This window comes from Physeter macrocephalus, chromosome 8 (assembly GCF_002837175.3).
Source record: "Physeter macrocephalus isolate SW-GA chromosome 8, ASM283717v5, whole genome shotgun sequence".
NCBI lineage: Eukaryota > Metazoa > Chordata > Mammalia > Artiodactyla > Physeteridae > Physeter > Physeter macrocephalus.
The window spans coordinates 92,111,561-92,183,649 of NC_041221.1; positions in this window are offsets into that span (position 1 = coordinate 92,111,561).

The following is a 72,089-nucleotide window of genomic DNA, read 5'->3' on the forward strand; positions in this document are numbered from 1 at the left end:
TTTTTTTTCTGTTTTTTTGCTTGTTTGTTTTAGTTTAAAATTATGTACCATAGTTAAAAATAAAACAGCCTTCTAGATTTTAGTTTGGTAACCAACTGGAGCTTTAGCCTCTCAGGACTCTTTCAGATTTTTATTTTACTTTTTTCCTTCTTTTGCTTGATCTTTCTTTCTTTGTTTTTCCTTTCTCTTACTTTCAACTGCATGATAAATTCTGGTTTATGTCTCACTGAAGCTTCAACACTAGTTTTAACGAAGTGGCTGAACTTTCAACCTTTGAGCCCAACATACTTTAAAACTATCACCAATATCCATTGTATTTTTTTCCTGTAGTTCTGTGTCAGCTATTGTGAGGGTAAGCCTTTTAGTGTATAGTACCTTATTTACCCAGGTTCTTTGTAACAGCAAATAGAGAGGATTTAATTTATTTTACTGGTCTTCCTGAAAATTCTTGGAAAAATAAAGTGCTGGAGACTCTAACCCTCCACACTCGCCAATCCTACTCCTTGATTGGTAATTAGTCTGCAAATAAGGAGTTCCTGGCTGTCAGTTTTCAATGGAAAGTCACTTATTCATAACCAGGCTTCAAACTTCCCAACAAAAAAGGATGATTTTTTTAACCAGGTCATCTCAGAGCATCCAAGCTCATTCTCCTCAGCCATGCATTCCCCTGCCTAGTAGCACAAGCAGCATTTCCTAGAATTCCACAGCCAAACAGCTGGGATGCCTTCAAGATGCTCAAAAGGAAAGAACACTTTTTTAAAATGTAGAATTTATACTTATGTTTTCCTCTTTGTGCTATTACAAACATTTATAATTGTCACTCCAAGCTATGTCCTTCTATGAGGACCCAAAAACTCAGCAGTTCTCTGTTTTATTTGTTGGAGGAATAATTTGATGAGTAGCGAACACTAGAGGGGGAGCTTACCCGTTCAGGAGACAGAAAGCTTCAGACCCTTTGGGAGAGGATGAGAGTGATACTAGAGCTACTGACTTAGACAAGTCAAGCTAAGACTTGGTCAGCCATGGTTCAGAAGCCAAAAGGTCAAGAATGGTAGGTGGCCAATTTACTGTCATTTTCCAGAAAGGCAGGGAATCATAAGTAGAATTGAGAACTTTAGCTGCTGCTCACGCCATGATATGGAATATTTTAAAAACCCCTCTAGAGGCAGTTTTCACAGGAGGAGTAGGATTACAGAGGCTTTTTCCACTTTACTATGACTGTCTGTCATTTAAATGTCTAAGGAATGATGGAATGAATTATCATAAAATTTTGACAAATTTGATGGCTCAAGCAAAAAGGGGAAATAGGCGCTCTGATTATTAGGTTCTAATAAGACATGACATTTAAAATGAGTTTACATGGCAGTTAGACCTTTGCTTTTTTTCCTCTTAATTTAAAAACACTGAGATTATTTTCTTTGAAAAGAAAGACTTATTTCAGTTTCTCTTCTCTCTAGTTTAATGACTGTAAGTTCTATTTTACCTCTTACACATTTCTATCTTCTATAACCATAATCTATTTGCTTTCCACAATTTGCCTGAGCTTGACAAATCTTAAAATGTATCTTGAAAGCCAGTAGAATATTTTAGTAGAAAGATTTAGTAGAATTTTAGTAAAAAAAAGTGTAAGCAGCCCTTTCATTTATTAGTTTATTTTTTCTGTATTATGTTACAACGCAGTAGATAAGCCTATTGCCTTAAAAGAACAAACTGTATTTTCCAAAGTGAAAACAAAAGACAATAAAAGGGGATTAACCAAAGGATTGAAAAACAAAATTAATTTTCTCTGATCTCAACGTCTACTTCTTTACCAACAAAAGAGCAAGTTCTATTTGTAATAAACTATTTCATTAACCCACATGAGCAATCTCTGATATGATGTTTATATTACTTACTGAAGAGTCGTGCTTTTTTTTAAAAAAGAAGGGATAATTCAACCACAATTAGCCTGACCTTTGGAAACATCTTGAACTTTTAGTTTAAAACTAAAATAGTTCGGGACATTTTCCAACTACGTACCTATTAATGCTATAAGAAAATTATTTCTTTACTAAAAATAAAAAGAAATATAAAGCAATTTAAAAAACACCTCTAAAATGACTTTCATTGTGTCAGAACTTGACAACTAAAAGAAGAAAGAAGCACTTGATTTTAGTGAATAAACTGTATGTGGATGATGTAACTGACCAAAACCTGACTTTTCCTAAAATTATTTTATTTACACAAATAAAAGAATGTGGTTTAATACGATTGTTTTTCCTGGTACATTAAAAGGTGGATTTATTTTTGCTTTCCAGGGGATTTCTTAGAACTGTGGTGACTAGATCTTTAAAGTTCTCTTCTGATTCCGGTGGTGTTATTCCCCAGAGGTTTGTTTAAGGCTAGTAGGTATCTCCCACAGTCGTGGATAGCAATATTTACTTAAACATTTTTTATTTATATAATTAAATAATAAAGCAGAGGGAGCTTGGATTAAAAATATTAATTGTAAGCTTCTACAGTTTCATATCATGAAAGCCAACTATTGGGCTACCCAGTAAAATATATTTTGAGGTTGCTGGTCTGGCCCTCTAGGGCATCTTTTATGTTCTGCCCATTGATAACAGTGCAAATTGTGAGGGTGACAACACAGTGGACACACTTTCCTGGAACTCAGAGTATGCAGCTTTGGAGTTATGCAATTTGGAGGGGAACATGAGTTGCCCAAGTAAATGTAACTTTCCCCTTGTACTGTCAGGACTAGAGCTATTTTGCTCACACAGGAGAAATGTTTAGTTAACCATTTATGGTCCCATCACAGAAAAAAAAATTGTCATATGTTAGGAAATGCTTCTAGGTTCCCTGTGAGTATTAATTAATTTACTGAAACATTTTAATTCCTCAAATCTGGTCGAAAAGTAGGTAGCCAAGAAAAAGGGCATTGGGACTGTGAATAAACATAATACACTTGGAAATTACATCCAATATGAACCAGACTTCTCTCAAGTCCCTTGATCTGTTTGGTGCTTGATCTTTCTGATCAAATGTATTTTCCAATATTTCTTTTATTTATATTTCAAGTGACTTATTTCCTTTAAATCTTGGATTTTAAAAAATTTTCTTAGTTAAATTGACCTAAATTTAGATATTTTCTCTAATTCTAACTTCATGCTTGATAAGTAAATTCAATCTTGTTTTATTTCTTCCATTTCCATTTCATATTTTAGGAATTTGAAAACAATTATAAGAAAAAGCAAATCTGTGATATTTATATTCATTTTATGAGTTTCATTTATTTATTATATATTAAATATGTTCCTCTTTTAACTGTATTGTGTCACGATTGCAGGGAGGAAAATATTTACAACTAAATCATCAGTAAATGTCTAAACGTCATTCAGACACATAAAATAAGATTCAGACCTAGAAGTATGAGTGGGAGAAGATAAAGTATGATGCCTGATCTTAAAAATAGTTTAATAGAAAATTAATAGCTAAGTGAGTATTATATTCACTTGACAGTGAAGACTCAATAACCTTTGATAAAGTTTGTTTTTTTCCTTACTTAGAAGAATGCATCAGTGTAAATGTGTCTTCTAATGTCTACCAATACAGCATGGAAATCCATGTCAACATTCTTCCTTCAAGGGTTTTAGAATTCATTTTCAACATTTCATGGAAATGACCTGCTGTTGGTTCTGTGTCCCACTGATGATATATTTTACTTTGAAACCCAGACAGGACCAGAATGAGAGAGAGAGAGAGGTAAGAATATATTTATAAAGGGGAAAAATAACAAAGACAAATTGAGGAAGATTTGAAGTCAAATGATGGATTTTTAAAAAATGTACTTCATATCATTGAAGCCAGATAGCTACATAGAATTGTGTTAGGAAATGTGGTTAACAAGATAGGAATGTATATGTCTTTAATATCAACTTGTTCTCACAGAGATTCTTGTTTCAATCAACCAATCAATCAATTGACCCATCAATCAAAAACTATACTGAACACCTACATGTACCATATTTAACTGTATTTAACTCTGACTTATTGTGAACCAGACAAGAAAGGCGAGTACTATTATGAAGTTTGCAATGTAGCAGGGGTTCTGATAAGTAAATGGACAAGTATGATAAAGTAAAAGCAGGCTATTATTGGTGTACATAGGAAGAACACCTTACCCAGATTTCAGAAATCAAAAAAGATTTTGAGGGGAAGTGGCAAAACAGGCCTGAATGGCTGAAAAGAATTAAATTACTATAGAAAGAAAGAGGGAGGGGTTGAAAGGAAAGAATGTTTGAGGGAAAATGACCAAGAGAACGCAAGGGAGGGAATGGTGGGAGAGAGTGGTATGTGAGCAAGGGCTGGGCTGGATATAAAGGAATTTGTTAGCCACGTTAGAGTCCAGCTTTATCTGGGAGTAGTGCAGAGCTGTCAAACAGTTGTAAGCAGGGGAATGATCAAAGATTTGCATTTTAGAAAGCTTGTCCTTCACAATGTGGAAAACGGATTGAAGAGCAACAAAACTGAAGGCAAACAGTTCGTGTGGGAGAGATGAGTGTGGTTTAATCTAAATCAGTGACAGGGTTACAGAGAAAAGCAGCCCTATTGGGCAGCTGTTTAGAAGGTAAAATGTACGGAGGTTACTCTTAGACTGGATGTGATAGAAAAGGGAAAAAAGTAGTCAAGGTTATAAACAATATATTAATTATACCAAATGATTTCACTGCTTATTATTCACTGGGTTCATTTGAGCTGACTACAACCCCAAATATAAGGAAATGATACCATAAGGAAGCACATGACATAAACAAGTTTATCCATCTATATATTCTCCGTAATCTTAAACACCAGGATGATATTTTGACATGCAGTCAGGTTTTCTCATTTTACTGAGAATATGATTCTTTTGTAACCATTTCAGTTTTACTAGTAATTTCCAAGTTAAAAGAAAATTATGTATATTTTACATAAAATTAAATAAGGCAAAAATATCCAAAAATAAGAACAATCGTAGCATACTTAGATTCATACATACTTGCCAAGTGATGAACTACAGAGAAAATACTTAATAACTTACAATCTTTTTTCCAATTTTAAAATAAATGGCAATATTGAACCAAAAAAACACTTTAGAAACAAATATTAAAATATTTACAAACTTGTGTTTGTATAATTATTCATATAGGTATATATGGAAATGTTTGCATTAACCTTTTAATTTAGTCCTATTTATTTACTTATTCAATAAACTTATTTTATGAGATATATGCAAACATTTATGCAAGTTGTTTAATATAAAAGTCAAAGGAATTAGATAGCCTATTAGATTCTCTTATTCCAGGTTTATTATTTTTAAGCTCTGTTGCAGAGGGAGAGACAGAAGGGGAGGAATTTAATTTGTACCAAATAATTCACCTGCATTCTGAAAAACAGACTGAGGGAAAAGGTGAGAATATCTAGGCAATAGTGAAAGTAGAGATTTACCTAGAATATTGATCCCAAAATTTATAGTTTTGACAGGAGTACATCCCTAGTTCCTTTACAAGTTTGGGTGCAGAATCCTGTGATCTGGCAGACTCTTTTTTTTTTTTCATAATAAACCTCCCTAGTGGTTGAGGAAGAAAGTACATGAGATGGGGTTAGAGCATGAGTAAGGATGTGGAGTGTGGAATTCTGTTCATTTCCTGCTCTTGATTTGGATGTCTCTAATGCCCACTTTTCTGATGAAGGAAATATTTTCAGTGCCCTGAACTCAGAACAAAATTACTATCTCTTTAACCACTTATATCCCTGTAGTCCTTCCAGGAGTCAAGCCAAATATTAAGAGAAAAAAGGTGTAGCATATATTTGCCAGTTCTTAACATTTCCTTAGGATTATCAAACCCAAGTACATCTAAAATTTTAATTGCTAAAAAAAATCTATAAAACATAGAGCCAAATATGTTTAGACTGCTGTTGTAAACAAAGTTGACTGGAGACTCTTAGCCGTGCAAAAAATGCTAGGTAAAATTTGTTATGGAAAAATTGTCATTACAAGATTTATTAAGACTTCCATGTTACTCAAAGAAAGTTTCCTATAGGTAGGATACCATATGTCTTAGTTTTCCTGGAACAATCCACAATTTGTCTGTTCTCTGGCCTTGTTAATAATAGTGCTCTTTCATTCTAAAAGTATATAAATTTGGATGATAAAATATGTGGTTATCTTACTAATAGAACTTTAGCACCATAGATGCTTGAATAACATTGGTATATAGTGCTCTAAGAAGGATCTCATTATTTGGACATGATGATAAAGGGACATGGGGTTCAATATTAATCTCAGGTTTTGATATTGTACTGCTTCTAGGAAATGACATTAATAAAGACAAGAAAGTTACAAAATAATGAGAACTTATGTCAAAATTGTGTAAACAAAGCAGTGAGTGTGCATGCTTTGTGCAGCGGGTGAAAATAACACTCTAAGCTATTTAACCTTTACTGGTTATTTTCATGATTGCATTGTTTATAAGAAAGTTCCATAAGTGAATTTCAAAAGGATCTCTGACTCAGGTGTCTGTGTATGGTTGTTGTTGGGGATTTCTAGTAGTTCTCATGAAGAGTGAGGAGAATGTCATTTCCTATCAGTGAATGACACTATCTTTTGCCATTCAGCACAAAATTTTAGAATTCAGAATCTCATTGTGTATTAGTAACCCATTGGGAGGTGCTACTTACATTATTCTTTGCTCATCTGAATGAGTCAGTTAGTTAAAAGGTGCAAACTAGGAAATATGTTTTTATGAAATTTGAAAATCTAAAGAGAAATTGATAAAGAATTGATTTTTAAAAAAAGAATTGAAAGTGCCCGGCAAAAGACCCAGTGAAATCGATGGCTTGCAATGTGTTAAACGTGTTTATTTGCACTTTCAAAGTTCAGATTTCCTCATACATTTTCATACTGATGGAGATAAAATGCTAAAGTCTTAAATCCCTCTATGCCATGCTGAGTTGCTAAGGGCTGTTGAGTTTTTGTTATTTCTCCTCTCGAGTTAGCTCTGATTACGCCTGCTGAGTGAAAAATTTGTATTTGCCGACAGAAATAGGAACCACCCCACGTGCACTTGCACTCAGCAAATGCTCCAATACATCACAAAGATTTGCTCAACCCACCTTCAGAGGCCAAATCGAGCATGTTATTTTCTGTTTAGGTCTGATTCTGGAGCCTATCAGTCAGGAGTGTTTTCCAATCTCTGATTAAAGCAAGGCCTACAAAGCTGGAAGTGTTCACACACAGTCTCATTAGAGTGCTGGATAGAGTGACCCAGGCCTTCTAGCACAAAGCTCTGAGTGAACTTCAAATATGAGAGTGCATCAATCAAATCCAAGCAAGGCTTTTATGTCATTTTTCTACTTTGCCTTTAAAGTCCTATAGGAATGCCCTTTCCAGCTGTACAGCCGAAAAGCATTCAATAGAAACAAAAAAGCAAAGACCCTCAGCCCCCTGCCCCCTCCAAATGGGTATGGTTTTACCTCCCCCACCAAGCATGAGAGAGTCTTCTGTGCTTTTTAAATTATTTAGCATGTTCAACAATGCAACAAAGAATATAGTCGCATCACTCAATGGCTCTGTGTTAATTATTAGTACCCATTTGAAAAGGAAACCAATAAGGTCAAAGGCAATGAGATTGCATATTGTATGTCTTAAACAGAGGTAGCGAAGAGATTCGGGAAAAAAATAAAGCAATGCTCATGGAGGCTTTTCATTCCTAGCCCCCAAGCCTAACCCCCAACTTCACTTCTTGCTTTTCTTGTGTTGGTGTATACCATTAAGAAAACAAACAAACAAAAAATCAAAAGAGTAAAATCATAAAGGAACATTAAGAATCTTGGCAGGAAAGATGATAAGGCGTTAAGTCAGAGAAAGAGGAGTCAGACATTTAGTTAATGTTTGTTTTATACACTGCTCAGGGCACTCGAGTCATTTTCAAAAATACACCTTTAAAAGATCAGCAAAAAGCAAAACAATATAAATTTGCCCACTAATATCATTAGAGGAAAATGCATGAGTGCAGTTAGCAGTGATTATTAAATTTAGGTACTTTTGCTTCCAACATCAGGCCAAAAAACATTATAACACAAGTAACATCAGTATGAATTAAATAAAATGAATTCAATAAAATGAGGCTTTTGAAGCCTGAAAAACAAAATAATTTAAAAGGAGAAAATAAATCTCTCCTACAGTGTAGATAAAGTTTTCTGAATTTTACACCTCTCTTTAAACAAGTGAATTGTTCAACTACACAAGATATCCTATGTTCATCCAATTAGGAAGAGCAATATACTGGAAATACATTATACATCAAAATATTGGGCAGATATATTGCTTATTCAAGGGAATTCCCTATATGTGTACATTTGTTTCCATTTCTAAACTTTACTAAATGTGAGGCAAATACTACCCACAAATAGCACTTCACCCACTCAAATATATTGCAGCATGTAAAAGAGTGTTTGAATTTAGAGCAATATATATATTTTTTAAATTTAGCATGTGTTTCTTTACAGGGCTTCAGATGTTTGGAAGAATTATGCAGATTTTATAAATGAGTACTAGAGCATTATGCTACTTGATAGTGTCCCATCTGTGCTTCCCCTGTAGTGTTTGACAGGGCATCTGTGTAAATTGCTTTTTTTTTTTTTTTTTTAGTTAATTAGTTTACTGCATAAAACTTAATGCACTACCTGATAAAAACTTTTGCTCATTTCAGCACTTTTCCTCCCTAGAGCTGATGTTCACCTTTAGCTTTAGTCAGGCCTAACTTCTTCCTTTGCAGATTTTTAAACTGAAATAATAAAACAATGCTTTTCCCCTCTTTTTCTTATAGGGCATAATACACTATGCTTGTGTGACAATAAATATTAAGAGTGTAAGTAATAATTTAAGTTGATCACCCCGACATTTCATATATTTTGTCATAGCTTCCCAACTAAAACATCTTCTAACATGTTTTTCAGTGATATCTTAAGAAAAGCTTTAAAAAAACTTCCTGGGGAACAAATACACATAGTTATGAAGTATGTACAACCAACCTTTCTTTTCTCTCTAGGGTATGTTAGTCTCTATTTAAGTTGTTTAAATTATGTCAACATAGGACCAAAAATCTTGATGAAATAAAATAAACAACAGAGACAAAACAAACTATAAAATCAGTTTTTCATTTGCCTGTATCTTGTTTAGGAAAGATAATAGAAATCCCAGACGATAAACTAAAATTTTCAAGTTCATCTCGATATTTGTTCTCTGGAGAAGCAACACAAACTAAAGGAGATAAACATCCAGGACAGAGAGGAGACATTCCGCAAACACTTGATATGTAATACCTATCATTAGTTAAGGGCCTAAGTTCTAAATCCAACCTATATGAGCTGCATAATTGGGAAAATTTTTTACAAATCTATACCCCAGTTTCCTTATGTTCAAAATGATCTCATAGTGGTATTTACCACACAGATTATATTAAATAAATTTATACTTATCAGTGCATAAACAAGTAACAATTGCTCAAAAAATGTTAGCTCTTCCCATGTTGATTTTGATGAGAATACCTGTTTTGCTAGAAGCATAAGCTCACATTAGTTCACCCAACATATCTGAAAAATGTAACTATTACTTCTTCAAAAATTAAAATATGTATTTTATGAAACATATTTAATTCAAGAAGACTTACCTTTGATAATACGTAAGATATATTCATTTTTAGAATAACCAAGAGGACAATCCTATAAGAATACATTTTATTTTATGAATCTTTCAGATTGAAGACTTAGCACAGTCTGCCAGTTTTGAATTATATAACTTTAGAGCTATTTATTCCTTTTTCTGACATTATGGTCATCATATAGGTAAGTTTTATCCATAAGTTTTAAATAGCATACTATGTGAATATTTTTTCCATTTATAAGCCATATAAATTATTTGTCCAATGATGTTAACTATTTATTTAGTGGGCACTGATACTGTAATTGAACTATAACATGATGTACTAATATTTGTGCTCCATTATGCTCTCTGTCAAATAAATTTTCTTTAAAAAAAGAAGACTATAGATTGAGTTTGAGGTCGAATTTACCTTATTTAAAAGTTTGGAAAGCCAGTCAATGAGGTGCACTCTTGTTCATCTAAAAAATTCAATGCAAATGAATCAGCTAGAAAATGGAATTTAGAACATTTCAATATGTGAAAATCAAAATCAAAATGTCAACTTCTCTGACTTGGAGCAAACTGAATCATGAACTAAACCCTCACACTATGTAAATATATAAAAACTTAGTAAACTCCACGAATGTTCTTAGACTCACATATAATATCTATTCTATCCAATAGCATAAAAAGTTTAAAAGTTAATTACTCTGTAAGATAAAAATACTTATATGCATTTGCCTCAAGGTTTAAAGTATAAACGGTTCTAGCAGTTTTTCACACTCAAGGGGAAAAAAAGAAATATCAATTTACACCAGTCATGAAAACTACAGAAGAAGGACTATTTTGTAGTTATGGTTTGCCTTTCCCATGTGGAAGATGATACTTAGAATAATCTTTGTTGAGAGGCAGCAATACTTTAGCAGTGTTTTCTCACATTAAATGTACTAGTTACTCCAAAATCTAATCTCCACATTCCCTCTAGTCTTAGTATGCTCACCTTCACAAAGGCCAGAAAATGAAAATTACACACACGTTCACACACATACACACAATGCATCCCCAAAAGTTAAAAATCAAATAAAATGTTCTTCAATTTCTCATGCCTTGTTTGGAAAATTTGTCATAAGAAATATTTTATAAAAATCAAATCTACATGTGACTTTCCAGTCATTGAAGATTCTTAATGGTATATGAGACTGAGAAGTATTCAGTTTTCCATTGGTAGAATAGAAAGGTTACTAATCACACACCTTTCCTGGGTATTCCATGCTATTCTATAAGAGCTAGTTAAAGACATATGGATTCGATTCTTACAATGTAAGTGTTACAAAGAAATACTATTTGGGGAAGTTTGGACCAGATTAATTTTTCTGAGCTTTATTCTATCTACTTGACAAGATATCCAACCTTCTTGGTAAATATGTTAAAGTTAATACTCTTTTCTCTGCAAGCAAAGTAAGTCATAATCACAGCTATGAGATCATTCCCATGTACTATCAAACATGATCTACTTTCCTTTAATAAAATCTCCCCAGCATTTAAGTTTTAGTTTTCTTAACTGTTTTTTAAGATGGCATACCTTTTCTAAAACAGTACTCAATTTTATATTTATGAAAACACAGAATTCTGTGCCTACCTTCAGTATTATCATTATGACTACTTTTATCCAAGGGGTAAAAAAGGAAGCCAATTTTTCAAAAACAGAACTTTATATAGAGAAATTTGAATTGGTCAAATGAGAGGCGAAATACGCACACTGACAGTAGTACTGACAAAGCAAAAAGTATCCAGCCAAACTTAAAGAATTTCCTAAATTTGCTAATCATTATTTTTTAGACCAAGTTTCCACCCACCTACCCCCACCATTATATCAGGTTGAAGTGTCTAAAAGAAGATAGACCCCCAAAGAGCAGTTTAAAATGCTTTAATTTTTTTTAATGTGATACTGTTCTTTTTAAGGGTTCTTTCATATGTGATCAGTCAGAGATACTGACTTTTGTGAGTTAACACAAAAGTGAAATAGCACTTTTAAGTGCTGTCTCTCTTTGGAGATTTAATGCACTTTGTAATATCTCTGAGATCAGTCAGGGAGAGACGAGAAAAAAGAAATTTGATTTTGAGTCTGGACCAAAGCTCGGTGACTTGAGAGGCACCTAAACATAATGAAAGGAAGAAGTTTCAAAGAGAAAGTTGGCAGCTATGACCAGAATCCACAGGGCTAGCAGGACTGACATCAACCAGAGGCAGATTTAGAGGGGTACCCTATGATCTCTCTTGATACCATTGACACTTCAAGACCCAGTTTCATTGGGGAACAGTCCAGTAAAAGAGCATCTCCAAAGGACACAGCATGGTTGCGGTATTGAGAAAGACATGAAAATGCCAGCACCAAGGGCCTAAAGCTGTCTTTTTCTCCTCCAAAGATCACATATATCTGGGGAAAGCAAAAGTCAACATCTGAAACCTGCTTTTTCAAGCTTGACTTGAATGATATAAAGTTGGCCGAATAATAGCTAGATGCTTACCTTTCTTACCTTTCTGACCTAGGTTCAGTCTAATGTAAGAATAAGTCATTAGCTGATTCCTGGTAGTCTTCACTTACCTCCTGGTGAATAACTTTCTACTCTAGTATTTTATTTTTTTAATTAAAGTAACTGTCAGCTAAATTTGTGTCAAATACTGAAAATCAGCATAGAATGCTCCCATCAATTGGTTGTTCCCAATGTTTTCAAAGATCTTTGTATTTCTGCTGACAGCTCTGAAGGTTGAAATTGATGCCCAAGTAGCTATGTATGAAATGTAAATTCTAAATTGGGTATAAACAGTATCTGAACAAATAATAACAATAATGATCTGTGAATTAAAGAAATCATGCAGCTATTCTAAGCTAGAATGTGTGTGTTGACAAAGGGGGGTGGGTGCTTGAGTTCCATAGACCTTTAGGACACTTATGCAGTATAAGAAAACAAAAATCTAGAACAATTATATTAACTATGCATGGGATTTTAAAATTATGGATCAAATGGATGTATCATGATGATATCAATTCTAAAATGGCATCTTTCCCCAGTTATGGAGGCTAAATTACAGTTGAATGATGGTTATAGAAAGTTTCACAAATTTGCTTATATGAGAATTATGTTCAGAATGAAAAAAAGAATTGAGTGATTTGTCAAAATAACTAAGGGAAAAGTATCACTTTCAGTCTAGATGCTCAGACAATTGAAGGAAAGAACTAATAATTACCGTTTCAAATTTGCTTATGCTCAATGTCAGTATGAGACAGGATTCTGCGCCTGCCTACTGTGTTATCACCTCCAATTTATCATTTTGGATATCTCTTCATGACAGCAAAATATCTGATTAATCTAACGCAAAGAATTAGTTACATTTAGTGGAAAAATTAGCCTAATGTCTTTCTTTCATAGAACATCACTTGAAATTTCACATTTTTAGGAGACTCTTAGCATTTGACGGGCACTTTCAAAGTTCTTTAACTGGAGCCCAATTTCAAGAAATCAAAAACTTCCATACAGTAAAATCAGCACTGCACCTTTACTATTAGCCAAGATATCTATTTTGTGAAACCAATTCTAGAGGAATTTCTAAGCAACCCACATTTTTTGAAGTAAAGTAAGTTTGAGTTCTCTTAATTATTAAGTGAAGTGAGATGAGAATATGTAAGTTTAGTCACAGCTATAAGCTGAATTTATGAGTCTCATTCCTTATTTTCAAAGTTCTAACAAGATTATCTGATGGCATTCTAAATACTGACAAAGAAAACATAGTCATCCCCAAAAGTACCAGAAATTCATCCATTAGAAAGGTATTTATTAATATGTAGTCTGTGGGCATTTACAAATGAGTATTAAATATCAATGATATAAATAGTAAGCTAAAATATGAAAGTGGACTTTTGTATATTATAAGCACTTAAAACAAAGTAAGTTTTACCATCTAGCATCCCAAACCCTTCTGTCTCTTTAGGCATTTCTTTTTCCTCTTCAAATCTAAACAAGTATCTTATTCTCACATGGAATACCTACACTAAACGTAATCCTTGGCTCTATTTTAAAAAGAAAATTATCCTGCTGGTCTTTACAGAACTACCACACCCAGGAGCCACATATTCTAGAAATAAGTCTACAATTTTGGTCATACATCCATATTAGCCAACGAAAATTCTATAAAAAATAAAACACTTTCTTGTTAGTTTGGGGTGTCTTTTCTATCTCCTACTCTAGTCTTTACATAGCTAGTCTATGATTTTCCTATGAATAGTATCTATGTTTTCTTTGATAAAAAAAATCTATTAAGTTATTCATTTTTCAATCTATTAAGTCAATCCTATGGCAAACATTGGGAGTAATATATATCACTATCTTCTCTGCTCATATAAGAGCATAAATGTTGTCATAAATGTGTCTATATGAATGTTGATGTCAATTATTTCATTCCACAAATATTTATTTAAATCCCACCACATCCCAGGTTCTGAGGATCCAGAAATGAACAAAATGGATGAAGTTCTTATTCCCATGGAATACATGATCTAGTGGGAGGAGACAGAATATATTAAGTAGTAATCAATTTTATCCATAAAATGAAGGCAGAACACACAATCAACAAGAGACTGTAATGTACCCGTATGTACCCATTTATTGTATGATTCAACTGATGTTAACAGTATGATCTTTCTCCTTATCATGACACCCCTCCAGCTGAATAAGTTTTGTTTGCCTAAAGTATAAAGTAGAAGGAAATAATATGGGAACTTTATCCAGGAAATCGAATTGTCATTCTATCAGGTCATTGACCTAAAATATTCCCTAATGATAAAACATTAAAAGTTCATTTCAACTAACATTTAGTGGGCAGAATTATGCTACATGATTTAATTTGCATATGCATACCCTCTTATTTAAGATTTTCCTCATCATTCTGATGCTTATTATTATATATCATTGTACTTTATACTCTACAAAACATGTGATCTGACAAGTTAACATTCTAGCCCTTGAATCTCTTCTATTGCTATATTGTGGAATGCTTCATTATAAGGCAATACAATTATTTGAATAGTATTTATTCATGTCCTCTCTTTAGTTTGGTGGTACCTCAAATTTTGAAAAAAAGTGGTTCTACTGGTTTTAAAAAGATCCAGCCAGGAATTTGTTTCTGAGTTCCAATTACTTAAATATTGTTAGCTTTACCTCATATTTCTGTCTTTCAAATAATCCCTGGTTTCAAATTAAACATGATTCTCAAAATATTGTCCTTCTTTATTTCACAAAATAGTGTTTCTTTTACTAATACAGGAAGGGTGATTAAAAAAAATTCTAGAAATTTAATTATTTTCAATACTATCCACCAATAATAATAAATAAGAATTTGCTGTCGTTAATTTCTTTTAAATTTATACTCCTTAAGTAGTCTACATAGTTAAATAAGAAGTATGATTCTCATGATTTGTGATTACTGTCTTTAAAATACACCAATATATTTTCGTGAGTTAAGTTAGTAAGCCCCTAACTTTTCATGAGGACTACTGGAAAAAGAAGCAAAAATGGCAAGAACAGTTGCTCCGTAAATAAATATGTGGGCCAGCTTTTCTAGGTAAATATTTAAGCTAAAGTGGAAACGTTTCTTCAAATCTTTATTATTATAAAGTTATTCTATCCAATAGCTGATTCCAGGAACTCCACATCCTATAAGGGGTGGTTGCTACGAAACTTGTTTGTAATTTTAAGAGCAACTATATTTAGTAAGGAATTTCATGATTGTGTGGCAAGCATTCCATACATACCATCTCATTAATCCTCTCTATAATCTTTAAAACTATTAGAACACATTTTTTGAAGAGCTTAATTTGGCTCTGAATCTTCAGCTTCTTCAGAGGACACTTGAGAAGGTATGGAAGGAGCTTTATCTCAATCTGTTACTTTGCAATATCCTTTTTGTGGCATATAGGAGAGAAATGGATATAATTTCTTAAATGATAGTTCTAAAAACATGAGCTATTGGCCCAATTTAATTCTAATTTCACTGATAGCTTAAACACCAGCTTTTATTATGAGAAAACATGTCTATAGTCATGTTCCAATTGCTGTCTTTCTGTGTTTTTCACTGTCCTAGAGGAGAAAAGCATACCCCACAATCTTATCTAAAGGAGGATATGAACCAGAGTTCCCATATCAGGAATGATGTATATCTCAACAACGTTGAAGGCAGGAATTTCTAAACTATTTATTTTTGTTTTCCAAAAATATTTACATTGACTAAAATGAGCCATAGATGGTGACAGATTTTGTCACCCTTCAGAGATGTATCATCTATTGCTTGAGGCCAAGAAATGAGTAGTTTCCATAATTAGGAAGCAAAATTGAATAATTGGACTGTGGTTCATAAGGGCTTTTTTTCCTCTAAGAAGGAAAACCATGTAATATGTAAGTCCCAGTCAAGTGGGCTTATTTGATTTATTCTTTTTAAGCACACAATTATCTTGTGCTCATCTCACATAACTACAAATATTCAAGCATAGATTTTTTTCATTCTCTTTCATCAGAAAATCCAGACAATAGTTTTCTATTCATTTAGTTTTCTTTGAATAAAAAGGTACTCTTTAATTTTAACATAAATTTAAAGAAAGATTAAGAAAAATAAAAAAGTGTTACCCCTAATAAATGAAACATTTGAGAGTCATATGAATTATAACATTGTGAAAATATACAACTAATTTGACTCATACTTGCCTCTAAGGCAAAGACTTATTTTAATGATTAACATTTACAAATATTGTATTTATTTTATTATACCTTGATTAATTTTAGTCTCACATTATGTTGTGTAGTAGAATGTGTTTCACTAGGCAAAACCATCGAGTACTTATAACATGATGATAACCTGAAAAAGTTTTTCAATTGCTTTTTTCAATCATTTATTCATTCATTCACCAATTCAGCTGATATGAATTGAATGTCTACTGTGTCCTGGCTGCCAAGGATATAACATTAAGAAGATAAAATTACAGCTATAAAGGAAATTGTAGTCTAATTCCATGAAGGAAATGGACTATTACTGTTACCTAATTTAAGCCTGAGGGATTTGTTCTAATCCAAACTTTTTCCTTGAAATTTCATCTAATCTTGGGGCTTTCATTAACTCAATAAATTAGCTTTGATTTCTTCTATCTACTGAATGGCACCCTGAAGAAATACCCAAATAGTCATGTGTCTACTACTTTTCCAACTTTCTGAACCAAGGCTGGTTTTGGAAAATGTTGAGTAGATGAACATCTTTGCTTCACCACATTCTTTCTAGTTGACTCATAAACTTTTAAGATATGGTTCAATCATTCAATCCATCCATGAGCTTTAAAGAAAATTCAGAAGGACATGTGGAGCCCTTCAGAAATCAGGCACTAGAAAAAATTTATAATGTGGATATCCTATAACACTAACCATGGTGGGTTATTACTGGTGTTAAAATTTGTAGAGAACTTTCAGGTTTTTGCGTATCTTGAGACACATACGATGTATACAGGAGCTTTTATGTAGGAATCATTCAATTATACAAACACATATGTGTGAGTGTGTGTGTATGCATACACATATATATGTGGTACTTGACCTCTGGAAATTTATTTTCTTGGAGTCACATTTATATGTGTGTGTGCTTATATTTATATACATACCTATACACAACAAATGGAGGAGTTAAATTTCTGGGGCCTCTAAACTTGAACATTTTCCAATAGTTTTGCCTAGTCCCTACAATTAAGTCCTAGCCCTTTCTCTACACACTATTACCAAATGTTGGCAGCAATAATGTGTCTTAAAGTATTATAAGGTCATTCCCAGAAGTAATATCTCTCAGGGAAGCAATAACCTTGGGCACACTGTTTGATCACGGTACATCAAAAAATTACAAGGGTAAAGTGGGACAAGGAAAAATGGGTGTTAAATATAATACCATTTCTAGAAATATTCCAGTGGTCATATGTCACAACTATAAAAATTTAAAAGTTAGATTAGCTTGTTCTTTTTTTAAAAAGTTTGATTTTTAAAAGAATGCATATATTTGTTACTTTCACTAAGAAATTTTCATATAACATTATCACAAAATATCTTATTCTAATATTATATGTAACATTATTATTTCCAATATATCAATATAAGGAATGAATACATTGGAGGAAACATCACCTAGATTGGCTTTGCATCTGCATTGCTAAATAATTTGTATTTTTAAGTAGAATTTTATATAACAATTATATAAGCAAAGGATACTTTTATCAATCCCTATAGTATTTTTCATGGCTGCAATCAATGTTTCCATAAATTTTTGTCTATTTAAGTTAAAGTTGATTCGTATATATATTTTCCTACAGTAGAATTCAGATATTTTCACAGGATGAACATTTAAATTTTAAGTAGTAGATGGCAATTATTGTCTAGCTTGTAAATAAGAACAATAATGTATAACAAAATTGAGAGATAAGTAAACACTTCATTGATGTCACTAGCCTCTGCGTTTTTAAAAAATATTTTTTCATCTCTGTGGCACCACTTTCATCTTCAGATGCTTAGTAGCTTCATGGTTTCATTAGACACCTTCTTTTATCTATTCATATACTTTTCAGAAAAAAAAAAACAATGTATAGCTAATTATGTTAATTGTCTGCTAGGTATTTGCAGATTATTACATTATTTTATTTATTATTACATTACTATGCTTTAAGCCAATAGACTATATTGCTAAGGATGGTACGCCCTAGAACCTGACCTAAAATCCTTCAGGAAGAAATAATTTATGGGCACTTATGGGAATGGATAGGGATGGTTTTCTAAAGTAGTTCAGCAAGCATTTATTTAGCATGTAATGTGTGCAAAGTACTGAAAACGGCAAGAAAGTCGGTGCATTCATTCCACACCACACACAGAGTCTTTTGGCAACATGGTTTCCATTATATATTCCAAATTACCCTGGTTGTCCAATTCACAGAACTGTAGTTGATTTAAACGTGAATTGAAAGTTTAATAATTTGATAATACTGTAATTTTTTACCCCTTCAGGTCTACCTCTAAGACTTAACTGATTGAATAGGCTCACTCAGTTCAAATATATTGTGAAGATATTTTAACCATATTAATCTTTTATTTATGAAATGTCACTAAATAGCATTTTGCCTATAACTGTTCTCTCTTTTTTCTCTTAACTTAATGAACTAACTTTTAAAGAAAGTTATTAAACATGGACACCCAGCACATATAACCATGTATTTGGGGTCTGAGGAGGAAAAATGATGAAAGTGAATAATCAGGACATGTGTTCACTAATTTCTTTCTTTCCTTGCAGAATGAGGATAATTTTATAAGGAGGTCAACATTCATGTTTCACAAGAAGTTATCTCCCTGCTAAATCATAATCTGACTACCATTAAAAATGAATCCCCCTAAGAAAACTAAAAATCAAGAAAACTAGTTTTCTCTGGACTAAAGGAAACCTGATTCCTCAGGAAGCTGTACCTCAGAACTCTTCTGAATTGGTTTCCTCACTTTAAATTCATCCCCCACTACTTTGCACTCTTCAAGGGTATACTGAAATAAGTCACAAAGAGTTCCGCTTTTCCCCCTGCTCTCATTACTTCCTACAGAAAGAAAATGTGCTCTATTCTCTTCTGCTCCAAACTGAAGTAACTGTTCCATACATTACATATCTCACTGTGGGTTAGCACATTGTCATAGAGATAACTCAACTTAACAGCTGATTGGATATGTAAACATGCCAATTCTACAATAGTCTTTTCTAAAAACTTATATGGCACCGTGCAGGATTTTCACAAGTACCCTATACAATTCTATCCTAAAATTCTGTTTTACAATCAGGATCCAGTCTCCTGCTTCTTAAGGGAGTAATAAGAGAAGAGGAAGGCAAGCGGAGAACGATGTTCAAATGGGTTTGGGGAAATCAAAGGACAAAGAAGATTGGTGCTCACTGCTCACATGTATTGTACTACAGTAATCAGAAAAACTATACCACCCTGGTGTTACCCTCTCAACCAGCATGGATAGTGCAGGAGGAGGTGAGTAAAGATGGCTCAGTGGGGTGTGTACTTATTTGTTTCTGACACAGTCTATGCTCCAGTAAGTCAGAGGAACAGCTAGAAGTTTCCTGTGGCCCTAAAGAGAAGCAAAAAATTGCAATGTCTTGTGTATCAAGGAGATTATTAAAGCAACTATGAAAGAGAAGCCATGTAGGTTCATAAGGGAGGGATACAGGTGGGCTGTGCTTGGTCTAAAAGGCAAACTCTTTAGGTAAATAAATGCCCCTGCAGATGCCAATTTAGGTGATGGCAATGATGGCATGCAAGATGCTTATCCTCACCCCCAAGCTAGGCCACTGCATAAGCCCCAGAAATATAGATTTCTACCAACAGACATGGGTAGAGAGCACCCTGAATGGTTGACATTATTTTCCAAATGAAAAACTGAAGTAGAACCTAAGTTCATTTATAGAAAATTACAATGTTATGCTTCTTACACAACTGTGATTAATTATTGAGATTCATTCCTGACAACACTGTCATTCGTCACTAAATGATGATCACTTCTGCTAACTGGATAGAAAAAAGATTGGATTACAAAAAAAAAAAGATATACTCAAATAACATACTTACAACTTGGTCTAGAAAGGCTGCCATTTATTTACTGGGTCTTTGTTTTCAGAATCCCACATAAATATGGAGAATAACAGTTTAATCATATACTGTAGCTTCAATGATGGTTTACTCATAAAAATTGGATTATAAAAGTATCCATATGTTACTTTTATGAATTGTGATTTCTTAATTTTACATCAATATCATTGATGCCAAAATGATGGGATAAAGTATAACTCAGTTCCACAAATTTCTCTCCTGGGGTAAAACTGGGGGCAGATAGCCCAAGTATTTTTTTTTTTTTTGTGGTATGCGGGCCTCCCTCTGTTGTGGCCTCTCCCGTTGCGGAGCACAGGCTCCGGACGCGCAGGCTCAGCGGCCATGGCTCACGGGCCCAGCCGCTCCGCGGCACGTGGGATCCTCCCAGACCGGGGCGCGAACCCGGTTCCCCTGCATCGGCAGGCGGACGCGCAACCACTGCGCCACCAGGGAAGCCCCAGCCCAAGTATTTAAGGTGAAGTTTCTTCTTTGATTTTCTTCACATCTACAAATACAACTACCTAAGTAAAAGCTAAACCCAGGTCTTCAGTAATTTCAAAAACTCTTTGGACTTTTGGGTTAAATGTCTGCTTTTTAATAAGAAAATATAATTTGTTACAAAATTCAAAATACTGAGAATTGTTTTTGCCCTCTGTGAAAAAGAACTGGTGTGTATGTGCCTGGTAGCTCCACCTCATCTTGTGGTATGGCAATTCCCAGTTTACTTAAATGAACCTTAGAATTGTCCTTATATGTAGGTGAAAAGAATAGAATTTAAATAACATGAATTAAAGATCAATAAAATGAGAATCCACTAAACCAAAATGAAAAAAAAAATTATTTCACCTAACATTGTCTATACTGGAAATTTCAATAGAAAACAAATCCATTAATTGTATCATATGAGATAAGGCTTAGAATGCAAATGCATTTTACAGGACAAATTGACAAGTTCAATGTAATTTGTAAATGAATGATATCTGACTTTTACTAGAAGTTTTCACTTTAATAAAAGCAGTTGCAGGGAGAGTCTGAAGGCAGTGGATGCCCAAATTTAACATGTTGGGCAGGGAGGGGGAATGACACAGAAAGAGAAGGCAGTGTTGCCTTAGATTAATGTCATAATTAGTCCCATTATCCAGTCATACTGGGACTATAGTGATTCTCAAATAGTTCTTGACACCTCAAATGTACTACTGTGTTTCATTTCTTCAACATATTTATTGAGATCCTACTGTCTCTCAGGCATTCAGGATACAGCAGTGAATAAAATTAATGAAACTTCCTGCCCTCAAAGAACTTCCAGCCTGGACAATAAGTATAAAAATAAGCACACTATATATTATATTAGAGTTAAAAGAGCTTCAGAGATGAATAAAGTAAGGAAAGAAAATAAGATTTTGGTATTGGTAGGTTTGTAATCTTAAATTGGGCACTGATAGAAGGTATAGAAAGGTAATTAAAGACCTGAAAGAGATGAGGGAACAAGACATGCAACTATGCTGGGGAAGGGCATGATGAAATATTGGAAAAGCCTGGTGTGGAAGCAATTTTGTTGCATTTCACTCCAGCCATGTCTGTGGGCCCCCTTCATAGTATATGTAGTTCAGCTTATTGTTGGGATTTCTAATTCTGTTCACATAATTTTATATATATATATATGTATAATACACATAAGCATGTGTGTTGATATTTAGGTACATCCTCACACACAATTATGTATTTATATTTATTGTATAAATTCTATTTATGAAAAAAATTTTTCATGGTCAACATTTCAATTGATCTTATCTAATAGACAGGAATGGGGCATAATTAATTAGACTAGAAAGAAATCTTTCTGTTCTCTGTATCTCTTTCAAAATAAGAGTTATAAAGCTTATCAGAGTATTTTTAACTGAGAGGGTAATTTAGAGACAAAAATGAGAATACACACTGTTATAGCTCATTAAGTCTTTTTAAAAAAATAAGCTCCCTAATTTAACAGTTAAAGACCTAATACATTTTATAATTAGGAGCTACTGTACTTCTTTTTCAAAAACTTTATTTTCATCTTCAGATGAAAATTATGACAATTCTGCAATATCTTCCTAGTTTAAAAAAATTACTATATATTTTTGTGAAATTCAAGGGACACTGTCAACCCCAGTGAAGTCAGATTGGCCCAGATTTGCAAACCCGTTTATCTTCATAAGGACAGTCTGACTGTGACACCTCACCTTACATTCTACAGAGGGGCTACATATAATATTAAGGGATTTTTACAGAAAAACATGCAGCTTAAAAAGAAAAGAAACAGCCTTTCTGTAACAAATCAATGTATTGCAATGCATCCACTCAATAGCTGTGGCTTACATACGATTTGGGAGATTTTGTGAAAGAGAAAAGGTGAAAAGGAAATGAAGGCAAGAGGAATGGGAAGGAAAATGAAAAAAAATGATACTGCCTAGCTACAAGCTACAGAGGGAAATTAATATTCAAAAGGTTAAGGTGTCTGTGAAATGTATGTAATGAGTAACACTCATAGTTTGTTACTATAGGTTCATTGCCTCTAATGTTGAGGACGGCACATGGATAATTTACGATTCCCATTGTCCCCTCTGCAGGGATTAATTCTGAATTATTTATGTACCTATATACGCAGAGAACTGAAACATTTTAGTTAAAGTCAGCGACTCACTCATAGTCTTGAAATTATGCAGCCCTTGTTGCTAAAAATGATGTTAGCCTCTTGTGATTTAAGTCATAACATTTTATTTTCAGTCCCACTGAGAGAGAAGGCATACAGGAGGGGATAAAAAAAAGATATATCTTTTTCCAGAATAAATCTCAGAATGCATTTTTTAAAGATGTAAATAGATAATGGTAATTTTGTTGACTCAAATTATTGTTGTAGAGAGCATGTAAGTAAACCTTTATTTTATTCATGATTTGTGATTTTGTATTGGAATACTATCTGACTTGTTTTCATACTGGGATCTTTAAATATGAAGCCTCTGCATTTCAATAAAGGGAATTCCACCTACGTACTAATTAATCAAAGAATTAAATTTCATTTTTGGAAAATTGTTCTAATCCATTCAGATTTCACACCAAACCATTTCATTTAGTCAACTGAATTCAGAAAAAGTACCATTTCCACTTACACTCCTGCGATTACTCACTGTTGTTAAAGGCTCCTTTGACTATATCAGAATTAATGAAAAACAATGCAGGTATTACACACTTCCCTGAAAAAATAACAGATTATATTCTGAACTCCATTATGTGTTTGATAGGTGCTAACCTTGTTAGCAAAAGACTATCTTGCAATTTTTAATAAATTGGAATTTGAAACATTGTATATATTTAACATGCATTTTTTGCTTGTTTTGGTGTAAATTATAGGTTCGCATATAAAATTTTGATTGAAAAAATCAAAATGCCTTATATACAATTATTTTTAGAAAAATAATATGAATTGTAAAGGTCTCCAAACAACTGACCCTGGGCCTTTGGAATTCAGATTACGCAGTCTCTTCTGATCTTAGGAATCATGTTTCCCTAATAACTAGGTTGCATCTCAAGTAGACACAATGCTGGATAGGGTATTGAGTATGAAAATAGATAAGGAATTCGAAGTTTGCAAAAGCAAAAGAATTTATACATATATATGCACCTATAAGACATCAATTTCCCTTTTAGCTCCCACCCCATACAATTCAACAATTGATAATAAATTAGGAGGAGGGGCATATTGATGTACTGCTTGACTCTAACACAAAGAAGTGTAGTTAGCAAAAAGCTGCAGTGGGTAATGAACAGTATTTTAACTCGGCAGTTTAACCTCCTTGTCTGTCAGCTGTGACCTTTTACCAACCCCAATGAGAGTCTGATTTCTCACTTTTGCTACTCACTGCTGGATGAGTGAATGTAGAATTTGACAGCGAGAGGTTTTACATGAAAAGGAAAGGTACTTAAAAAGCATGTTTTGTGATGATAGGCTACATTTATTCACTGTTCATTACACTGGGTGCAGCAGCAGCGTTGGTGGATTGATTGGGTGTGAGCGGCTTGTCTGCTGTGGAAGTGAAGAGGCGTTATTGACCTGCATGGGAGCCTGAGTGACCTCTAGATGACCCCCTTTTCACCTGAAATTGACCTTGAAAACAACCTAGGGTTCACTCCCATTTAAATAGAGGGAAATTCTTCAAACAGCATGTGGATTATTAGAATTGATAAATTGAGCATTTCCTTTTTTCTTTCCTCCCTATTTTTTTTTTTTAACTTTTACAGAGGTAAATGCGTGTAGGGGGTAAGGCGAGTGTTGGCTTTTAAATTTCCAGACCCTGCAGCTGCTCTGCTTGGTGTTTGTACAGATTTATGGAGGGAGCCAACCAGACTTTGGACTGCTTGATGTAAAATTTTACCATTCATCATTATTGATTATAGTCCACACTCTGTGACAGAGCCTAAACCTTACTATGACAATTGCTATTTCAGTTGTTATGGACCATAATGGGCCATAGGGATGATTTAAAGGAGCACAATAGCTATCTGTAATTACACATGAATAATCCATGAATTCTACACCACAACGCTTATGATCAAACTCTAATAACCAAGGCTTGAGACATTTATTCTTGTTCTATCTTTGGCACCTGTGCCAAAAGTTGCCAATTTATGAAAGTTTAAGCACAACAAACTTACCCCTCCCGTTTTCAAAGTTAAGTTTTCATTCTTAGTTAAAAATAAATCACACTCTTGGAAAGTGATAGAATACTGCCTTTTTACAGATGGTATAATCAGTAATTGAACTTACTTCTTATATGGAAAGGATGCCCATTATTATTTCATCAATTAGCATCAAGTAAATATATTAGATATTTGGTAGAATAGCTGGTAGAACCAGAAGAAAGAAAATAGAACATTTATTATTATCGTTTTCACTTTTTAAAAAATGTTTTACTTGAAGCCTTTAGTCTCTTATTTGTCCAAAAAGTTAAAGGAAAAAAAAATGAAGACCATATATTACATTCAACGGTACAATGGAAATGTGATAGGTCTTACACAAGTTTTAATAACTGTTGAAACTAACACATTAACAAAGGGATTCATATCTTATACCTCAACAGTAAATTATTCTCTAATTTTATGTGGAATGGGGAGATGGAGAAAATGTATGCTCACTGAACTTATGCTAATGTGTGGCCCCTAAGGTCTAGAGTGCTGGCACAAACACACCTAATTTTAAAAAAAATATCACATTTATTAGTTGCTCCTTAAGATATTCCCATGTCTACAATATATCTTGGAGTGGAGACCACCCTATGGATATGGTCATTTTAAAGATATTTTTAGGAGTGACCAATTTTTTCCTTGGTATTTCCAGAAGACTCCCACACTTATTATAGATCCAAGAATGGGATATCTATGCAAAGTTTTTGTAAGCTTGCTTCTTCTAGCTCTTAGAATTTGTGTAACCAATGGCTAGATTTAGACCATTTTGAGATTTTGATTTCCTGACAATTTAGGGGAAAAGTTTTGGCAGTGTTTTGGGTCTGTCCACCACGTATTCCAGAAAAGTGTCCCTTCTGCCTGGCTTATGACAACATTTCAGTATTTCAACCTATTTGGGGCATGGTAGTCTTGTTTAACTCAGAAGCATTTTTCATACTGTTCAAATATTTACATGTGGGGCTACATGCTTATTAGCAATGTGGTGAAGTATTTGTAAATCTGGATCAAAATTCTGACAGGATATTTATTGCATTGACTTGACCTATTTCTATCTAAAGACTTACTCCATAATTCTTGTTTCATTTGATGTTAATCCTATGCATAAAAGGCAGTAACCAAGACATTTGTACACAGTAATGCTCTGGCATCCACACAGGATGATTCTACTAATCTGAGTCCCCCCTGTACCTCCCTCAGCGTGTGAGGGAGGTGCTTACACCTGTGACTCTTTCAAAGCTCCATGAGGCCCTAGCTTAACCAATGCATGTTATTACATTTTATTTTCCTCCTCTCTCAATACAGTGATAAACCACTGCAAGGGTCCCCAGCAGGTTAGAGGACTTGCCAATTACAATTATTCTAATTTAGGATTATATTATGTTTTTTTAATTCTTGGGAACATTTTTTCCCTTCAAATCATTCTAATATTGAAATGTGTTTTGGTTATTCTGTTAAGTGGGTTTCACTGCAAGACTGAAATGTTAACACTTAAGTTTTTAAAAATAACTACTTTAAAATTAAATAAAAGATGACAGTTTTTTTCTCGAGTCAGGTAAAGGATTTTTTTCAATTATTATTTTCTTCTAACTGTTCCCATTTGTCTATACATCAAATAAACTCCAATCAGGGACATGTTTTTTTGAACAGCAAATTCCTTATGGAATACAACAAAAATAAAGACTTGTAATTGGTATGACATTAGAAACGCATGTACTTATCTAGTCAGCCTCCATCTCATCTTTGTTCCTACCTCTCTGTAAAGGGTAAGGCAGTTTTGCCCAAAGGAAGAAATAAAAGGGAATCCTCGTTAAAAGGTACATTAATGGAAAAAGAACGGCTTTATTGGGGACATGTGCAGAAAGGGATGTTTGAGTAGTAAATGATAATTTACTTTTGAGGTATATTAAAAAGGTTTAATCTTACTGATCATGAGTTAAATTGGATGTTTTAATCAGTTAGTGAGTGCCAAAAATAATTATGCCAGAGCGCTTAGTCTGCAGAATGTGTACACAAAGCATATAAATCCTTTGCTTCCCCAGGGATTTCTCAGAATAACACACAACTAAGAGACAAAAGCGATATCAAACTCATATAAATTAACATTGCAAATGATCTGAAAAATATAATAAATAACATGATCGCATCACTTTGAATATGCAGCACAAGGAAAGGTGTCCAACACAAATATACGCATCAATCTTCTGTATCCTTACTAAACTTTTTCAGTAAATTTTTATTCCATTTACTTCCTACAGTTCAATTCAAGGTCATTCCTTTCATTGAGAGAGTGGAGCTGGGTGACAGAGCATAGAAATCTGTGTTTCTTTTAGAAATGAATGTGAAAAATAGGATTATTTTCCTAATGAGTTTTTATTGAGGAAGTAAAATAATGGAGTTGGATCCAAGGACTTTGTGAGTCCTTTGAAGTTCCAAAATTTCTGTGATTTCCAGATTAATACTGGCTGCAATTTTGATACTACCAAATAAGTAAGCGATTATAAAGATATGGGTAAAATCATTTCAACTCTTGCATAATGAGTTTTGAACTGAATTATTTCTAAAATACTAACAGTTACAAAGGTTAGTAACTGTTAACTTACAAAGGTTAGTAACTGTTAACTAACAAAGGTTAGTAACTGTTAACTAACAGTAGACCATATGCTTTATTCCATTTATGTGAAAAATGTAAATAATATGTATAATTTTATGTGTTAAATTTGCCACACCCCCTTAAATCCTAATTTAGATTTCTTTTTACAAATCATACATGAACTAAGTACATCTTGATAGTTTGGTTCATTTACAATATTATAATCTGAAAAGTGATATCTTCTCCATTTTTTCCATTGATAATTGGACAATTTTTTAAAGTGCAAACAGCATTTCCTAACATAATAATAAAATCTTTTGGGCCATATATTACTTCCAGTTACTATTTAAAAGTATTTTTTAAGTGTAAAAAATGATTAAAGTTTAGGTAGCCACACAGAAAAAAAATTAAAAGTTCCTAAAATGTGTGTTTCTCTTTAAACAGTAGAATTCACCGTGGAATATTTATTCATGTTTGATGTAAAAGCTTATCATTTTCTGGAGGTTGATGATTATTGAAAGCTAAAAGAAGAGTGGGATGAGGTTAAGTGACTCATCAGTTACACATCTGATGCTTTTCCCATCGTGTAACTTAATTGGTTTACACTGATTTTGTACTGGAGTATTTAAGGACAACATGGGGGCTTTTCTGCAGATCTGAACAGCTGCTTGATTTGTTAATGAACAAGGTTATCAGTAGCCAATTGCTCACAGCTGAAAAACTGCATGCTCCTGGTTAGTCCACTGGAAAGGGAATTTTTTAGATGTGGTTTTTGTGTTTGACACTGTTGTCTTTTGGGTGATTTGGGTACATCTACCTGTCCCTTTTGTAACCCAGTTTCATTACATGCAAAAGAGAACTACTACTACAAATTTTTACTCTGTGTAATGGATATAAGGATGAGCTAGAATTACTCCTCTTTAGAGCATAGGAATAAATGTGTCCCCTTTATCGTGTGTCATGTATCAGTTATCACTACTCTTATTGGGGATCAAATAGCCTTTTGAGCAGCTTATAAAAAGTAGAGACCTCTACTCACAAGTTTGTGTATAAGTACAGATGCACCAGTGCAACACTTTTGCAACAATATGAGTATGTTCATGTATGTCAGATTAAGAGACAATTCAACATAATTACTTTGAAATCGACCTCGTTTAGTGCCCAAAGAATGCTACTTTAAATAGAATTTTTAACCAATCATATGGGAAAGGAGCAATTAGGTAACATGTAATAAAGAAAAATTATATGCTTTGCTTCAAATAATGGGCCATACCTCATGGTCAACAAAATATATATTTGCAAAAGGAATATACACATTCATTTGTGTTACCTCTCCTAGGACCAGGATCACTGAAAAACTATTTTGTACTTATCTGAGCGATGTAGTACTTCATCAGATATACAGTTTTCATTTTTTTCTAGATTTTCAGTGTAATTTCAATCAAAAGCTAAATAACAGATATATATATGTATATAGTTAATAACCATTCTGAAAATGAGATTTAGAATTGAATTCAGTGCTCTTCAATGTGTTATTTGTTATTCTCTCCTATTCCAGTAGTTTCCTTAAATATTATCCAGAAGAGATACTTTAAATGACTGGACAGTCACAGACTTTGTTTTCAAATTTCATTACTTTACTTACCTTGGTAGTTAATAATTCTTCCATTCAGAGAATACACGCAGAATAATCAAATGCTGAAATGTCAATGGTGATATCTCACTGAAGTTCTAAAAAAGAGATGAAGAAACTTCATAAATACATTTGAACTTAAATTTTCAAGTTAGATTTTTATTTGGTACGTTATCATTAATGAACACATTATTTTCATCGTTCCATTTCCAGAGAAAATTATCTTGGTTTACAAAAATAAGAAGTCTGTTTGATTTTTTTAACTTGAAATTTAAAAGAAAAAGCCTCCATGGTCAGGCATTATAATTATTTTCTTGCATATACCTTTAATTCCTTTGCCGCTCTCTTGATTCTGGTTAAAACCAGATTTCTTCCTCCTCTGCTCCTACATACCTACAGCTGAATCTGACTACAGAAAAACACCCCTTCATGCTGACTGGTCTCACTTTATATTGCTGTTCACAGTCTACAGCCTTAATGATGTCATATAATCATTAAATATGTCTCTAATCCATTCACACTTCTGTTCTCCTAGACAAGTATTTCACATCTTCTCACTCTTCAGACCTCCACATCCTCTTCACTGTCTTGACTCAGCTGATGACATTTTTTTTCCTTCACTGAAAAAAAATTGAAGCAGAGAAGAACCTCCAAAGAATCTACTCTTCACATTCCCCAGTACATATACTTACATGCTCTGCCTTCCTGCCTGATGTCATTCACTCAATTTCCAAGCTCTTTTCTCAGTGAAAGTCTGAATTTCATACAAGTTCCCATCTTTCATCCCTCTCAGGGCATAGCACCAGAAATTCTGCCCCTCAGTTAATCCTCTAGAAATTCTGCCCCTCAGTTAATCCTCTAACACTCTTTGCTAGACCTTCCATTGGCATATGGGAAATAATATGCTGATTATGATAATATTATTTCTCACATCTTCAGACATTTTTTTCATCTTTTTGTTCCCTTTTCAGCAAAACTCCTCAGCAGACTTTTCTATTCTATGTCTAATTCCTCTCCTCCTATTCTTTATTAATGTCACCCTAGTCTGGACCACCACCACCACCACTGCCAAATTCCTCTCTTTGATCACAGCTCCATAATAGTACACCCACTGGTCAATTCCAAGTCCCTGTCCTACTTGGCTTATCAGCAATCCAGAGTTGATTACTCTCTCTCTTCCTTGAGACATTTCCTTCACCTGATTTCCAGGCCACAGTCTCATTATTTTTCTCCTCGTGCCTCCTTCTGTCTCCTTTACTGGTTCTTCCTCTTCTCCTAGGCCTCTTAATTTGAATGATTCCCAGAACTCATTCTTTGATCTCCTCTTTTCCATCTATGCCCCATTCCTTCGTGATCTCACATTGTCCATGGCTTTAAATAGTGTCTATATGCTTACACTAGCAAATGTATATTTCTAATTTAAATATCTCTCCTGAATTGATGACCTGACATAAGTCATGCACATGTCTAATACACAAATCCAATATATGTCCAAATCTGATCTTCTCTCCCCAAATCTGGTCTACCTACAGCCTTTAGACACCAGTTGATGACAACACTCTCCTTTAGGCCAAAAACCATGTTTAATCCATCTGCAAATCTCATCAGCTCCACCTTCAAATACCTAGGATCTAACCACCTCTCACCTCTCACCTCTCTGTTACCATCCTAGTCAAAACCACCTTTTTCTCTCATCACCATGGTAGATCTCCCAGCATATGCCCTTCTCCCCTACAATTTACTCATAGTGCAGCAAAACAGAGCAATTCTATAAAATGTAGTTATGATCATGTCCTATCACTGTTAAAACTCAGCAATGACTCTCCATTTCAGTTAGAGTAAAAGCCAAGATCCTTACAACAGCCTAAAATTACCAATATGAACTGGGGCTTGCTTCCTGTCATCCCATTTTTCATTACTCTCCCTCTTCCTTGCTGATACCACTCCAGCTCCAAGGAACTGCTTGGGGCCATTGCTCTAGTTATTTCTTTATCCAGACCATTCTTCCTGCAGATATTCATTAAACAAACACTTTTCTTCCAAGTCTTTGCTCAAATCTTATAATGTGGCCTAAGAAACACATTTAATACTGCAAACTGAACTTCTTCCCCCCAAACTCTTGATCCTCCTCAATCTGCTCTAATTTTTCTTTACATCTATAGCACTTTTCTACTTATAATTCATTATATAATTTACAAATTTATTACATTTATTTTTAATTTCTGTTTTCTTTTATCACTAGACTACAAGTTTCAGAAGGCACCAGTCATTTTCTGTTTTGTTGACTGATGTATCACCACTTTTTTTAAGACCGCGCCTGGCACTTATCCATGAATATCTGTTGAAGAACTTTGGTTAAAAAAATTAGCAGGAATTCAAAACATATGTATATTTAATGTCCTTTTGAAAGTTCTCATTAAATGTCTCAAAATCTGTATACATTGGTTTGCAAATCTTAAACCTAAAAATTTCAGTTAAATATTCCAATAGTTTCATTTCTTCAAATATTTGTTAAACACTGTCTCTGTAATAGTAGTTTCAAGGAATTCATATTCAGAGACAAGAGAGAGACAAATGTCTACCATAGTATAATATACTATAAAAAGTGCTGTGATAGAGTTATGCACAGGATATTATGAGAGTATAGGAAACCTAACCTGAGGAATTCTCCACCAACTGGCAAGGAGAAGGTTCTGAATTGGAGCAGAGGAGGGGATGTCATTTAATCAATTAATACATAGTATGTGCTTACCGCATGTCAGGGGCAGTGAGGGTCATGGGGTAGAAATCCTTTCAGCAAGCTGAGTCTGAAGTACCCATATGACATTTAAGTCACAATAACTTGGTGACTTTTCTATGAACAGGTCTTGAGCCCAACAGTGTTGTCTGGGCTGGAAACCATCCCTATATAACTGGTGGTTGAATTAGTAGGCATATATGAGATTTCTCAAAGAAATAAAGCTATAGATAGAAATTAGAAAATGTAAGATCTATCATAATTTCTAAAAAATCTACTTTATTTTTCAAGTATTTAATGTAAATCAGATACAAATTTAAAAAATAAAATAACATTAGAAATTAGGAGAAAAAAGCACACAACATATTCCCTATTCCCCTCTCTCCCAATTCTGCCAGATAAACTTTTCTAAGATTTTGAAAAATTTTTCTTAATACATATATATTTTATACATTGAAGTGTTAATTTTAAGGATTTCATAGAATATATTCATTTAATAAAGTTTAAGAATTTTAAATGCATTTTATTAGGATTACATATTTTATGACAATCTTTTTCTAATATGTTTTATTTCATGAAGTGATATACATCTCTATATATACTATCAGGACACATTAAGACCTTTGATAGTTAAAGCTTGTCAATAACAAACTACAAAAGTAGAGAGGTAAATTTCTAAGTTATCTGTATAATACAGTATTTAAAGTAAAGTGAATAAATCAGTTAGTAAAAACCAGATTCTATCAGGTGGAATTCAGTAGCTTCTAGCAGTCCAAAATTCTCACGGAGAACAATTGAGAGAAAGTGATAAAACACACAAATCATTTGTTTGAAGACATTGGAGAGCAGCTGAGGCACCAAGAACTGGAGGGTCTAAAACTTCAGGGAGGGGAGAATCTTGAGTGAGTGAGCTGACTTTTGCAGCTGCTTTTACCACGGAGCCTTTGCCCATTCTAGGCTTGAACAGGAGACTGAGAATTAGGGTTTTGGACTAATGGAGTGTTACTTCTAGGAAACAGGAAAACCAAAAGAGCTTCTGATAAAGATTCGGAAGAGAGGCCTAAGTATATGGCTGGGTTTTACCTCAAAAGAATGACCAGATTCTGGGGCTGTACGGAGTAGGAGGCTAAAAGCTAAAGCATAAAATCTCTGAAAAGTAGTTTGAGGATTTTATCAGCCTCACAGAATAAAAGAATATGAGATCTGCCAAGAGAATGGGGCCATAAAGTCTTTTCCATCCACTCAACTGGAAACTCTAGAGGTTCAGGATGAACCAGTGATAGGCCAAGCCATATCAGAGCTACAATGCAGCATCAAAGCAGCACGTCCTTGATTCGCTCGGGTGATCAGCTTTCACTACTTTTGTCTACCAAAGAAAAGAGTGAACTCACTCTAAAGAAAGATAACATCAGCTGCAGCCCCCACAGCTTTTATATATAAAATTTGACATTTAATCAAAAATTATTTGGCACACCAAAGACAAAACTCTGTGTGTGAAAACCAATAAGGAGAAAAAAACGAACAAAAAACCCCACTCAGGTCCATAGATCATCTAGTTGTTAGAGTTAAGGGACAGGTTCTAAAATAATTATGATAAATACATTCATGAGAATGAGGGAAATGAAGATAAAAGAGGGAAAATATTAACACTGAATTAAACCTTTAAAGAGAATCAAATGGAAGTTCTAGAACTGAAAAATAAAATATCTGAAATTAGGGACCTATTAAATGGTATCAACAGCATGTTAGACACAGCAGAAAACTGTTCAACAGAAGAGAATATGTCCAGGTCAGCAGACTATATCGAAATGATGAACAAAGGCAGGGGGAAGGAAAGATACATTAAAGACAACGAAAAGCATAAAAAATGTGGGACAAGTGAAAACAGTCTAATATGTATGTAACTGGACTCCTAGAAGAAGGGAAGAGAGAGCGAGAGAGAGAGAATGGGAGGTAAAGAATATTCGAAGAGATACTGGCTGCAAATGTTCCAAAACTTATAAAAGACATTGACCCATTGATTTGAGAAGTGCTGTGAATCCCATGCAGAATAATTACAAAGAAACTGGACCAAAGCACATCATAGGAAGATTGTTCATAAGGCAAAGACAACTGAAAGTTAATCAGCGGTGAGAATGAATGAACTACACCACACACACAAATCTATGAATCTAAAAATGAGAATCTAAAAAAATCTATAAATTTCTATATGAGAGAAGGCAGGCACAAAACTCTATGTTCTGCATAATTGCATTTATATAAAGATCAAAATAGGTAACTCCAAATCTTTAGTGCTAAAAGTCAAGAGGGAGAATAGTGACTAGAAAAATGTACAAGTCAAATCTGGGTCTAGTAAAGTTCTAATTCTTAATCTTGGGTCTGGTTACAAATAGGTATGTTCACTTTGCACAAATTCATGATATAAGTTTAGGATACTTTACTTTTCTTTATGTATTTTATGCTTTACTAAAAGTTTACATTAATAAAAAAATGGATACTGTAGGAGGAGAATACAGTCCCAGGTCAATGTGGTGGATGGAAAATGGAAGTTAAATAAGAATCAACTAGGAAAGTTGGATTTGGCCCATTGGGATTGTCTACCTGAAATATGACTCAAAAACATAAAAAATGAAATGATCATAATTATTAAATAGCCTTAGGAAGTTCTGTAATAAACAAACACAAGGACCTGTGAAAAACATTTTGTTAAGGAAATATTTAAACCTCCCAAAATTCTGATTTCTGGATATTGACAATGCTTTAACTAATGGCAGCAAAGAACAAATTTTTGAGTCAGGTAAAAATTGTAGGATTTAATGTTCTAAGGAACCAAAAGGAAGCAAACAAAAAAAAAAATCTCATTTTTTAAAGTAATAAATATATACAATTTTACCATTTTTTACACAGTGCTGCCAACTATATAATTTTCTAGTGAATTTCCTTCTTTTCAGCCTTGATTGTTTGACAATTTTTAAATAATGGTATTAGAATTTAAGTGAAAATAGAAAACAAAATGTGAAATGAACAAGTCAGTGGGGGTGTATATACTTAGGCATAGAATTAAGGTGTAAATTTTTGGAAAAGGATATAATTCTAGCTTACTTATGGGGATTACAGATATGCTACATGATAAGAGATGTGACAGAAAAGCTGATTCAGTAGCAATAATAGTAGGTGACACATTAGCAATATAACTAAGTGCCAACCAAAGTCTTTCACAGTTACTATGCCAGAACTAAAATAGAAATCAGACACGTGTTTCTATCAGATGGGGTTCACTGGTAAGATGCAGCTGTTTCAGTCAGTGCAGAAATTGAAGATAAATAAATTCATACTTTAAGAGCTTACAGCATATTCTGGTAATTGAAATTCAGGTTTCATTTTAAATGACACAAAGTACCAAATAATGAGACATTAGGTGATTTCAAACACCTTGCCAAGTAGTGAGTCTCCAAGCACACATCAAAAATCTTTACATAATCATTTCCTTTCAGTTCAATTAATTCTTACAATGTAGTGTGGCAAATACTGATAGTTGCCTCTCAATATCCATTCCTCGCCTCTTTTTACCAACAGAATCCCAATTTTTGATGGACTGCCATGCACTCAGCTAAAAGACTACATTTCCCAACTTCCTTTGCAGATGCAGCTATGTGACTGAGATTGAATCAGTAAAATGAAAATTAAGTATTATATACTTGAAGAGAGGGGAGTCACCCCTTATCTCTTCTTCCCTTATCCTGTTTTCTAGAACATACATATGACACCTGGAGTTCCACTATCTACCTTGGATTCCATGGGCACACATTAGGAGTGAGAGAGGGATGATCTAAAAGGAACACGATACCCGAGTAGCTTTGGAGCAGCCAGACCAGCCCTGTTCTGCCTACCTCAGGAAATTTTAAACACTAGAGGAAAAATTAACTTTCTACCCACAATTATTTAGAAGCAGTGTAATATGCAACTAAACCTAAATCTGATGCAAGTACATGTTAAATATAGGAAGTGGTGTGTACTTGCTGTTACAAAAAAAATACAAAAGAGAAATAAAGCTCACTTTTGCACAGTGGAGGAAACCTTAGAATTTAACATGAGTGGAAGTGTAGGCATTATTCAAGCTGTTCTTCAGTAAGTGAAAAATGATACTCTGGTCATAAGTGCAATTTAATCTTATCTTTCTGATCTAATTTAAAGAAGGTAATTTAGATCTATTATCTGCCATAATTAAGAAGTCAAATGAAGATTAAAACTAAAATAAGTCAAGATCTCATTGGGTAAAATATCTAAACTACCTGATGAATACACTAGACATTTGAAGAGTGAATTCAGATAATCACTTCCATTCATTAAATGTATTCAGGGTTCTGAGTTATGCAGGATGCATGATCATTGTATTGTAATTTAATGATAACATAAAGATAAACCTAATCAGTTGTGGACAATACAAACTACCAAACCAAACCAGCCATTCCTTAATTCATGTGGTTATATAAATCCGTGTTTAAGACTCACTTAAAATAAGAAAGGCTTAGAACTGTGATTCTCGAAAGCCCCACCAGAACAATACTGGATCCTCTGCTTTCTGCCCTCTTGATTAGCAATTAGAAAACAAAAATCAAGATATAACTAGATATAATCCAAGATAAAACTGACTCCGAGATATAAGAAAAAATTTCCCAAGAGTTCTGAGATCCATGCATAAGTGTCTTCTGCTCCTGAGAGCAGAAGAATCGTTCTGAGTTTGCTTTTCAATGAAAAGTATGTAATATTATTCTGTAGGAAACAACCCTGGTTCATATAGATTTAGGACACAAAGTCCAGTGTGAGTTCAGAGTTATTCTGTAACCAGAGCACTTAAAAGCTTGTAATAGTGAAAGAAAGAAAGAAGTAATTGTTCCAACTATTTATGTATGTATATTTCTGTTACATATATGAAATCATGCTATCACCGAAAAAGCCCTATTTAGGCCTCATTCTGTAGCTGTGTACACCCCATAGACATATTTAAATATATCCAAAACATTCACAGGAATAACATTTCAAACATTTACCCTTCCTGTGGGCACCCACATTTTGCCTTGAAAATTACTCCAAACTTTCCCATTCTCTAACTCTGATAAAAATGCTCTTAGGTCCCTGGTTTGAACACCCAGTATTGATTCAATGTCGTTGCTCTGCTATATGTCCACAGATTCTTTTCAATTCCTCCCATAAAGAGAGGGAGTCTGGGGAAATCCTCTGGCAGTCCAGTGGTTAGGACTCCATGCTCTCACTGGCAAGGGTTCAGGTTCGATCCCTGATCAGGGAACTAAAATCCCACAAGCCACACAGTGTGGCCAAAAAAAAAAAAAGGGAGAGAGAGGAAGTCTATTTCCCTACCCACTGAATTTGGGTTAGTTTTATGATTTGCTTTATAATGAATAACGTATGACAGAATTGAAGTTGAATAAGTTGCGTACAAGTTGTGTGACATTGCCCTGAGACTGGTGCGTGAGGAGCCAATCTAGACTCCTGTAGGGTAACAGCCCATGAAGAACTGAGGCTCCCCAGCCAACAGTCTACACCATCTGCCATCTTGGACATTCTAGCCCAGCAGATTCTCCAGTGAAATGTAAATCACCTGAGAAACCAAGAGGCAAAAATCAGCAAAGGAATTTCCCAAACTCATGATAGATAGTAAATCGTTGCTGTGTTAAGCCAAAGAATTTAAGGTTGGCTTGTTATGAGGAATAGACAGTTGATATAGTATCTCATCTTCTTCTCTCCCAGTAGACCCCCAGATTGATGACTTGGGTTTTGAACCATCTAACTTAGTTCTGGCTTTTTTCAAATATCTACTATTAAAACACAACTTGAGGAACATTTTCCCCCTATTTTCATGGTCTGCAGCCATGGTAAAGATATCCAGTCTTTGAACTACTAACTGTCTCTGCCTCACCCAGGCCCTGTAACTCTGTCCTATTTATTGTCTACCTCCTTCTCTGGGATGCCACTGACCCGGTCTGCTCTTGTCTATACACCAGAATGGAATCCTTAGATATCAGTCAGATTCACCCAGATTCACCCAGTAAGGTTCTTCTTTAACGCCTCAAAAAAAAAGTTAATTCTGTACTTGAAAATGGCCATAGGATGAATAAACAAGGACAAAAATGCACACCTTAAACTATAAAGAATTGATTAAATAGATAATTTAAGAATATATATATAAAATGTAATAGACATTGGTTGACATATCACAAAGTATAAAATCTTGAAGTATACATGTCCTGTGGCTTGGGGGCTAACTACCAAGCTTTCCTCCTTTGGGTATAGGTGAAGTCTTTAAACTTAAGTCCTCAAATACCTAAGTCCTCATTCTGCTTTGCATAGCACAGGCTTGGTTTTATCCTCTACACATATTTTAATCTTCTAGTTCTCAAACTGATTTGCTAATTGCAGAATAAGCTTGGCCTATCATCAATTGTTCAATGCCTAGTCTGAGCTTCATACAGATCATCAACCAAGATACCATGATATAAACATTTCTGATCCTGAATAGTGGGGAGTGTATCCATGTAATTACAATAAATATTCCTATAATGTACTAGGATTTCTGCAAAAGTTTCATTGAAAATGGGATTCATGAAGTGACTGATGCAATCGTGACAATAGAGGTTTCTGTAGTTTCTGCTTTTCTATCGAGAAAAATGTAATAGATTTATTGTGGCATTGGAGATTCTCTCCTTGACTCATAGTTTCTTTCTCCCTTAATTGTCACTTTTTATTTATAATCAAGTGCCCTTATATTTTATTCAAAGCATTTTGTCACATAACTATGTATACCCATTGCAGACTATTTACAGTCTCCCAGCTATCAGCTGCTTCCTCTAATTGTCTGCCATCCCAAATTAAACTATTTAACCACTGTTAAGTTTTTGTGAAATTCTGGTGTATAGCTAAGTAAAGTTAACGATATTTTTAATAGCCTTCTCCTCTTCTGTTAGTAAATCCTTAAATATTTTCTCCTTTCATGGAGCTCAGAGAATATGGTCTATTATATGTTTACTAGAGAATCGTAGAACAATTTATATTTTTATACAATTCTTTGGCCAAAATGAAGCTCAATATACAAAGTCTAGAAATACAATGATATTTTTATCAAAATAGCCCACATTTTTTGTGTTCAGTAATGGAAAGACAAAATTAGACCCTTCTGCAAACTTCCATTCTGCACATCTGGGCCAATTTAACCATCAATGCTGCCCCACTTGTTAAGTTAATTCCTATTTCTCATCAAGGGGAGGATATAATGCCTACTCTAGGGTAATGGCATGGTAATTCTACATAAAGTCAGACTTAACGATTTTTGTATTTGATAGGGTTCTGGAACCCAATTTCCACCGTAAGAGTCGGGGTTGTTTCCCACACCAACAAGCAATCCTGACACCAGCTGAGAGCCCTAAATTTAATTCAATCCTGAAACCACCTGGAGATAGATTCCACAGGTTGAGGGCTCAGTCCCACAAGACTGCTCTCCCCCAACCCCCAAAACTCTCTGCCACGTCCCCAGCACACACACTCACTTCAGATGCCAGTCTCAAGTCCAGGTTGTTACCTGAACTTTTGACCAGCTGGCTGTAAATTAGAGGTTCCCACAAACCCCACTCAACCCTTAGGTTCCGTTAATTTCCTAGAGTGGCTCACACAACTCAGGAAACCCGTTTACTTACTAGATTACTGGTTTATTACAGGATAAAACTCAGGAACAGCCAGATGGAAGAGATGCACAGGGCAAGGTATGGGGAAACGGTGAGGAGCTTCCTTGCCCTCTCTGGGTGCACCACTCTCCTACCACCTCCACCAACGCGGAAACTCCCAGAATCCTCTCCTCTTGAGTTTTTAATGGCGGCTTCATTACACAGGCATGATTGATTAGATCATTAGCCATTGGTGATTGAATGAACCTCTAGTGCCTTCTCTCCTCCCCAGAACTCAAGGTGTGGGACTAAAAGTTCTACCCCCCTGTGATTGGTTCACCTGACAACCAGCCGCCATCCTTAGGTGCTTTCCAAAAGTCACAACATTAACATAAACCTAGTTGTGGTGGTTAGAGGCTTGTTATGAATAACAACCCTTTGCCTTTATGACTCTGAATCCTTTTCAGGAACTGAGGACCAGAGACTAAGTATTATACAAAAGATGCCCCCACTGATCTTATCACTCAGGAAATTCCAAGAGTTTTGGGAGCAGTGAGCCAGGAACTATGGATGAAGACAAAACTCATGTGAGAAATATGTATGTGGACATCTGAATGACCAAATATATATTTCTTATAAATCACAATGTTGCAATATTATAATTTGTAACCCAGATTTGATCATTGGTCTCTGGATATTTTTCTGAGCCTAATATTTCACCTTCTTTCTTTTTTTTTTTTTTTTTTTTTTGCGGTACGCGGGCCTCTCACCGCTGTGGCCTCTCCCGTTGCGGAGCACAGGCTCCGGGCGCGCAGGCCCAGCAGCCATGGCTCACGGACCCAGCCGCTCCGCGGCATGTGGGATCTTCCCGGACCGGGGCACGAACCCGTGTCCCCTGCATCGGCAGGCGGACTCTCAACCACTGCGCCACCAGGGAAGCCCCACCTTATTCTTAAGTTCTGGAAATGGTACATCCGTGAAGTTCTATGTCCTCTGAGAACTAAGTTCTGTCTTGTTCCTTCCAGGGACTAGAGCAGAGGTCACAAACTCAAATTCCCACAGACACTAGCAAGACACACAGTGAGTGAGACTGGCAAGATGCAAGGTAGTAGAGAATGTTGAGGCTTACATGTCCCATGTGAAAAGGACAGCTGCTTAGCTGTGACAGATGGTTGCCATATAGGAAAACTAAATGTTATTTTCTAATCCTCCAATTATTTCCAGAAAACCCCCCTAAAATCCATATTTTTCTAAGAAATTTCCCAAAGCTTTAAATGTTGGCAAATAATGTAATAATAACAACCTTAGTCATATACACATACACTCACACTCAGGCACTCCCCCTCCTGTGGGCAAAATCTGGCTCAGGGTTCCATTTTGCAAATTTGGGGTTAGAGCTTTGTCTCAAAAACCTTGGCTATCTGATAAATGGGAATCTTTATATGAATAAAGATATTAATAATAACAGATCTTTCTTTGCAGAAATGTAGAGGTATTTTCAAGTTAGAAAAGAAATAGACTCTCTTAAAAGAAAAAAAAGATTCAGAACACTCTGGAGTGGCAGTATGGCTGAGAGCTTGGAGTGCTATCTCTGGAACCACCACCCATCTTTAAATCCTGCTTCTACAGCTTATTAGCCATGTGACCTTGGGCAAATTAATTAAACCTTCTGTGCTGCAGTTTGTTTTTACAGTTGAGGTGATTATAAAAATAGTAATGCCTACCTCATAGTACTATAAGAGTTAAATGAGCTAATTTTTTGTGAATCTCTTAAATCAGTGACTAGCATATAACTGCTATATATATGTTTGTTGAATAAATTCCACATGAATGTATTGTCTTTGAAACATTTGTGTACTGAAAAGGTAGAATGAACAAGCTTACCCTTGATTAAGTTGCTTGAAATGTCCTACAGGGACCAGGTAAGAAATATAAGTCTATCAGCCCAGATCACTGGGGGAAAATTCACAGTGTGAGGAGACCATCATGTCACAAGGAACCTCTGAAAGGAAGCTTAGAGTTATTCTGCTTTATTCTCTTTGTTAAAAAGGCAACTAGGATTGTTCACAAAGACTCAGGGTCTCAGCCAATAATTCCTTACTACCCAAGAGAAGTTTCTATAGCATGAAAGTGAATGGGATTATTCTGTTAAGATGACCTTTAAAAGAAACCAGAACTTCATCTAAATTAAGAGAAATACATTCCCAATATAGGTTTTAACTTACCTCAGAAGCAATCTTTGGATTTATAAAGTAGTTGTGTTAGTAGGTGAGGAGGAGTAGAAATTACCTCCTTTCTGATGTCTATGTGAATTGTCAGTATAGTCACAAGTGAAAAATAAGCTATGTCAGAGATGAGAATCCATAAAAGACAGGTCTTCCATCTCAAGACATCATCATGAGAAGTTGTTTACATGGAAATGACTAATTCTTGTTGTCAGTTTTCATTTCCCAAATTCATCCTTGATGGAATCAAGATGTGAAGTTTCCTAGGTAGATTGGGAATAAAGATAAAATCTGACTTCCATGGGACAAGTGTTGGAGGTTATTGAAAAGAATGTATCAAAAAATGTGTTTTACTATATGCTGTAGTTAGCATTTGGCTAAGATTCAGTGGTTCTCCATGGGGGAGTGATTTTTCTCCTCAAAGACTATTTTGGTTGTCACAAGTGGGTGGGAAAGTGCTTTTGGCATCTAATGAGAAGAAGTCAGGGATGATGCTGTACATCCTACAATGCACAGGACAGTCTCCAAAACAAAGAATCCCTTGACCCCCAAACCTCAGTAATGCCAAAGATGAGAAACCCTGAAGTGGAGTGATGTTTAATACTCTATTCTGTGCTCAATTACAAAGACAAAAATTGTATTTTAACAGAGTTCCACTACATAATACAGATAATTTTGATTACGCAGTGTGATACGAAACAAAGAACATGATTTTAGTTTCAGGTGAAACTGGTTTAAATCCTATCTCCTCCACTTTTTAACTATATGAGCTTGGATCCGTCTGTGTCTTGGTTTTCTCATCTATAAAATGACGATATTAATAATACCTAATTCAAAGAGTAATTGTGAAAAAAAATAAGTTCTCGTACACAAACCACCTAGAACAGTGGCTGGCCCATAGGAAGCCCCATATGAATGTTAGCTAAAAACATACATAAGTGAATGATGTTAAATAAAACGGATGTAAAATGCTTATCTTCCTATAGCAAATTCCTCCTCTTTTAACCTAGTTGGTGAAATAAAAAAATATGACATTGACTTTAGTCTTAGCAAGGAGCATAATAATTTTACAATGCTGCACCTGTTATTCTTCAGTTCTTTCCATTGTATTCCAATCTGGCTCACCTCTACTATTTACACAACACTAAGCAATGCAAAGGTGTAAAGCAAGATTCCTATGTCTTTTCTCTAGTTCAGGCATTCCTAATTGTTGAAAATTAGTTTATTTTATGTGGCATATTTCAAGCTTTTGTTTCCTTCAGCTATGGCATCAATTCAAGAAAGGATCAAATGACATAACAGCTGTACACAATTTTCTGATATATTTGCAAAGGTTTTTCTTTTTTTTTAATGGAAGGATCTTGAACTCTGTAATGTACAGAAAAGTATACATATTTTCCAAATCGTTTTTTAAATTAACTGGCTGTATTTTTCTAGAATTTCTGTTTGTTTCTGTCTTTCACTTTTTCCCAGTGTCCTTCAAAAAAGGCATATCAGATACTTCAAGATATCTTCACTTTTCTGAAGACTGAAATAAGAATTAAAAAGTGTAGTGAAATACTCAGCCATCAGGTTATTTTTGGTACAGTTGTGTTCTTTTTAAGTGGGGGCTTTACATTCATTGGGAATAAAAAATCTGTTTACTCTGCTGGAGGAATTAGACTCTGAAGAGATTGTTTTAGTTCTCTGTTTATGATGATTTGTTAGCTCTCGACTGCAGAAATAATTTTGTTGTTTACATTAATCTATGGTGGCAGTATTAACTTCAGATCATACATAAATATAATTATTGATCATTACCAGCTGTAATTCAGTGTTAGAATTACAGATTTACATAATTGTGCTATTAAGTATAAACTTGAACTTCATATCTGGGGTCAGAAATAACTGGAGGCAGTAGAAACAGAAAATTCTGATTATATGTCATTCATATTTTAATACACACTGTTGCAATTTTGATCAGTGTTAATGTAAATATTTTTATGTAGTTTACAGCAATGAGATGCTAATGGGTGGAAATTATAGCAATATTGATCTAGCTAATAAAATGTAATACATTAGTAAGAAAGGATATTTGTTATATGCTTCAACTATTACTATACATTACCTGCCTAAGGAATGTGAGCTTCATCACAGGTGAAGAAAAGTTTTTGAACCAAACACTATAAGCTTCTTCTCATTGACAATCATGGTTTTTCTGTTCTGTGTCTTTTATACTGATGTGCATTCAAAAAGGGCAATTCCACTTCTGTGACATTAAAATATTCTCTCTTGATATAATTAGTATGTGAAAAAACATTCTATGATAATCAAAGTTGACTTGTCTAGAAATATTCTTTAAATGCTACATATGTCTGTATTATTTAAGTCAATAAATGGATTATATATAAACAATGAGGTAAGGCCTAAATTCTAACCTTAGAAATTCAATAAGCTAAAATGCTTCACGAACACCAATACTTGCAAGCAAATTTTCAAATGAAGTAATTTGGGTTATGATATCAAAAACTCAGTGTGCTTCTAACTTTTTAACACTAAATTGAGACTTTTTTAGAGCTATCTTTTTGGGGATTTAGAAAATTAAAACTGGAAAGGATCATAAATATTAATTAAACTACTTTTGTTTTCTTTTACTGATTCCTGTATATTATTGAATTGTATGAAATTGCCATTTTTGTGGATCAAAACTGATCAAATATCACCAATTTCATATGGTCCATCTCAACTATATATCCATCTATTCATGTGCCTATCCATCTATTTGTCTACTTATCTATATCAATCTACCTTTCTAAATATTTTTTTCAAAGTAAAGATAATAAATACTTGTGGACAAAATTCCAAAATACAACAAAGATAAAAATAAAACACAGAGGGCTTCCCTGGTGGCGCAGTGGTTGAGAATCCGCCTGCCGATGCAGGGGACACGGGTTCGTGCCCCGGTCCGGGAAGATCCCACATGCCGCGGAGCGGCTGGGCCCGTGAGCCATGGCCGCTGCGCCTGCGCGTCCGGAGCCTGTGCTCCGCAACGGGAGAGGCCACAACAGTGAGAGGCCCACGTACCACAAAAAAAATAAATAAATAAATAAATAAAATAAAACACAGAATTAATTTTTCCTTTGCTCTCTTATCCTTAGTTAGTTCTTCTGCCCTAATTCAATTTTTATATTGTGATTTATCTATTTGTATAAATGGTGTTATACAAATGGCTCTTATTCTGCAACTTGCTTTTATTTAACTTTTTAAACAATTTTTAAATTGTGGTAAAATCACATAACATAAATTTACCGCCTTAAACGTTCTTCTTCTTTTTTTTTTGGCTACACCGCAAGGTTTTCGGGATCTTATTTCCCCCAACTAGACATCGAACCCATGCCCCCTGCAGTGGAAGCACAGAGTCCTAACCACTGGACCACAGGTCTTATACATTCTTAAGTGTAGAGCTCAATAGTAAGTATATTCACATTGTTGTGCATTCAGTCTCCAGACCTCTTTTCATCTTGCAAAGCTGAAACTCTATACTCATTAAATAATTCTCTATTCCTCCCTCTTCTCAGTCTCTGGCAACCATCATTCTACTTTCTGTCTCTATGAATTTGACTATTTTAGGTACGTCATATGTGACATCACACAGTGTTTGTCTTATGTTGGCTGGCTTATTTAGCTTAGTATAATGTCCTCAAGTTTCATCTATATTTTAGCATAGATCAGAATTTCCTTCCTTTTCATGGCTAAATAATATTCCATTGTATGCATATACCACATTATGTTTATTCATTCATCCATCATTGGACACTTAGGTTGCTTCCACCTTTTGGCTATTGTGAATAGTGCTGCAATGAACATGGGTGTGCAAATATATCTTTGAGACCCTGCTTTCAACTCTACTGGGTAGATATCTCGAATTGGAATTGTTGGATCTTATGGTAAATCTATTTTTAATTTTTTGAGAACAGCCATACTATTTTTCATAGCAGCTGCACCATTTTACATTCACACCAACAGTGCCCAAGTATTCCAATTTCTCCACATCCTCACCAAAATGTCTTTACCACTTTGTGACGAGGATCACCTTTCCTACAGTTTCCAGTAACATGTTCCTTGTACCTATCTGAGACCTCATGAGAATGACCTTTAATGTCATATTTCTATTAACAATCTGGTAAAGGCAATGTGGGCTATTTTTTTTTACTTTTTTGTGCATTTATTGGCCATTCAGTTTTCCATGAAATGCCTATTCAAATGTCTTGCTCATTTTAAAACCAGATACTGATGTTTATACAGGCAGACCTCGGAGATATTGCAGGTTCAGTTCCAAACCATTGCAATAAAAGGAATATCACAATGAAGTGAGTCACACAAATATTTTGGTTTCCAAGTGCATAAAAAAGTTATGTTTACAGTATATTGTAGTCTATTAAGCGTGCAATAGCATTATGTCCAAAATACAATGTGTATACCTCAATTTTAAAATACCTTATTGCTGAGAAATGCTAACCATCATTCGAGCCTTCAGCGAGTCATAGTAGCAACATCAAAGATTACTGATTACAGATGACCATAACAAATATGGTAATAATGAAGAAGTTTGAAATATTACAAAATTACCAAAATGTGACACAGAGACACAAAGTGAGCAAACGTTGCTGGAAAAATGGTGCCGACAGACTTGCTCAATGCAGGCTTGCCACAAACCTTCAGTTTCTAAAAAACATAATATCTGCAAAGTGCAATAAAACAAGGTATGCTTGTATGTAATGTTATCTTTACTCTTTAATATGTTTATATAAAAGATATTTATATAAGATATTATATTCCATCTAATGTACAATTGTATTATATATTACATTTATGTGTATATACATTTGGGTGGGTATGGTCATCAAAGAAATGGAAAAATTATTCATATTTAGGTTGTCACATTTACAGAATCCTTTGTGTAAAATAAGTTAAAAAGAAGGGGATAATATCTTCCTATTAAACAGATCTAGTATTTTCCCCTCTAGGACATTCTAGTATTAATGCAGTGTCAATAGAACATTCAGACTTTAGGGTAGCACCAAAGGGATGACAGTTAAAATATGGTACAAAAGGAAATTTTTGTAAGCCATTTTTGAGACTGCTATAATTTTAAAAGATGACTGTTTTAGGTACTTGAGATCAAGTTTAATACCAAAAGTTTAAAATCTTTGAGTCAGTTCAAGAGGAATGGCCAGTTCTATGGCATCTTCATTCATATTCTAGCTCAAAACTAATTTCCTTCAGGTTCACTCTTGACACTCCATATTGACTGGAGCTGTCCCAGCACTCTTTCTACAGTTAAGTACTTTGCTTGCCCTTCTTTAATTCACATTGTGTTTGTCTGTTCGTTCGTAAGTGTTCATGAAGTCCTCTTATCTTCAATTAAAATGAACTCCAGGGTAGCAGGGATTGTGTTGAAATGCTCCTTCTCTATCTTTCCCGTGAGCCTTTTTAATGTGTTGGTGTGTACAAGTACATGACAGATGCTGCTGAATATATGTCTGACCTTCTAATTTGCTGTAACGTTCTTCCAAAGTCAACACTCTCTGCCGATCCTCTTACTTGAAAGGAGTTGTCTTTGATGTACTGCAACCATATCATTGAGCTCTCTGTCTCAATATTTCAGTTCTCCAATGAGCAGCTGCAGCTCTTTTCCATTGTTCCTCGAAAGTGGAAATCTCAACTTCTGACCCTGTGTTCTGGAGCCAGGCCAGGAAGGAGGCCAAAGGGTTCATAGGTGTTTCCTCTGCCCCCGGAAAGGGTCGGTGTGCGCAGCCTCACCTTAGAAACGCCAGCCACGCGCGCTTGCCCAGAGAGGCGGGGGCCAGCCCCAAGCCCTGGAGCCCTGCGCCCTCGCCGGCCCAAGCAACCCTGACCAAAGCGCCAGCTCCCCGGAGTGCACCCCCAATGTGGGCTCTTTTTATAGCATGTGTCTCAAAAGTCCTCCAGCCTCTTCTTATTGTATAGTTCCAAAGCTACTTGCACATTTTGAAGTATTTGACTCTGCAGCACCTCCACTTCTCAATACCAAAATCTGTATTCATCAGCTTGAGCTGCCCTGAAAATACCAGGAACTGAGTTACACAACCAACTGAAACTTACTTTTTTACAGTTCTGAAGGCTGGGAAGTCCAAGATCAAGATTCCAGTAAGGTTCAGTTTCTGGTGAGAGGTGTCTTCCTGGCTAGCAGATGGCTACTTTCTTGCTGTGTCCTCAAAGAGCAGAGAGAGCAAATTCTCTGATGTCTCTCCTTTAAAGACAGGAATTCTAAGGGATCAGGGCTGCACTCTTTACTGTTATCTCACTCAAACATTATTACTTCTTTACTCCAAGTACAATCACACTGGAGGTTAGAGCTTCAATATATGAATTTGGGGGGACATAATTCAGCCCATAGCGCACTTATCTTTTATGTTACCATTAAAAATGGGTTATTATTTTTTCATTTTATTTTTATAGAAAAGCCATGAACTTTTGGTATTGCTTTTGTAATGAGCAATCTTAATACTTTATCTTAAAGTTTCTAATAGTTTTATGGTAAACTAGGTTGGCCTTTCTAGGTATAAAATCATAATATCTGAAAATAATATTTTCTTCTTATTCAACATTGTCACATTATGATTTCCTCATGTCTAACTGCATTGCCTAGTATTCTAAGAACATTATTAAAATAGTGATGATAGTTGGTACCCTTCTTTTTTACATGAGAGAAAAATGAGACCCAGACAAATTGTTTCTTACTCAAAGGTATACATAAAGCTATTTTCAGAGAAGGAAAAATATTGTGTTATTGGCTACAACTCATCAATCCCTTTGTTGTTTGTCCTTGTTGTTGATGATGATGTTCTTGTTCTTGTTTTGGTTATTTTCATTATATTTGGGAAGGAAAAAAAATACTTGAGTAAAAATCATGTACACATAGATTTTGGTGATATTTATAGACAGGAGGTTAGGGGTTTGTAGTTTGAAAATATTCACAAGCAAATATACTTTACAGATTAAGAGAATGATAAACACTAAAACAGTCTGCCTCCTCCTGAGGACAATGATACAGCAAATGCTTAGGTGAGCACTCCTCAAAATTCATTTCCTCCAAAATGTTTTTATTTTCTTTTTTTTTTTTTTTTTTTTTTTTTGTGGTACGCAGGCCTCTCACTGTTGTGGCCTCTCCCGTTGCGGAGCACAGGCTCCGGACGCACAGGCTCAGCGGCCATGGCTCACGGGATCTTCCCGGACCGGGGCACGAACCCGTGTCCCCTGCATCGGCAGGCGGATTCTCAACCACTGCGCCACCAGGGAAGCCCTGTTTTTCTTTTCTTTTCTGATAAATCCCCCTCAGTTCTTCCAAAAAGTAAGATATAAGGAGAGAAAACCTCATTTGGGTGCTAATCTCCCCTTAGCATCAGTTTCAGTACTTTTCAGCATCAGTACTTTTTTGTCGAGAAGTTTTGAAATATGTCTACAAGTCATTCAACAAATAAGTGACACTCTCTTGGACTAGGTGATAGATATATAAGTAAAAGTAAACAGTGGTTTCTGAACTACTGGAGTAGTTGCTGGAGCAATAATGGTAGCCATAATGACAACAATAACAACAAACAGAGGTTATTACATTTCTAATAGTCTGTTACTGGACACAGTTAATATTTGAAATAGTTAAGCCTGACTAAAGAGGTCTCCATACTGTAAAGACTTGGAGAACCACTCAACCTTTCTACAACTTGATTGTTTTCTCTGTAAAACAAGGAGACTTGTGAAACAGCCTGGAATTTTATTCCATTTCGTAGAAGGTATTCCATTTACCTAATTTTGAATCTTTTTTGATGTTAGCCTGTGAATTTCAAGGGTTTTTGGTTGGCTTTGCTTTGCTTTCAGTAATGCTCAGTTGATCACTTTATACATATAATTGGAGGGGAAAAGAAGAGGAAATAGAGGAAGAATCAAATAAATGGTAAAATACTAGAAAGATTTTTGCTGCTGTGGCTGTTGTTTGGTTTTCTATTTTATTATCTGATCATATTAATTAAGGCTTCCTTTGTGAAGTCAGGTAAAGATGGGGGCTCTTCTCACCTCACCTAGTACTAGTGTCTTCATCCTCCTTCACCACCAAGCCAAGCATCTGCCAGCACCTTCCATCTCGGCCATCTTCTCTGCCAGTATACTACACAGCCATAATTAATGTGTTCTTAATTTTCCAGATTATGTGGAACTGCCTATATACCAACTGCCTATATACCATAAGTTCCAGCCTTGCCTAATTACTTGCAGTTTACCAGACTCTCATATGTCCAAGTCTTTGTCCACCAAACTTTCTCTGCTTTGTATATTTTCTCCACACCTAACCATTTGTCACTCCAGCCACCCTCCATCCTCCAATCCCCCTGCTGCCCTAAAGTTCTTCTCTCTAGCTTTCAAATAAATATTTACTCATTTAACAATATTAAATTCAAATGGTAATTCATCAATGTCCTGCAGATAGGTAAATATTGGCTATCGCTTTTTGCATGTCTCATCTATAAGCACTCTATCCCTCTTTTATCACACTACCTTTAATATTTTTTATTCACTCACTGGAATATCTGCTAGATGAAGGCAGGGGGTTTTACCTGTTTTATTCACTGTTGTATCCCTTAAAATCATGCCTGATGGGTGGCAAGTGCCTAACAACTATTTGTTTCATATTGCTTTAATTTGTTGACATGTTTATATCCTTCTACTAAACTACAAGTCTCTTAGTACAGAAGCCATGTTCTATTAATTTTAGGGTTTCCCCTTAGAAGCCAGAACATAAATAATTAATTAATGCTTGTTGAAGTTGCTTGCTTAAAATAATCTCATATTATTCTATAATATTTTGGAAACCCTACTTAATTTGCATTGAGATTATAAGCCAAAGACACTTAAGTGAATTTCCCAGCCTCATTAGCCTTTGAAGTTATTGTTCCCCTTTGCCCTGACATGAAGCACTAGAGATGCTTCAGTAAAGAGCAGACACTTCCTCTGATAGGGGACCATGGGTCCTCCAGGAAGCTTCCCAATTCACCAACAAGGTTCCAGGCTCAACAACTCAGCCTCAAGGATATAATGAAAGTTTAGTATAGGAGACAGAATGCAATGGAAACTAAAGAACTCTCTCTTTTCTATCTTTATTCTGCTAGCTTCCTGAAAATCTGTATATGGGATGAAACCTTTACCTCTTGATCCAAAGAACATGACATCAAAATAAATTGTTCTTAGTAAAATGCAGCATCAGACATTCACAAGTCATACAAAAGGTTTTTTAATCTTAACCTGATTTACTTGCAATGTGAATTACTGTCCTTTGCATTTAAAGTTTCCTCATTTGTGAAAGAGGATAAGACACAGACCTCTTCACAAGATCACATGTCGCTTAACTAATTAATATTGTAATTATAAAGTACTTAGAAAATATAATGCACTGTACAAATGCCAAGTGTTGTTATTAGAATCATTTGAGTGCTCAGCTCATCTAGATTTACTACTTCAGCAGGGCAAATAATTCTAAACAGTAAGAAAGCCTCAACGATACATACTAATTAATCTAATTTAAACATTTATTATGTGCTGTAAATATGCCTTGTTAAAATATACATTTTAGTTAAGGCTACCATTAAAGCCATCCTTCAGAAATTGAGTTGTTGAGCTCTGCATAAAATGAATTCTGCTTTGGCTTTTCATAGTGACAGTTTAGATAACATTTATCTTACAAATAATTTCCCTGTTGATTTATTTGTTTATTTGACTGAGTGCTGATTATCAGGGATTCAGCTAATATTAATTTTTAAGTGAGAATAAAAGGAGGAAAATTGACACACTCTCTTTGTCTCTGTAGCAGAAGATCTGAAAAGAAAAAATATATTTTTAACTGCTATGCCATTATTTTAGTCTACTATTCATTAGGGTACCATTTCTAGAAAGGAAATACCCAAGAGTAGAAGATAGAAACATGATGTGTGCTTTTAGGGAAAACAAGACTTTGGCAATAAGAGCCGCACTATCTCTATAGGTTACATCTGCAGGTCCCAGAGTTGACAGAACATTAGCAAAGCTAAAAGGAATTTATGTGCGGATCCTTTTTGCCACAGCACATCAAAAGGCAAAACCCAATGACTAATTCTCCATGTAGAATAAAGAGATTCTGTGAGGGTTGTTTTTTATTTAAATGAATCCACTTAAAAAAAAATTAGCTTGTTCCTAGTGGCAGCCGTTTACCCTCAAATTCTTTCAAAAAATACACGCAGCTGGTCAGTTGGATCAATACGTAAACTTTTTCTCCATAGAACTCAAAGTAGAATTTCTATTGCTGAGTATAAAATGCATTTCCCCCTGTGGAATACTACCTTCTGATCCTTGTAAGTGTCTTCTTTCTGTCAGAAACCTAAAGACACATATTAACCGTTGCAAAATAATAATAATAATAAATACAAAAAGAAATAACCTGAGGCTTTTCTGACTTCCTTAATATTCACATCAATGAAAATTTTGTTAAATCTCTTTTAAAATTACTTTTAATTTCCTAGTGCAGATTAAACAACTGCCCATAGTTTTCATCAAAAGCTATGTATATGCCAATAAATGAAGTTATCACCCCACCTACTGACTCTGTCCTAGCAAATACTGTCCTGTCACAAAACAATGTACTTTCACAAATGACCACTCATTGGAAATGGCTACCTCTCTACAGCTGTGAGTGGGCTAAGAACTAGAAGAATCAGAATACACATCAGGAAAGCAAACTTCAGAAAAATGAAACTTCGATTATATTTACTTCCTTGTCTCTTCACTGCCAGACCCATCAGGTAATTTCAAGTTTCTGAACCATCACAATGAAAGAAAAGCAAACTCCATCACCATTTCAGTTTAGAAATAAAATGTATTTTTTGAGATTAAAAAGCCATGTACTGGAAAATGTATTACAAAGAGAAATTACATTTTAGTGAAATTAATTGCAGTTCCTGAGTAATAGAATAAACATATTGATATAATTCTCTTTGCAATATTCCATAACCATGGTGAAAATAAAATATTCTGAAACAAATTTACATTTGTCTTTCTCTTTCCAGCTCTTCGCTATCACATTTATCTTCTACCTATCTTTTTAACTTAATTACGTGGGTAAGAACATTAATTATAAATGCATTTAAGCCCTGAAATCACTGAATTTTATTTTATATGTTATTTACTGTTAAATGCAAACTTATATATGATCCTCCCAAACAGCTTCATCTCATTCAAAGGGCCCCTTAGGCAAATTTTCAGTTTGATGAAAAACATATTTAAACTATTTGTATTTTTCAGCAACCTGACATCTCTGTTGATGGTCATATAACTTTTATAATAAGGGACAAATGAGGCATCTAAGTAAGCATTTATCATCAAATTTAACTACTAATTTTATACTTATTTTCAATAGAAAGCAGAAACTGCCTTTCCATAATAAAAAATATATAATTATATTTTATTAGTCTCTCTCTTTCTCTATTTTATTTCTATTGTGATGGCCTATTACCTATGTTGCTATATAGTAATATCTTGATTTACAAATTACCTGCGAGTTGAGCAATTATATAAGAAATCAGCAGTGTAAAAAAAAAAGCTGAAAAAATTATGTCATGTAAAATGTTGCACTTTGCAATTTTAGCTGTATGACAAAAACACCTCTGAGCACAGATTGTTTGAGATAAATAGGCAGGTCCTAAGGAAGTCATGAGGCCTGATAATTTGTCTCCAGTGCAAAGAGTTCTTTACCTGAAGCTTTAACTTACCTAGGGATGACCTTTGTTTTCTCTCATTTTTTAAAATTCTACTCCCCAAGTAAATAAGGAAAAATCTGATTATTTTTCAAGGATTGTGTTGATTGGGCTCTTAATTTAAAATGTTCCTTGTAGAATGACTAAATTGTTACCTATCAGCTATGTGACTCCCCAACATCATAGAGTGACAAGGACTAGGACTTAACCCACACATCTTTTTACTGCCCCACTGTGATGTTCAGAGCATCTTCAAGCAGAGGGACAGCAACGCTTTAGTTTGGTTGCTTAAGTTGCTTGGTAGTTGTTCCACTGGTATTTGGAAGGGACTCTAAAGGCAAGTCTGACTGAAGCTTTTTAGCATCAGTTGCTGGAGTGGAAAACTGGTTTTCTGATTTCTAATTTTTTCCAAAAAAGAAGTTTTTCATTAGTGAGTCCTACTTATTAATAAAACTATTACTCTACTGGCATTGCTTTCTACCTTCCCACCTAGCTCCCTCATAACTAATAAAATACATAGTATAATTTTAGTAGGAATAAGATTCTATCCTATATACTGAAATGGGGAACAAATAATTACAGAAGGCTGAAGCTATGGGCAGATAGGTAATAAACTCAAAGTATTTGAATAAAAAAGGAAATTCTATAGTACACAGTGATTTCTCACACATTGCTAGGGCAGCCAAAAAATCAGCTAATTCTAGAGCTTGATCCTTAACTTCTCTAGGCCATTTCTAGACCTGCTCCAAATTACTCTTAATCACTTCTACCCTTAAAAATCTCAGAAACGGGCATGGCAGGTGTTGTTACTGAAGGAAAGGCACTGTGTAAGAGTGGGCTGAAAAGGGAGGAAGGCTAAAGATGAAAGAGCTCTCAACCTTCTGGACATTCATTTAGTGAAATTAAGGCAGTAGTATATTCTGTGTAGAATTACCACACTTCAATATAGAATACTGTAAAACTATAAGGAAGAGGAAATGAGCCCAATGGTTTGCCTTCATCTTTTACACAGTCAACTACAAATGTCAGATACTGAACAGAACTTTGAGTTTTCAAGAATACATCAGAAGCCTGTGAAAATCATGGACGAAATGCCAAAATGTCCTTGGGCAAACACCTTTTAGGCTACTAGCATAGTCTAATACTACTTAAGATGCAACTGACTCTTCCATTTCAAGGATATACTTTTCCTCCAGGCATGTGATTTGTAAAGGGGAGATAGTGCTGCCTTTTGTATGGCTTTAGCTTTGACTCTTTCTCAATGAAAAGTTTTATGATTTAAAAATATCTTTTCTTCCTCCTTGCATGTATTTCTGTAAAATCTACGAAATCCCATTTGTTACTCTTTCTCCAAAAATCAATAGGAATGACCTAGTTACACAAATCAAGGGCTATAAGTTCGAGAGGATTAGTCCCATTGCCATAAAAAATTAAATACATGGTTCTTAGAAATTTGATCCAACTTCATCCTGTTCTGCCATCTAGTTTCTATAAAGCATCTTGAGACTTCATGTGAATGATTTATACTGCTTAAATCAGATTCCTCTAAAGTAATGGAAAATATAGGCATAATAATAACAATATTGATCTTTGAATTACAAGAGTTTGAACTGCATGGGTCCACTTATATGCAGATTTTTTTTTACTCAGTACCTGCTACAACACTGCGCTATCTGAGGTTGGTCAACTCCACAGATGTATAACCATGGATAAGGAGGGCCAACTATAAAGCTGTTATGAAGATTTTTGCTCAGAAGGTTGGTGCCCCTAACCCCTGTGTTGTTCAAGGGTCAAATGTAGTAATAAATATCATTTTGTAGTTCTTCACAATATGCTAATTCAATATAAGGTTTTGTTTAATCCCCAAATGGTCCTAAACGTTATTATCCTAATTTTGTTTCCAGCTTTATTGAGATATAGTTGGCATATAACATCGTATAAGTTTAAAGTGTATAGCATAATTTTTTCATATATGTATATATTGCAAAATAATTACCACGTGTTTAGTTAACACATCCATCACCTCACATAGTTACAATTTTTTTCTTGTGATGAGAATATTTAAGATCTGTTCTCTTAGCAACTTTCAAATATATAATACAGTATTGGTAACTATAATCACCATGCTGTACATTCTATCTCCAGAACTTATTTAAATTATAACTGGAAGTTTGTACCTTTTGACACCTTCACCCATTAACCCCACCCCTTACATCTGCAGCCACCAATCTGTCTCTGTTTCTGAGTTTGGTTTTCTTAGATTCCATGTGTAAATGAGATCGCATTTGTCTTTCTCTATCTGACTAATTTCACTTAGCATAATGCTGTCAAGTTTCATTGAAAATGGCAGGTTATTCTTCTTTTTATGGCTGAATAATATTCCAGTGACCATGTATGCCACATTTTCTATATCCATTCATCTGTCAATGGACACTTAGGTTGTTTCCATGTCTTGGCTCTTGTAAATAATGCTGCAATGACCATGAGGGTGCATACATCTCTTCGAGATAGTGATTTATATACTTTGGTTACATACCCAGAATATGATTGCTGAATCATGTGGTAGCTCTATTTTAAATTTTTTTGAGAAATTTCCATAATGTTCTCCATAGTGACAATGCCAATTTACATTCCCACCAACAGTGCACAAGTGTTCCCTTTTCTCCACACCCTCTCCAGCATTTGTTGTTTGTAGATTTTCTGGTGATGGCCATTCTAACAAGTGTGAGGTGATACCTCATTGTGGTTTTGATTTGCATTTCCCTTACAATTAGTGATGCTGAGCACCTTTTCATGCACTTGTTGGTCATTTGAATATCTTCCTTGGAAAAATATCTATTCAGGTCCTCTTCCCACTTCTTAATTGGATTATGGTTGACACTTGAACAACACAGGTTTGAACTGTGTGGGTACACTTATAGGTGGATTTTTTTTTTCTCTAAATACATACCATAGTACTATAGGATCCAAGATTTGTTGAAACCATGGATATGGAGAAGTTGCATATAAGGAGTCCTACTATAAGTTATATGCAGATTTCCGACTGTGTGGAGGGTCAGTGCTCCCAACCCCTGTGTTGTTCAAGGGTCAACTCTATTTGTTTTTTTACTACTGAGTTGTGTGACTTCCTCATATATTTTGAATATCAACCCCTTATCAGATATGTGGTTTGTATCTAGACTTTAGCTGAGTCTAGCGTCCAAAATATTTGACTTGCTATTAGACTGTCAAATAGACTTTTTAAAAAGTATTAGATGAAGCAGAAAGACAGAATAGACAAACTTCCTTATATATTCTTGCTTTTAGAACCATCCCAAAACTCACATAAATACTGGAAAAAATGTGCAAATTTTGGTGATGCAATACAGAGAACTATGTCTAAAGGAGATTACTTTTGTCATTTTGTAAGATATAGGTAAAGAACTTATGTGTGAAACATATTAGGGAGTATCAAATTAAATCCTGTTGAACTGAAGAAACAAAGTAAAAGCACACAGATTCATCAGATCTAATGCATCAGTAATATTGAGATGAACATCCATGAATCATGAAATGTTTAGCTGAAAATGTTATTTAGTAAGAATCTAGTCTCTTTTTTTAATCATAAGCATGGACATTTTAAAAGACTGCATTTTAAAAGATGCCCAATGGTTAATGGGATATGCTTCAGAAATGCATATTTAATTTTGTTGGAAAATCCATTTCCAAGAATGGTGTCAATATATAAGAAGGGAGGGGATGAGTAGTATTCTACTGTATATATGTACCACATCTTCTTTATCCATTTGTCTGTTGTTGGGCATTTGGGTTGTTTCCATGTCTTGGCTATTGTAAATAGTGCTGCTATGAGCACTGGGGGTGCAAGTTATCATTCTGAATTAGTGTTTTCATTTTTTCCCAATATTTACCCAGGAGTAGAATTGCTGGATCATATGATAGTTCTGTTTTTAGTTTTTTGAGGAACCTCCTTACTGTTTTCCATAGTGGCTGCACCAATTTACATTCCAACCAACAGTATAGGAGGGTTCCCTTTTCTCCACACCCTCCCCAACACTTATTATTTGTAGACTTTTTAATGACGGCCATCCTGACTGGTGTGAGGTGATACCTCATTGTGGTTTTGATTTGCATTTCTCTAATAATTAGCGATGTTGAGCATCTTTTCAGGTGCCTGTTGGCCATCTGTATGTCTTCTTTGGAAAAATGCCTATTCGAGTCTTCTGTTCTTTTATTTATTTTTTTTAAATCAAGTTGTATGAGCTCTCTATATATTTTGGATATTAACCCTTGTTGGTCATATCAATTGTAAATGTTTTCTCCCATTCAGTAGGTTGTCTTTTTGGTTTTGTCAATGGTTTCCTTTGCTGTGCAAAACTTTTAAGTTTAATTAGGTCCCATTTGTTTATCTTTGCTTTTATTTTTTTTGCCTTAGGGGACAGATCTAAAAAAATTTGCTATGACTTATGTCAAAGTGTGTTCTGCCTATGTTTTCTTCTAGGAGTTTTATGGTTTCAGGTCTCAAAAACAGACACATAGATCAATGAAACAGAACAGAGAGCCCAGAAATAAACCCGTGCACCTATGGTCAGCTAATCCATGACAAAGGAGGCAAGAATATACAATGGAGAAAATAGAGTCACTTCAACAAGTGGTTCTGGGAAAACTGGACAGCTACATGTAATACAAATGAGATTAGAACATTATCTCACACCATATACAAAAATAAATTCAAAATGGATTAAAGACCTAAATGTAAGACCTGAAACCAATATTTTTAATTGGATTAAATAGATCATAATGAATATTTTTTGCCTTTAATTCTAACAAACACTGTGAGTCATAGGTGTAAAGGCTACTGGTTGTTCTTTCCCCAAAATACCTGAGGTCTGAAAGGAGAACATGGGTCAAGGGGAAAGTTAGTCCCTTCTGCCCAGATTTAGGTAGTGGATGCCCCATGCCATAGAAATAAGAGAAAGCAAGCTTTCTCTACTATAACCATTCTCACCTAACATTTCAGTGAAAATAAATAAATAATAGGCTTCTTCCACTGGAGACTCACCAAAGAGACAGTTCTAAAGATCTCCCTCCACCATCCCTTTGTTCTTTCCCAGATTAAGGAGCTCTTTGTGCTATTTTCAAAACAAGAGGACTTGGAGACTATGAACATCATTCAAGATCACTTCCTGCCAGAACTAGAGTGTACCCTTGATGCTGCCTGAAGCTTGCCTCTTTAAGTGAAAATCACGCCAGAATTCTTTTTCCACTCCTCCAAACTTTTAGTAATGGGAGAACCAGTAAGCTAACTAGCCAGGAAAAAACCTGATTTTAAAAAATAAGTAAACACTTAAGTACATCATGCTGTATGCAGAGATATATATTAACAAAACTCTACTAAGAGACGACCCACAGTAGTATATTCCAACTCCTCCTGGTAGATTGTTTTCCAATAACATGAAGATATACTCTCTACTCTGTTTCTTTTTTCTACTTTTGTTGCCTTGTCACACTTTGAAGGTGGCACTTGAAACATTTTTTTAAATTAAGCAGTGAAAAGCTCCATACTTTTGTTCTCAATGGTAATTCTAACATTAACTCAGTGTTTAGCACAGCTGTTCACACTCCATAAAATAAAGTCTCCCTTCTGATAGGAACAGTGGAATTTAAGCCTATGTTTTGCCAGAGATTTAGATGTGTAACTCAGAACTCAAAAGAGTTAGAGATGTGAAATCAAATACAATAGCTCACAGATGAAAAGTGACAAGAAATTTAAACCATAGAAAATTAGCATTAAACTTTCAACTTACGTATTTAGAATTGAAACATTTGGACATCCACATTAGGAGAAATATAATTAACAAAGTATCCCTTTCAAGTTGTAATTGTTGGCCACTTAAAACAACTTGATCTCACAAATTAAAAGAAAAAAAGTAGTGGAGTCTAAGCCGATGTTTCATAAGTGAGTCTTTGTTCATTCTTATAAAACATAAATATAATACTATTTATTACTTCAGCATTAATTTCCATATAGGATTATACATTACTAAATTACTAAAATTAGTAATCAGAGGGTCTTGTTTTGTTTTGCATGAAGCATGAAACAGGATTTTGTGTAACTGGAAACATCTAGATACACGTTATTATTACTTATAGAAATTTAATTAATATACTAATCGATAAAATAATACACATCTTTCAATATTTGGAATCAAAAATTTATAATTCTGTGGGCAAAATAAAATCCAATTATAAAATTCAGAAAGTCTATGTCTGTAGGATTATCCTGAAAGTATTGAATCAGATTTGAAATTTAGAATTAAAATTTACTGCATGTAAGATAAAGTTACAATAACTAAGAAAACAATTGACATTTTTTAATAAATTTCCATTTCAGGTACAAATAGTGAATACTTAATGAGAACAATGACTGAAACAAAAATTCTGGAGACTCACAATCTTGAACGTATTTTGTCAAACTTATTATCTTGGCACCTTATAACTAATGTACTCTCAATGTACACTGCTGTGTGATAAATTTCTCAAAAGGCCATTTGCTCACTTTATCCAAGTGTCCACCCCAAACCTTACTATTATTACCTAGCACAATAATATCTATTCCCTTCCCCAGGACTCTTTTCTGCTGCCAGCAACAGGAATGATCTTCCTCTTATACCATTTGCACTATGTCATTCCCAACTTAGGGACTATATTCCTTCTTATATATCCCTAATATCACTATGAAAACCCTAAAACATTCTAAACAGAGGCACTTGAAAGGGTATAAAATAGTCATAAGTATTCTGGTGTTGGTTGATTCATTTGTTCATCCAATTCATTTGTTCATCCAATACTAACTGAGTGCCTATTATGTGCTGGGTACAGTGAGCATTGCTGTGAACAGTGCTAGTAATGAAGATGTGATGAGGCAAACCCAGATTCCTTCCCTCATGTAGCTTATGCCTTCATGGAAGACAGACAGTAATGATCTAGAAAATAGACCAACCAAAGGCTACCAGAACACCTGCAGTTGAACAAGTTATATCTATCACTCGTTGCAAGGAGGGAGAACACACACCTTGGGAACTGTGATGTGTCTGAATAAGGGCATTAGAAAGAATTGACCATAGGATTAGAGCTCTGGTTGAGTAATGTTGGGGAGAATTTAGGGGTAGATTGGGCATTGTCATAAAGAAGGAACAAGTCTATGATTGGCTATTTCAATAAATCTTATCTACAGAGAAGGCAGATTAAGGCAAGGTTATAGCTATAACTGGTTTTCAAAAGCTCTAGTCACTCACTTAATGAGGGGAGAGGGTGGTTATTCTGTGGAGTGCACAATGACCTTGCTGATGGGAATGTTCTGTGACATCATGCTCTGCAGGAGAACAACATGGCTCAGCTGTAAGAGGGAGATAAGTTTGTAATGACATTGAGATTGAGGTCTAGGTTTAAATGTTATATCAGTTCCCAGGCATCCAAGGTTGCTTTTTTTTTTCCTCATAGATTATTCAGAAAATAAATAGGATAAGATAATCAATATCCCTAGGACTGATTTACATGATGTGGCCAAAAATGACATCTTTGTGAAGATGGCATTAAACTAAGACCTGACACATAGTGATATGAAGAGATTATAAAAGAATCTACCAGGCAAAGATGAGTGCAAAGAACCAAAGAGAGCAAGTGCTGGGCATGTTTCAGAACCAGAAGGAAGATCAGCATATCTGAAAAAAGCAATGGAAGCATTAAAAGGCTGTAAATGTGGGTGTATGGAATGACTAGTTAGTGACTTCATGCTAGGCCCAAACACAGGTATCTGAGTGTTATGGGCTAAATTGTGTTCCCTCCAAATTTATATGTTAAAGTGCCAACCCCCAGTACCTCAGAATGTGACCATGTTTGGAGATGGGGCCTTAAAAAAAGTACTTAAATTAAAACAAAGTCATTATGGTGGGCCTTACTTCATTATGACCAGTGTCCTTATAAGAAAAGGAAACTGGGATACAAACAGGTACAAAGGGAAGATGATGTGAAAACACAAGAAGACAGCCATCTACAAACTCAGGAAAGAGGCCTCAGAAGAAACACCACCCTGCTAACACCTTGATCTTGGACTTCTAGTCTCCAGAATTGTGAAAAAATAAATTTCTGTTGTTTAATAAATTTCTGTGGTATCTTGTTGTGACTGCCCACCAAACTAATGCACTAAGTTACCAGGACATCACCTTTCAATGTCCAAAGATATGAAATCAATGCTAAATGTTCACTGAATCAATGTTTAATTTTGTTTGAAAAATAAGTTGTTATATAGTTAGTGGCACCAAAAATATTCACCTCTCTGGGCTTCAAATCTATAGTGAAGAGTTAGGACAAGAAGGTGACTGTATCTCTTCTAACTGTAAAATCACATGATTTATCATAGAGGCCATTGGAATCATAATTCCAAAAATACAGCTCTGTATTTATATCATATCTTTCTTCTAAGTAGTTCAAAACACTTCAAAGACATTTTCATATCAATTCTCACAGCATCCTGTGAAGGCAGGTAGGTGGGAAATATTATCATTCCTATTTGACATTTCTATACACCTACTCACTTGATTATAAGATCATTTTAACTGAATATATAATTTTTTTCAGTGAAGAGAATATATGCCCAGAAAAAAAATGATGTTCACAAGAAAAATAGTATAATTTTGCATTATCAGTCTTATGTGCTGAATGACCTGAACATTTGCAATATACACAATGACCCTTGAGATTTTAATTTAGATATTATTTCCCCTTCCTTTTTATACTCCCTTGAAAAAAAAGATAGGAATATTAACAAAATGGCAGCTATATTTTGTTAGGTAGTAACAAACTGAGGATAATTGGTCTATTTTATCTACATATTTGGAATACAGTGTTTGTTTAACTTTTAAGGAGAGTATTGAAATATTCTGAAGTCCAAAAACTAAAAAATATCAATTATTCTTATTTTTTCCTTTAAGTAAAATATCAGTATATACAATGACTTGTAGTGAGAAATAGATTTTTGTCAGGAAAATCAGTTTTAAATAGAAATGCAATGTCAAACATTCTTATATTGAAAAAACATCTCTACACCTCAACTTATATCTCTCGCCTTTGAGAGGATAAAGACAAGCATCCCCAACTTGTGGCCCTTCCTTATTTCACAAGCTTTATCTTGTATCACTCTCCCTCATGCTTCCTGTGCTTCAGATTCATGAATTTCATGCATTCATTTATTGATTGATTCAATGTTGTAAGACATAGAGGTAAAATATTGAATAAGGCCAAATTAAAAAAAGAAAAAAAGATGAAATCTTGCCTTTTGCAAAAATATGGATGGACCTTGAGGGTATTATGCTAAGTGAAATAAGTCAGACAGAAGAAAACAAATACTGTGTGATTTCACTCATATGTGGAATATAAACAACAAATAAACAAGATAAATAAACAAACAAACACATAAGTACAGAGAACAGTAGTGGTTACCAGAGGGGAAGGGGTGGGGGAGGATGAAATGGGTAAAGGGAATCAGCTATAAGGTGATGGATGGAAATTAAATTTTTGGTGATGAGCATGCTGTAGAGTATACAATAGGAGTAGAAATAGGAGTAGAAATACAATGTTGTACGTGTGAAACTTATAATATTATAAACCAATGTTACTTCAATTAAAAAAAGAAAGCAAGAAAGAAAAAAAGATAAAATAAGGTTTCTTCCTGAAAGGAGTATACCTATGTTAGACAAATAAGTAAACAAATAAAATAGTTCCATATTGTCATAGTTGATGTAGTGATAATAAGCAGTGACATGGATGGAGGTAACTGGGCAGAGAGGATTTATTTTTTTAGAAATGGTGGTGAAGTATGAAAAACAGGACTTATAGGTAAAATTAGATCTGAAAAATAAAAAAGAAAGATCCAAAAAAAAAAAAGAAATGGTGGTTAAAGGTATCTACGAGAAGGTGAAATTTTTGCTAAGATCTCAAAAAACTGGACCAGCTGTTTCAAGCTGAATTAAAAAGCTGAAGCAGAAATGACTATAAATCACAAGGATGTGATATTGCAGTGACAAAAGTGGGTAATCAAGGTGGGTTACAAAATTAGCAGGGCCAGAACAAAATGCAAGACCCCTTGGTTAAAAATTATTAAGAATTTCAAGATGGTGACAATAAAGCATTAAACCAAGTATCAGGCGTGTCTGAGTAGGGACCTTGTGTAACTGCACAGCCTGCGTCCCTGTGAAGCCAGGCCTGAAAAATATGGCTCTTGTGGGTTGGAGGTCGCTGAGATGAGAGCATGTAAAAGTGGGAGCACTGGATGGGGGGATGGGCACAACATGATAGGGCTGCTTGTTCTTGTAACTAACGACCTGGAAGACTGAGACATCCACAAGAATATGTGATAAACAGGGATATGCAGTCCAAGGAGAAGCGTCCCTCACTGAGAGCAGGGAGTTAGGTCAGCTCTCTCCTGCAACTGCAGCTGTGTCCATCCATGGCCCTGGGAATCAGGTAAAAGTACCATTTTCTTTCTAGTTTCTGGGCTTTTGCAAGTCTGGAATAAACCCTATGCTCCACCCTGACTTCACCATTACTATGAGTTCCAGGGAGGTGAAGACCAAGTCTGACTTATTTCCCCCATTCTTAGCCCATAGTAGATTTGTAATTATGTATTCAATTAACCAGTGACTTGAGGAGTAAATAATTCCATCATGTGGTAACTGACCCAGATAAAGTTTTGGAAGAAAATATAGTCAACGTTGGAAAATTTTATATTATGAAGCTAGTTTAGGAAATAGCTCATCGAAAGAAGAAATTCCACCTTACCACTTTTTAAAATCTGTTTATAAGAGTAAATAAATGTATTTCCATCATAAGGGCAGTTTGGATCAAACACCAGACTGATTCTGACTAAATACCAAAACCTCTAGATGATTCTTCGTTCTCATTTTCTTAGCTCTTTTCTTCCAAGAATAGGATAGCTAGTAATTAACATAAGACTATAAAAATATTCCATAAGTATAGTAAAAGCTATTAAAATATGATGACAGATCATCAATCTAAACTACCATTTTTCATGTAATTTTGTTAACCAGGGAAATGCAAGTCACTAGAACATCTACTAAAAATTACATAGTGAGTCCAAAGAATATCCAAATTATTCTTCTTGTGATTTGCACAAATAATTTAGATTATTCAGAATTTGTGACAGTCTTCAACAATATCATTATTAACAGAGATTGTCACATTCCCTAGAAGGAATGAGCCCTCTACATTGCCTTCAAAATGAGAAATATACAGAAAAGTAAATATGGTTTAGTTAATATGTGGAATTCTGACTGCTTATAGATATCGCAGAAAGGGTTTATGTTCCGGTAATAGTTTGGGATTATGATTCCCGAACATGTCTAAGAACATCACTTGAGATTCTTTTTTTTAAAAATACAGATACCCAAACCCCTCCCTGGGGATTCAGTTTCAACATGTATGGGATCGGAACCAACAAATATATTTTTTTAATTGAATTTAAAGTACTGTTTATGTTTGGACAATTTTAGAAAAAACTGAGTTAGGCCTTTCAAAACAGACAAAGCTGATCACATGTTGACAGAGGACTGATGTGAATGTATATGTTAATCTTCCGCTGATTTTTCAAAGAGATTTTTAAAACAACGTTAGGAAAAATTAGAAAAAAAAAACTACTATTTCTTCAAGAGGATAGCTTTACTAATATGTAAAATAAGTTTGTGTTTAGCAACGTCCTTTTCTTTAATGAATTAATTCTCCCTACCCTTGGCCAAAGGCTAACTAGTTTCAGATTTCTATGAATGTGTGTCTTTCCTGGATGGTCTGTAGCACATATTCAAAAGTGTCTTTCCATACCTGATGGTTAACCTTCTCTGGGCACCGAAGCCTAAGATTGCTTAGATATGTACCTTATAAGCTGTATGAGAAAATAACTTGCCATTACCTGGAAATAAGCTGCTAACTCCATGAACGTTTCTACACAAACATTTTTTAATTACCAAGAATGTATATTAGATTATTGGAAAAGTGAACAGTCCCTGTTCTTGTTCTCCCCTTCTTGCCTTCACTAGTCATTTCCCATGTCGGTGAGTCCAACTGGGATTACACATATACTCTGACTAACTCACAATGTGAAGTTGGCATGGCTGTGTAGGCACAGATGACATTCATATTCCTTCCATGAGCATACTCTAACAATGCTGTTATCTGCATAAGTTTTGTACCATTCTATACCACCAAGTGAAGAAGATTCAGGTTCATTATGTGCCTTATATGTATATGTGAAAACTTCCAACACAATCACATTCGAAAACACAACCCTGAAATTCTTGGCATCCTGGGCACCCATGTTGGACAAGAGGGGAAGGGTTATACAGTAAGAATGATTAGTTTTCAATTTATAGACATCTATTATCTATGGAAAAGAGCCAGAATAAACCCCTCAAATGGTAAGCCTTCTTCATGTAATATCCTCCCAGGTGGCAGTTCAGGCACTAATCACAAGAACTTTATTAGGTAGATTCAACCCATGTCTAATATTTATAGAAAATGCTAGCTGAAATCAAGTAGCTTGTCATGCAAAAATTATTAATGAATCTAGTATTTATGATTCAGAGATGCTGAGTTTCCAACAACTATACACATCTTTCTCTTTTTGTATGAATCTGCCTCAAACCAGTGGTGTGGACTGAACTTCTGCAATGAATCAAATTAATGCATTTGAGTTTGAAAGATTGACAATCTGAGCTTGTCCTCCCACCAGACTTTCCACTTTTGAAAATATACTATGGGGTTCTCCCACAACTTCTTTTCCATCCACTACAGAGGTTTCTTTTTCCATCACTCTACTTATTGGAAATATTAGTGGCCTAATGTTATTACAGTCACAGCCCTTTTTTGGAATGCAGATTGCCTGGTTCAGCAACTGTAGATTAGATTTGAAAGAGAAGAGATTCAAATGCAGTAATGTTGCCAGAAGACACCTCCTTCACTGATTTAGAATCAGTGAAATGTGTGACAAGAAAGACTATGTGTTGGCAATTGGGCTTGATACATCTTTCAAGAGCAAAATGGAAACTCTCTTTCCTTGGTTTGCAGCTATAGATCACTAAAAACATCTCAGAAGCGAAAGGCTGCAGAGGCCCTGCCTTCTCCTTCCTCCTCTCCCAGGGTGGTGACATAGATTTCAAAATTAGATGTGTCAAAGCTTTCACAATTCATTGCTGAGGCACATGCCTAAAACTGTCTCTTATTGAAAAAATATATTAATTATATTTCTGCTTTTTATCATGTAAATTCAGGGCTCATGAAAGGAACCAGATGGACAGCTTTTGGAAATGAATCCTTCCTTTGATTAAAAGACAAGGAATGAAGTTTCTACATGCTCCATCTCCAAAAAGCTTCCTCCTAAAACTTTTAGCCTCATTGAAATGGTTGGAAATTGTGAATGCTAGGTTTCCACTGTGTGTGTATATGTAGAGGAGTAATTATTAGTGCCAACATCAGTCTAAGTTTCCTAGTAAATATTATATTTATTGGATTTTTGCACCTTTAAAGATGAAAGTACTTTAATTCATTAAACAGCAGTCCATACATCATGTGAATGCAAAACTTTATAAAAATTAACAGAGTACATACAACTCCAATATTTCAAATGTTGTTCTTCCTATTCTGAAATCTCTTACTCATTTTATCAGATTGAATTTATTTGTCAGTAATTTTGTCTACTAAATAACTCATCTAACTACTAGAAATATGCATTTTTTAATTTTATGAACTAAATATTTACTTAATACCCATTGTATATCAGCCCTACTGTAAGACAGTGATACAGTGGTAAACAAAAAGACACTATTGAGGGCATTGGCATTCTAGTAGAAAATGCCAAAAGCCAAGACCAAAGAAAGTGTAAGATGCTACGATATCAAACTAAGGATATAACTTACTCAGATTTGAGGGTCAGAGAATATGAAAAGGGTAGCTGCAGAAATCTGGCATCTTGCAAGAACCTGGCTCAGCTAATCTGGTTCAAGTGATGGCTTATGGTGGGATTTGGGGGTGGTTTTAGGTGAGTTGGTGAAATGTATTTCATATTAAAATTTAGAAATTCACAGTTTAACTTTGTTTATGAGGCTCTGGTGTCAATATGTTACTGCTAGTATCTGGTAAAAAAAAATGAAAAAATAAGTACATAAATAAATACATTATACAAAAAACTATAATAAGGAAGCCCATCAAGGGCTAAGGGCAAAGACTCATCACCCACCGTGCAGGATATCTCTTAACAATGTATTAATATTTTAAAAATTGCTCACATCTTACAATTCACCTTGGAGCATGATTTCTACTTTGACCTTCTTCCTTTCTGGTCACATTGGCTTTGGGACACAACCCAACCCAAAAGACAAGAGCAAAAATAAACCTAAAGACTGAGCTTAAATTAATGTCCTGGCTTACTGATCTCATGGTAAAATAGAACTCCTGGCACAACAAATCCTATTGGTTTATCCCATTTGATGGAAGTTCTGCTGATTTTCCTGGCTAATTATTAAGATTAGTTAACTCTAGTATTTAATTCTCAAGTATTGACAAAATGCTAAATTGTGTATTTGGTGATGTTCTGTTGCGTGCTTCTTCCAGAAACTGGAAAGTAAGTTTTTACTTGGTTGCTGGTATCCTGGGTTAAGTAGTAAGGCTCAAAACCTTAGTTTTCAAATACTAGCTTTTAAAAACCTAGGCCCAAAATAAAATGAATTATACACTTTATATTATACAGTACTCAGTCTGAGTTTGATTCTTATGAATCACTTTTTGTAGATTGATATAACTTCCATCAATAGTGATTTGAGATGTAACAACATTAAAATAATAATTGATTTCATATGTTTGAGAATTACTCTGCCTTCTAACATGATGTGGTTTTAATTTTGAAGAGGATTTCATGAAATGTTTCTTCAGCTGAATTGATTTTCATGGTGTTAAGTATAGAAAATTATACTTCCTTTGGACTAATTTTATTAACATCATCTTGGAGCTCTACATCCCCTAAAATGTTGCTTATTTTCTGCAAAGTCCTCCTGACCTACCCCAAAACACTTGGACGCTCCATGAGACGCTCCAAGCTTCACTACCTTGTTCATCAATGTATTCCGAACACTTTTATAGACTGGCTCATAATAACTGCTTGTTATATATTTTTTATTTGAATGAATGATGGATGAATGATTCCATGAAGTGTATATAACTGGAGTCTAGGGTCAGTCTGCAGTTTCTATATGAATAATAAAAATGAGCAGGAAATTTTTTGTAATGTTGATAAAAACTCATTTTTTATTGTGCTTTGATATAACAGTATATCCAATTTGATCCCCATAGTTATTCTATGAAGAAAGCAGTCTATATTTTACCTTTTGTATCAAAGTTGAAACCTAAATCTGTGATGGTGACAGTATGAGAGGACAAGACATTTTTTGTTTTTTTTAAATTAATTTTTATTGGAGTATAGTTGATTTACAATGTTGTGTTAGTTTCTGCTGTACAGCAAAGTGAATCAGTTATACATATACGTATATCTACTCTTTTTTAGATTCTATTCCCTTATAGGTCATTACAGAGTATTGAGTAGAGTTCCCTGTGCTTTACAGTAGGTTCTTGTTAATTATCTACTTTATATATAGTAGTGTGTATGTGTTAATCCCAATCTCCCAACTTATCCCTCCCCGCCTTTCCCCCTTGCTAACCATAAGTTTGTTTTCTATGTCTGTGACTCTATTTCTGTTTTGTAAACAGGTTCATTTGTACCATTTTTTTAGATTCCACATATAAGTGATATGATACGATATTTGTCTTTCTCTGAGAGCACAAGACTTTTGAAGAAGCAGAGCTGGAAATCACTGGAGTCTTTGGAGAGAGCCAGCATAGTGGTTATGGCTTGGACTAGGGAAGCGACTGCTTGGAGTGAATCTTGGCTCTTCTTTTTACAAGGCCATGGGTGAGTTATCTAAGCTCTCGGTGCTTCAATGGATTTATCATAGAGTTATTGTGAGAATCAAAGCACTCAACATTTATAAATTACTTAAAACAGTGCCTAGCAAATGGAAAACACTCCATAGATATCAGCATTTATAATTTCAAGCCAAGGGTGCTTCCTACCCTGGACTAGAAAGAAAGGGCTTTCTTCAAAATTTTCTTTAAAATTTACCTTCAAATATCTGTACATATTTTATGATACATTTTAAATCATAGAAACATGTGCATACTCTAAATGCTATATTTAAGTGCTGTAATTCTAATATTTTATTTTCTATTTATATTTTTATTATATCTATCATAATTTATAGGGATTTTAAATTTTCAATTTAATTTAAAATGCTTTACCCAGGAAGGAGGAGTAAATGGAGAGAATTCACTCAATGATGAAACAGAATTTTATGGGAAGTAACAAACAAACAAACAAAAGTGGGAATTGTGTCTCTCCTCTCAGTTAGCTGACTATAAGTGTCAGAATACATCTGCAAGGACAATGTTCCTAATTCATCTTTCAAATAGGAAACAGTTCTTGTCCCAATTTTTAATTGATTTGGTGATATGTAAAAACTAAGGACTGCAAAATCGTCTGTCAGGAATGAGAACACTATGCCAAATATTTATCATAAATATATATATTTCTTCAAAATTAGCTGAAATCCATCCATTTCTGTTACTCCTGAGTGGTGCTAACTTCAAACAAGATTAGGAAATGAATAGGTTATTCAATCTGATTCAACTGAGGAGTCATAAGGATAAAAAGCAAAGCTGCATATTTAGCATACTACTAGTACCAAACTGAATTACAAATGATTTAAATACTTAAGTTGAAAATTAAAATCAAAGAAGTACTGAAAAAAATTTTAGGTGACTATTTTTATAATCTTGGGGAGGGGAGAATTTCATGAACATAGCATCAAAAAGAAAAACCAATAAAGAAAATTTTATAGGTTTGAATACCAAAAAAAAAGTAAAGATTTTGTATGACAAACAAGCATGAAAATTTTTAAATCAAAGAAAAATTTTTTTAAAAAATATTTGCAAAATATGTGAAAGGCAAATACTAAGTAGCTAAATCTTATCACCTAATACATTAAACACAGACAACTCAACTGAAACAAATGAGCAAAGTAAACGAACAGGCAAGTCAAAAAAAAGAAATACAAATGAACATATAATAGATGAAGAGATGTTAACCTCTCCATGTAGGTACTACAAATTAAAGTAATATCGTTAAATTGTTCAAAATATTAACTTGGATTAGTAAGAGTGATAATGTCCATTTGCTGTGAATGGTAAGGGTAAATGAGTATTCTCATTATGTAAAGATAAAAGTATAAATGTGTACAATGTTTCTGAGAATTATCTGTTGATAGATAAAAAATAGATAGAAATAGACAGATATAATGTATACATATACTTACATATGTATTTATATGTATAATTTTCATACTCAAAACTCAAAATTTCTAGATATAGGAATTTAGTTTATGCAAAAAATCAAACCAAATATGTAAATGTATGTACACATACACACACATACATGTATGTTAAAGTTGAAAAAGTAGAAAAAGAATTATGGTACACATACAATAAATTATTATAGTCTGTAAAAAATGGTGATATAGTTCTATGCTGAAATTTTAAAAGCCCATAATATATGCTCAATTAAAAAAAGATTGTAAGTCAGAATGTAGATTACAATCCCTTTTATTATATTCATTAGAAAAAATTGGGACAGTGTTATGCCAACACATATTTTTTAAGAACCTTTAGTGGGATTTGTTTTTTCATAATCTAAAGTTCACCCATTTCAAGCATACAATTCAAGGGTTTTAATAACCTTACCAAGTAGTGCAACCATGACAATAAATCCATTTTAGAACATTTCATACCCCCAGTTAGACCTCTTATGCCCATTTACAATTAATTCCCCTTCCCATTCCCAGCCTCTGGCAGTTGACAATCTATTTTCTAACTCTATAAATTTCCCTTTTCTGGACCTTTCATATAAATAGACTCATGCATGTGGTCTTTTATTCTGGCTTCTTTCTCTTAGCATGTTTTTGACATTCAACCATGACTTAAAAGGTGTCACTGTTTGTTCTTTTATATTGCTAAATAATATTCCATTATTTTGATAGACCACATTTTATCTATCCATTCACCAGTTAATGGGTATTTAGGTTGTTTCCAGCTTGGGGCCATTATGTATATGCCAACATATTAACAGCAATTATCTCAAGGTGTTGGGATTCCAAGTGCTTTTCACTTCTTGCATATACA